The sequence below is a fragment of the Theropithecus gelada genome, chromosome 14, assembly GCF_003255815.1.
Source record: "Theropithecus gelada isolate Dixy chromosome 14, Tgel_1.0, whole genome shotgun sequence".
NCBI classification, from domain to species: domain Eukaryota; kingdom Metazoa; phylum Chordata; class Mammalia; order Primates; family Cercopithecidae; genus Theropithecus; species Theropithecus gelada.
The window spans coordinates 94,413,941-94,486,029 of record NC_037682.1 but is presented as its reverse complement, the minus strand read 5'-3'; the positions used below and the strand labels follow the sequence as shown (position 1 = coordinate 94,486,029).

At 39.5% G+C, this 72,089-nt stretch overlaps 1 protein-coding gene across 1 annotated transcript; it reads left to right on the top strand.

Annotated features, from left to right (window-relative positions):
• The first annotated feature begins 33,014 nt into the window (after positions 1-33,014).
• On the top strand, positions 33,015-43,361 carry MMP7 (matrix metallopeptidase 7). Its single transcript, XM_025356956.1, has 6 exons — positions 33,015-33,169; positions 35,735-35,961; positions 36,047-36,195; positions 38,781-38,909; positions 40,466-40,627; positions 43,069-43,361. The coding sequence occupies exons 1-6, from the start codon at positions 33,053-33,055 to the stop codon at positions 43,095-43,097; spliced, it is 813 nt and encodes a 270-aa protein (XP_025212741.1). The 5' UTR covers positions 33,015-33,052; the 3' UTR covers positions 43,098-43,361.
• Positions 43,362-72,089: the final 28,728 nt, after the last annotated feature.

Genomic DNA, 72,089 nt, shown 5'->3' with positions numbered 1-72,089 from the left:
CCTAGTAGCCTAGCGTCATGAGACTTAACCTTGCCTATCTAGGAAGTCAGCCAATTTCTGCCTAAGATTTAATTATTCTTCTAACAGAACCCAAACTTATAACACAACCCAAACTCCAAAACATGACCATGTGGCTAATCTGCCTATGGTGTGCCAAGAACTTCAAGGCAGTAAACCTTAGGAATTCAAGTACCAGAGAACACCAAACCACAGACTATTAATAAAATATAGTACAGACAGTCCCCAAGTTAAAATCGGGTGTGTTTCAAAAGTTTCTTCATTGGCTCTTCAGAACTCAGAATACTTTTCCCACAATGATGATCTTATAAACTAACAAAAGGCTAATACCTGCATATGTAAGAGAAGTAGTGTGTACTAGGAATGAAAAAGTAGAGAAAATTGCCAAAGTATACATCTTTTAATGTTAAAAAATATATGAGAACACATAGTGAGCAGATTTCAAATATTTAAACTTTTTAATGAGGGAACCATTGGGATGGTAAAGGGAGTTCAAAGAAGTATATGCAAGACTGGTATATAGCATTAGTAAAAGAAAAGATGCTAAAATAAGATTGCTAAATTAGATACTGGGTAGATTAACAGCTCACCAAAGTGGTATAAAAATTATTTTAAACTGAGAACATCTTAATCTACAATCACCAAAAAATAAAAATAAAACACTATCTACACTTATGCAGGTACTCCCAAAAATACACCTGCCATTGACACTACCCACACCCCCTCACCCAGGGAGTTTCCTCTTTTGGAAAATACTGACAGTCAGCACCAGGAAGTATGAATTTAGCTGCCTATTAGCATCAAAAAGCTAAATAGAGCCTTTCATACCTTCCTATTGATGCCATAAACCTCCCCTCCATTTTTGCTAAATTGGAATACAAACCTTTACCTCTAGCTACCAAACAAGTTACTCATTACTGGGTGCTTCTGTAGGCACAAAAACGTTTCTTCTGTTAATCTCTTCTTAGTTAATCCAAAGGCCTAGACCATTTGAACCTAAGAGGGTTAGAGGAAAGTTTTCCTCCCAACAGAGCAAAACTGGCTAATGTCATAAAGAGCTATAAAATCATAACCTCTGGATTATCTTTTCTACTGAAGGGGTTCAAAACATGCTATCCTCAAAATATGCCACTTGGCATATTGCTTATTTCAAGCTAAAGTAAATTAAGAACCAGCCAATGCCGAAAAAGCTCTTCACTTCCCCCTCACCTGCTTAAAATAATGTATAAACTTCCCCTTCTGTAAAGAAAATTTATATTTACAAAGAAAATTTCTATTAGTAAAGGTATCTATACCAGGAAGAGAACAACTCCAGCATAATTTTTATTGCCTGAGAGACTCTTATCCACATAAGAAGGTAAACTATGTTCACTCTACATTTCCTCCCCTCACCTTCCCATCATTTGCCTCCACCACTCCCCAGAAGTTCCAAAGCCCTATTTTTTCCTATAGCTTAGGCTGACATATATCTCAGTGATCTGGCCACTTCCTTGAGTCTCATTTTTTTAGTGGGATTCCCATGCATATGTCCATAAATTAAAATTATTTTTCTCCTGTGAATGTGTTTTATGTCCATTTAATTCTTAGACTAGTCACAGAACATAGAAGGGTAGAAGGAAGCATTTTTCCTCCCCTACACAGTCACACAGAAATCAATTTCATCTCTACCAAACGAAAATTATTTTCAACTCTGTAATGTTAGATGCTAATTCCTAGAATCTAGTGCTAATGAATGGTAAATAGTAATTTTAACAAAAGAAATGACAGGATTTTTAGGTGCCACTTTCCAGTTGGAAATTTCTGCGGCCAGCAACACTCCTGCCCCAACTTCGCTCCACTCAGGGCTCATCCCTGGACTTGCCCCACGTACTCGACCCAGCAGGCAGCGCTGTGCTCATGCTGCTGACCTGGATCTCACGTCCACCAAGGGTGAGCCAGGATCACCAGCTGCTACAGCAGTGGGGGACAACTCCAGGCACCGGCTCTGTACAAGGCTGCTGCTGGACCAGGAATACTGTAAGTGGCCTCCACCTTGGGCACCAGCATCTGGATGAGAGGAACATGGTGGTGCCTGAAAAATCAGAGATATCAGCAACCATGGAACCCAAAGGGGGTGTTACAGCTCTAGCTTGGGGAGTCCTGAAGTCTGGGTTCCAGAAGCATTGCAGCTCTTCTCTCCCATGGTCCAGAGAATGGGAGCATGCCAATACCCACAGCTCAGTGAGCCCACCAGGAACATGTTACAGTCTTTTTGCACCCATCATTTAGCAGGTCCCAGGTTCTTGTCCCACATCCAAGAAGAATGAGGTTATGCAGACAACCAGAGGGTGAGCAAGGCAGAGAAGAGTTTTATCGAGTCACAGCACAGCTCTCCGTGGAGAGGGGACCCAAAGTGAATAGTCCCTACCCAAAGTTGTATAGTCCCTCCATATGGCTGAGTCTGGGGTTTTCATAGGCTCAGAATAGGGGAGGTGTGGGCTGTATGTACCCTTGGAAAAGGCAACATTTGATTGATTAAAAGGAAGTTTTCAGAAAGAACCAATCAGAAAAGAGCAGGCACACAGGAATATTTCTCACCTGGGTCATGGACTCTATCCGGAACCCGCAGCCAGGTTTTCAGGCTTCAGGCTGTTTTTGGCTTGAGGGTCAGGTTTCACTGGGGACCCGCCCCTATCTGCCTAGAAATATGTCTGCCTCCTGCTGTTATCAGTAACATCATTCTAAAGCATCAGATGTCTCTCAAGTCAGCTTGTTAGACAATGCTTTTATATGAATTTGAAAGGACACAACTATCTCTAAGTTTTCTAAGTTTGGAATAGCTTTCCTTAATGATAAATTTCTAAACAGTAAAATTCATTGAAAATTTTTAAAATTTATCCTAAATTAGAATCTTTTAAAATGTAGATTATTTAAATAAGACAGTTGGGGCATCATCATTTTTATTGTTTTCCTAAGTTGAGTTTATTGAGGTACATATGGTATAACTAACCCATTTTAACTGTACTGTTAAGAGTTTTGGTCAGGTGTAGTCCCAGCTACTCGGGAGGCTGAGGCAGGAGAATGGCGTGAACCCAGGAGGCAGAGCTTGCAGTGAGCCGAGATCATACCACTGCACTCCAGCCTGGGGGACAGAGCAAGACTCCGTCTCAAAAAAAAAAGAGTTTTGGTCAGGTAACCAACACCACTATCAAGACGTAGAACGTTTTCATCACCCAGAAAAGTTCCTTTGTGCCCCTTTGTAGTCAATTCCCTCACCTTTCTCTAGTCCGTGGTAACTACTGATCTGTTTTCTATTCTTATATTTTGTCTTTTCCAGAATGTCACATAAGTAGAATCAGTTCTCATCAATGCCAATCTATGCATTTGTGCTTTAGCTTTGATTAGTCTATTCATTCTGCAATCATAAACATATCAGAAATATGCCTATGCATTATTACAAATAAGCAGAAAACTAGAGGCAGCATTTTTGTTTTTGTTTTTGTTTTTGTTTGAGACAAGTCTCATTCTGTCACTCAGGCTGCAGTGCAGTGGTGCAATCATAGCTCACTGCAACCTCTGCCTCCTTGGCTCAAGTGATGCTCCCACCACAGTCTCCTGAGTAGCTATGACCACAGGCACATGCCCCCACACCTGGCTAGTTTTTAAATAATTTTTTTGTAGAAACAAGAGTCTCACATGTTTCCCAGGCTGGTCTCTTACTCCTGGGCTCAAGCAATCCTCCTGTGTCAGCCTCCCAAAGTGCCAGGATTATAGGCATGAGCCACCATGCCCACCCTAGAGATAGCATTTTGAACCAACTAGTCAGAATGCAAATACAACTCTGTGAAATAGCTGAAGTATTGTCACTAAATATTTATCAATAAAATATAAAGAGGATCATCCCTAAGAAAAAACATAATTTAATAGTTGCATATAGCAGGGAATACAATTCAAGTAATACCTGCAATGTTAACTTAGTAAACTAAATCTTGTTAGGAATATTCCCCTCCATGACACTATTATGGTCTCTGTCCTCTGTATATCCTGCCATGGCCACAGACATCGTGTAAACCTGCCTGATACCCTTACCATCCTAGGCAGCAGTCACGCAGCCTTCAGGGATGTAGGCCCCAGGAAGAGGATTTCCAACATGGAATTTCCCACCCTTTCTTTATTACATGGCTACTGCAGAGCCCAATATGAGAAAAGTCAATCAAGTGGTACCTGAAGGCAGAAGGTACAGTACATTTTCTGAACTCTTGTCATGAATTCTTCATGGCCTAGGTCTAAGCTAGTCCCTGTACTGGAAAATAGGCTGACAGGGAGACTTCCCAGAGCACTGACTCTGCCCAGAGCACTGACATAATGACACAAAAGAGTGCATTTGTATTGACTGCCTTCCTACAACAGGCAAAATGGTTGTCATAAAGTCACATCTTTCCTTTTTCTCAGAGTTTGGCAATCTCTGAAAAGTGGTTTGTGAAGTTCACTCCACCTAGAAGCAGGGTGATATATGGGAAGAATATAAAGTTGAAGATCACTCATCTATGTTCAAATCATGTCTGACTTTACAAACTTGCTTAAATTGGTCCTTGAGCCTGTTTTCCTGAATGAAAAATGGGGATGCTAAATATGGTAAACTGTTTGCAGGAATGGCCACAGTAATTCTTACCAGTCCTGTACATGTGCCCACTTAAATGTGAATTTGCCACTCCTTTTATAATGAAGTGGAATTTATTTTTTTATTCCTTAAATCTAAACTTCAATTTGGGCTTGAATAGGGCATTATCAAATGTAATGCAAGCAGAGGATTGAAAAATGTGTACATAGTGGAGCTTGAGTTGTCTTGCTGTTAGAAACCCTGAGATCACCATGTGAAGAAATATCAACTAGTCTTCCAGAGAACAGCAGGTTATACAGAGAGAAACCAGCCATTTAAGCCATTTTAGCTGCCTCAGACATCCCAAATATCCCAACCAACCACAGATTCCCAAAAGTCTGATAAAATGATTCTTTTAAGCCACTGTGTGTGGAGTGATTTATTACATAACAACAGCTGATACAATAAAATAATGATTACTAATGTGCATAAAACCTATTACATGGTAGTAGTTCAAAAATGACTATACAAATAAATATTAAGTGACTTAGTACAATTTCAGCTTGTTGTAGAAAAGGGAAAATTATCATTTCCTATAACATAACAGCCTCCTAATAATTTTTGAATACATTGACAGAGACTAGTTGCTGTTCTATCTCACAGCACAGAACTGCTTTAATGTAATGAAGAATGTATTTCAAGATCTCTCAAGGGCCTGTAGGGCAAAGAGGGAAAGCTTCACCTTTGCCCTCTGAAGGTTTGCTGTAAATGAACTGACAAAAGGCAGATTAATAGGAGAAAAAGTCATAACAAATGTATTTAATGTGCATAAGCATGGGAGAATCATGGAAAATGATTGCCCAATAATCCAGTGAGGTCCCGATGCTTATATAGCCTTCTTCATACAGCAAGGAGTAAATAACAAAGTTCCTTTGAACTCGGAGGGAGGTGGTGAGAAGGCAAGGGGCAGAACTTCACTGTGAACAAAGGTAGTCTTATTATCCAGTTAAAGCTTCCCAGGTAATCTTCTGGAGCTGCCCTCAGAAGAATAGAAGGAAAGTCTCTCTAGGTGTGGAGATGACTCCCAGTATCTCCTCTTCTCTAGTGGTTAATCTTTTCTGGTTATTCCATGTGATTCTTAGGAAGGGTGTTTTAAGACAATTGCAATTCTTCTTGAAAGAAGCTTTCTTAGTCAGAAAAGAAAATTCCACAGAGTCCCTTCTTTCTTCGTGAAGAAAAAGGATCAGAGAGACAGGGAAGAAGGTGAAGGTCAGAGAAAGACCTTGGTTCTGAGGCTTATTTCTAAGCTCCTTCAATTTTCTTTAATTCTAAGCACTCAACATGCCAAAGCACCATATTTTGGGGTATCACTTTCTGTACCCCAAAAGGCCTCACAACTAAATTTTCAATATATCTCATATTTTTTATTTAGGTTTTCTGTTCTTTAAAGGTACACTGTGGTCTAGATCAATGTCAGTTACTAAATCCATATTTTGGTAATGTCTACTATTACTATTTTGTAATAGGAAAGACAATGATTATAAAGTATCACCAAAGTTCTGAAAAGGAAGTCTTATTGGAAAGGACTGCTTCTTTACCCAGAAAGAGGGTAAGTTTTGAAGAGTGTCTCTGTCTCTCAGAAATAAGATCCAAGGGGAAAAAGAAGTCAGTAAGGTTTCCAGTAACTTCCAGTTATAACACAAAATGGAGGGAATCAGGAGGTTAGATAAGGCAACTGCTTTGTAAGATTTTACTTTGTTAGATTGGGAACATTAGTAGTTTTCCCAAACTCATTATCTATGCTACACTTATTTCTGAATAAGAATAAAACCCTTGAAATGAAACAAGCATGTATAATATACATTCTTTTTTGTTTGATTCCTTCTGCTCATCATTATGTCTGAAAGTCTTATTCATATTGCTGCATGTAGGCATAATTTGTTCATTCTCACTGTTGTTTAGAATTTAATTGTATGAATATATTACAATTGATTTGTCCATTCTATTGCTAATGGACATTGGGTCGTTTCCCTGCTTTAACTGTTGCAAATAGTGCAACTATGAATATTCTTGTGAGTATCTATTCGTGAAACTCCATGTGGTAGAGAGCTTCTAAAACAGCTCTCAATGGATCCTGCCTCTGGCTATTCTTGTCCTATGTAATCCCCACCCTTGTGTGTGAAGTGGATGTAGTGACTCATAACAAACAGAATATAGCAAACATGATGCAGTGTTGCTCTCCAAGACTAGATTGTTAAAGGCCATGACCTTGGTCTTGCTGGGGATCTCTCTCTCTCTCTTGCTCATTCTCACTCTCACTCTTCTTGCTTGCTTTCCCTGATGAAGCCACTGCCTTGTTTTAAGCTGCCCTATGGAGAGGCTCAGTGGCAAGGAATTGAGGACAGACTTCTGTGCAGACCTGAGGTCATCATTCCAACAACTCATGAAGAGCTGAATCCTGCCAACAACTTCATTGGTAAGCTTGGAAGTGGATTTTTCCCCAAGCAGGCCTTGAGGTGATCACAACCCTGGCTGACACCTTGATTGCAGCCTTGTGAAATACCTAGACAGAAGACCCAGCTCAGCCACACATGAACTCCTGAACCACAGAACCTGAGATAATAAATGCTGTTTTGGCTATGACGTTTTGGAGTGATTTATTATTAGATAACTAATATGCATGCATTTGGGAAAGTAAAGGCCTAAGAGTATATGGAAGTGGAATTGTTCGGCCATAATCTATGCATACATTCAGCTTTAATATATACCACCAAACTGTTTTCAAAAGCAGTTGTTCTCATGTACACTCCCACCAGCAGTGTGTGAGAGTTTTTACTGAGTTCTATTGAATGATCATTGTTATTGAGCTTTTATTATATGCCAGCCACTAAGTGCCTTACATGTGTTGTATCATTTAATCTTCACGACAGTTCAGTGAGGTGGGTATTACTGTTTTCTCCACTTTCAGATTAAGTGAACCTGCCCCTGTCATTTGCTAAAAAGAGGTGAGTCAGGATTTGAACCCATGTCCAATGCTCTTAGCCATTAAGCCTCCCCTGAGACAGATTTCAATGCAATTATAACTACAGAGAAAACACATGTGAAAAAATACCCATCATAGCTCACTAAAGAAAGAGCAGCATTTCATCTTGTGCGTAAGTCAACCATCAGCACTGCACAGGGCTGATGAGGAGAGGAGGCTTCCAGATGGAGTTAGCAAGGGAAGAAAGACAGGCAATTTGGAAGGAGGGAAAGGTTGGCCCAGACCAGGCTGGGAGGTAGAGAATATGCAAACAAGGTCAAGAGCTCTATGCATTTGGCTCACTCTGCCCTCTGCATTTCCAGCCTCATACAGAGATGTCCTCCTTAGCAGTGAGTTGTCTAATTTTTCCGGAGCTCTCCCCAGAACAATACAAACCCCAGGGTCTTAAATGAAGGAGTCATTTTTCCAGATATTTCACCGTTCCCAGGGGAGAACACTACTCAGTTATCGCTCCTTGGAACTCCTTTTGCTGTTTGTTGTTTCTGAGTGGGATTTTTTCCTTTCTTCCTCATTCTGCTGGTGCTTGTCACCACTCTGATGGGAATTCCTCTTAAAATGCCGGCAGTCTCTTTGATAAGCCTCGCCTTGCAGACCTAAGGTAAACTCCTGGAAGGATGCCCTGAGCCTCTGGCTGTCTAACCACCTTCCACAACCCACAAGTGGAGTGTTTCCGTGCACAAATCATCGGTTTTCCCCTCTTAAAACACTTGGAGCTCCCTTGAGGGAAGAAAACCCTGGGAAACTCAATCTGCCTCTTTGAGATCCAAGACAGGGCCTGGCCTTACTTTTTGGTGGACACTTATCTGAGCCAGCTTAAAGCATTACATTTTAGCTCAAGTGTCTCCAAATTTCCACCTTTGAGGCCATCCTGACTGGTTCTCTAGTTATCCCCTTCCTGCCAAAACAACACCAGCACCCAAATCCTTCTGAGAATCCTTCTGTTAGGGGGATGCCTGCACTCTCTACATTGTGTACATCATCTCCTCTCCAAGCTCCACCCCTGAGCATTGTCATGATTGTCTGTGCTTGTTACCCTTCCTGAGTCTGGAGTTCTTCGATGTGGACACAGCTCCTCCTCAACTCCATCTCACCTCTTCACAATGTTGATGAGGGCAGCAGGTTTAAGAGGGAGATCAGAGCAGAGGAGAGGAAATAATTTCAAACGAGTATCAGACTTCACTCTTGTAACCTTGCCTGGCCGTTCTCATCTCAATATTGTTTGCTCCTGTTTCTCTTTGAGGGCCCTAGTCTCTCACAGTTGCTGTGGCCTCTTTTCTCTCCTGTTGTGTCTCTTCTCCCTTTTCCTAATTCTCCACATTCAGTGACCCTATAATACTCCTTGGGATGATTAGGAAGAAGATAAAAGGCCTATTGCTTTATTACATCAATCAATTTTACTTCCTTTGTCTCCATTTCCTATTTCCTGGAACATGACTTTCATAATCCCAAAATGCCATAAATTATATTCTCAAGAGAAAACTGTTCATTCTAGTCTTCCAGCTTCAGTGGTAGCCTGGATCTCTAAAATTATTATTTTTTAACAGCTTCAAAGCTTCCAGTTCTAGTTTCTTAGCTTCTTGGTAAAAGTACCTGTGCTTTCCCCTCCCAGGAGTTTGTAGGTAGAAGGAGAACAGTTAACACTCTAGTCTCCCCGTCTCCCAGGAGGCAAACACGGGGGCTAAGGCTCTTGTTTTATCCTCTTTCCTGGGTAATACTGTGAAGGAAGGGCAGGATTTCTAGCCCAATTGTTATAGCCATGAGCGAGAAGAGTATCAATCAAGAAGTGAGAAGAAAGCGTCAGTGTATGTGATGTAGATTGCTGATCAATGCATTGTGGCCAAGCACCACATGCCTGAAACAAAGCAGCTTCAAAGTCTCCCTGGCTATCTGTGAAAACTCCAGACACAAGCAGGATTTTGCAGCTTGAGAGAGCTGCCTACATGCACTCTAGACTCCATTGGAGCTGCTATGATCAACATGCTCTTATAAGGGATTCATGCTTCACTCCCAGAAAGGCCCTTGATGACATCTGTCTCACCTTCCTGTGTCATTCATCGGGCAGCGAAAGTTAAATAACAAGTCTATGATCCCACAGCTTCTCAAATAGAGACTAGAACTCAGACCCAGCATATGTTCCCAGAATCCAAAAGTTAAAAGGCGAATTGCTAGATGGGCGGAGACTGGGAGAAGGTGGCAATGGCTACAGCAGGAGCTCACAACGTTAGGCAGTTATGTGGCTCTGTTATTTGTCCTCCTTTACCTTTCCGATGACACACACCTTGTTAATACGTCACCAGCTATGGGTTCTGTAATCAGGCCAGTAAGAGCTATGTGATTTGGAACAAATTATTTACTTCTCTAAGCCTCAGTTTTCCCAGCTGCAAAATGGGAATAATAATTACAGAATTAACATTAAGAGAATTGAGATAATCTAGATAAAGATCTTAGCACAATGTCTAGTTCATCAAAAGCAATCATTTAATAATTGGTATAATATTAGAATAATTTATATTTTTATGTTGCTTCTAAATCCCTAAGGACCTGCCCCATGTGTTGGTGCTATCCATCTTGTTACTTGGTGCCAAATAATAAGAAATCTGGGTTCTAGTCCAAGTCTTCTGCTGTGTTCTTAGATGACTTGCTGCATTGTTTCAGACCAACTAAAACTCAGTCTGCATTTTATAATCACCATATGCCAGAAATTCTAAACAATATCATCGACAAAATCTTCCTTCCCCACTAATCTCGTATAGGTCTGTGTTCTAAACAAATTCTGAAGTGACTGTTGAGTTTTACTAATATATATGCATACTTCAAACTACCTCATATTTATTACTTAATAGATATTGTGTCCCACATGGAAGTTAGTTTGGAGGACTTCTAGCTATTCAGTTAGCCTCAGACAAATGAGAACTGAGCTGCACACACACCCTTTGAATGTGTGTCCCTAATGGCTTCTGCTCACTCTGGCACAATTTGTTCGGCCAATTCCTGTGCACTACACATGCCTGCATTTAAACAGTTGATTAAAAATTAACAATAGAAGCATGGGATTATGAAGATGGGAAAACAGATCTTCCAACAATTTTGTCATCATCTGTGACACATAGAGTTTTTATTTGTGTTTAAATTTTTTCAATTATAGAGATATATGAAAATTGCATGATAGCATTGTGATTTCTGGAACTGAGGCATAGTGGAATTTACTATGACTTTGACAAATTTAATCTTATGTTTAAGACTTTTCTTAATTACTTGTATATTACTTACTCCATGTGAAGAAATTTTTCAAAATTAAAATTAATAAAAAGTGTGTTCTTCACTTAACCATGAGTCTAAAGAGATTAACACATTGTTTAACATAAATATGTAAAGATCAATTATGATGAAGTACAGGCTCAAAAATAAAAACTGTAACATTATTTATTACTATGATGATTGCTAGGGGGCATACATTTTTTCCTTTTTTCAACATTAATATAATCTTCCCTTTTGTACCTGAATATTTATTTTATTTTCTATTTGTTTTCCTAGCACGCTTATCTATAAAATGTTCAATAACTGAAAATTTTGCTTTCTGCATTCTTTTTCAGTTTATATATATAGTTTGAGACAGGGTCTTGCTCTGTCTATTTTTTGTATTTTTAGTAGCGATAGGGTCTCCCTGTGTTGCCCAGGCTGCTCTCAAACTTCTGGGCTCAAGCAATCCTCCCACCTCAGCCTCCCAAAGTGCTGCAATTAGAGGTTGGGCCATCCCACCAAGCCAATAACTTCCTGATTATTACAGGAAATAACTTTGTTGTATAAAGAATGAAACTACCATCAGAGAATACTATAAACACCTCTATGTAAATAAACTAGAAAATCTAGAAGAAATGGATAAATTCCTGGAAACAAACACTCTCCCAAGACTAAACCAGGAAGAAGTTGAATCCCTGAATACACCAATAGCAGGCTCTGAAATTGAGGCAATAATTAATAGCCTGCCAACCAAAAAAAGTCCAGGGCCAGACGGATTCACAGCCGAATTCTACCAGAGGTACGAGGAACTGGTACCATTCCTTCTGAAACTATTCCAATCAATAGAAAAAGAGGGAATCCTCCCTAACTCATTTTATGAGGCCAACATCATCCTGATACCAAAGCCTGGCAGAGACACGACAAAAAAAGAGAATTTTAGACCAATATTCCTGATGAACATTAATGCAAAAATCCTCAGTAAAATACTGGCAAACTGAATCCAGCAGCACATCAAAAAGCTTATCCACTATGATCAAGTGGGCTTCTACCCTGGGATGCAAGGCTGGTTCAACATACGCAAATCAATAAATGTAATCCAGCATATAAACAGAACCAAAGACAAAAACCACATGATTATCTCAATAGATGCAGAAAAGGCCTTTGACAAAATTCAACAACCCTTCATGCTAAAAACTCTCAATAAATTTGGTATTGATGGAATAAATCTCAAAATAATAAGAGCTATTTATGACAAACTCACAGCCAATATCTTACTGAATGGGCAAAAACTGGAAGTATTCCCTTTGAGAAGTGGCACAAGACAGGGATACCCTCTCTCACCACTCCTATTCAACAGAGTGTTGGAAGTTCTGGCCAAGGCAATCAGGCAGGAGAAAGAAATAAAGGGTATTCAATTAGGAAAAGAAGAAGTCAAATTGTCCCTGTTTGCAGATGACATGATTGTATATTTAGAAAACCCCATTGTCTCAGCCCAAAATCTCCTTAAGCTGATAAGCAACTTCAGCAAAGTCTCAGGATACAAAATCAACGTGCAAAAATCACAAGCATTCTTATACACCAATAACAAACAGAGAGCCAAATCATGAATGAAATCCCATTCACAATTGCTACTAAGAGAATAAAATACCTAGGAATCCAACTTACAAGGGATGTGAAGGACCTCTTCAAGGAGAACTACAAACCACTGCTCAATGAAATAAGAGAGGACACAAACAAATGGAAAAACATTCCATGCTCATGGACAGGAAGGATCAATATCGTGAAAATGGCCATACTGCCCAAGGTTATTTATAGATTCAAGGGCATCCCCATTAAGCTACCAATGACTTTCTTCACAGAATTGGGAAAAACTGCTTTAAAGTTCATATGGAACCAAAAAAGAGCCCGCATTGCCAAAACAATCCTAAGTCAAAAGAACCAAGCTGGAGGCATCACACTACCTGACTTCAAACTACACTACAAGGCTACAGTAACCAAAACAGGACGGTACTGGTACCAAAACAGAGATATAGATCAATGGAACAGAACAGAGCCCTCAGAAATAATACCACGCATCTACAACCATCTGATCTTTGACAACCTGACAAAAACAAGAAATGGGGAAAGGATTCCCTATTTAATAAATTGTGCTGAGAAAACTGGCTAGCCATAAGTAGAAAGCTGAAACTGGATCCCTTCCTTACTCCTTACAGAAAAATTAATTCAAGATGGATTAGAGACTTAAATGTTAGACCTAAAATCATAAAAACCCTGAAAGAAAACCTAGGCAATACCATTCAGGATATAGGCATGGGCAAGGACTTCATGTCTAAAACACAAAAAGCAATGGCAACAAAAGCCAAAATTGACAAATGGGATCTAATTAAACTAAAGAGCTTCTGCACAGCAAAGGAAACTACCATCAGAGTGAACAGGCAACCTATGGAATGGGAGAAAATTTTTGCAATCTACTCATCTGGCAAAGGGCTAATATCCAGAACCTACAAAGAACTCAAACAAATTTACAAGAAAAAAACACACAACCCCATCAAAAATTGGGCAAAGGATATGAACAGACATTTCTCAAAAGAAGACATTTATGCAGCCAACAGACACATGAAAAAATGCTCATCATCACTTGCCATCAGAGAAATGCAAATCAAAACCACAATGAGATACCATCTCACACCAGTTAGAATGACAATCTTTAAAAAGTCAGGAAACAACACATGCTGGAGAGGATGTGGAGAAATAGGAACACTTTTACACTGTTAGTGGGACTGTAAACTAGTTCAATCATTGTGGAAAACAGTGTGTCAATTCCTCAAGGATCTAGAACTAGAAATACCATTTGACCCAGCCATCCCATTACTGGGTATATACCCAAAGGATTATAAATTATGCTGCTATAAAGACACATGCACACGTATGTTTATTGCAGCACTATTCACAATAGCTAAGATTTGTAACCAATCCAAGTGTCCATCAGTGACAGACTGGATTAAGAAAATGTGGCACATATACACCATGGAATACTATGCAGCCATAAAAAAGGATTAGTTTGTGTCCTTTGTAGGGACATGGATGAAGCTGGAAACCATCATTCTCAGCAAACTATCACAAGAACAGAAAACCAAACACCGCATGTTCTCACTCATAGGTGGGAACTGAACAATGAGATCACCTGGACACGGGAAGGGGAACATCACACACCGGGGCCTATTGTGGAGTGGGGGCAGAGGGGAGGGATAGCATTAGGAGATATACCTAATGTAAATGACGAGTTAATGGGTGCAGCACACCAACATGGCACATGGATACATATGTAACAAACCTGCACGATGTGCACATGTACCCTAGAACTTAAACTATAATCCAAAAAAAAAGGGGCTGTCAAAAGATGGTCCAATCCATGGGCTATATATGCTAGGTTTGCTGCTGCCTCTGCCAACCAGAAGTAAAGGGATTGGACTGGTTCCAGGGTTGAAAAGGAGTGGTCCCTGGGTGAAAGTTAATCTAAAGGTATATTTTGGGTTTTTTTCTTTTTTTTTTTTTTTTTTTTTTTTTTGCGTGTATTTGACCACACAGTAGTGTTCTTTTAAAAATGTATTCGTTTTAATTAGGTGATACTTACAAGTCAGGGTTCTCATGCAGCGTTAACATTTTCTGACATCTCTTGAAAAATCAGCAATTCCGTCACAATCAATTAGAGCTGAGTAGCAATTGCCCCGCTCAGCATGGCATGGCTCTCCAGCTGACTGCAGTCACCACTTCACCCTTATCACCACCCTGACCCGAAGGCTGACGCTTGGACACTTCGTTTGCCATGAACTACTGTACAAGTTGAAGGTGTTCCCGACTTGTTCTGTGCTCACTTGAGGCTCAGGGAGGCCATATAATTTCCCCCAGGTTACTCAACCAGCGAAACTGAAACCACCATCTCAGATCTTCTGAGGTAGGATTCCCAGGTTCTTTCCAATGCACTACCTGCCTATCGCATGCACGCATGCACACGCGCGCGTGTGTGTGTGTGTCAAAGAGACAGTACCACCACATAGCACATGTCAGTGCAACAGCAAGAGGTATACATAGAAGACTTGGTCTCAGAACATTGAGAAGATTTTATTTTTCATAGGAATCTTTGCTGGATCAAGTTACGAGCCATATTTTTCTGAGTCCTCTATCCCTCGCTCCGTCCATTTCTCCTCCCCTCCCCTTCTCCTTCTTTCAACAAACACATGTCCCTAGCTGCTTTACTGGGTAACTATGATACATCAGGCACTGCCTAATCACTATAACATTCACTCTGCTAACATCCCTGCACTTACATCTTCTCAATTCTATGCACAGTTCTCAAACTGCATGTTGAGATAACCTGAGCTGCAAATATGAACTCACAGAATACTTCAAATTTTCAAGGGAAATACAATGACACTCAATGTTTGCTCAACACTTCACAAACTGCTCGAAATAGTTCACAATTTCAATAGGAGATCACGCTATATTCCATTAGATATCACTGAATTTTGCAAAGCTGGGTTTTCTGCTGTTGCTGTAATAAAAAGCAAACACTGTACAGCTGGGCACGGTGGCTCACGCCTGTAATCCCAGCACTTTGGGAGGCCAAGGTGGGCAGATCACAAGATCAGAAGTTCGAGACCAGCCTGGCCAACACAATGAAACCCCGTCTCTACTAAAAATTAGCTGGTCATGGTGGCAGACACCTGTAATCCCAGCTACTGAGGAGGTTGAGGCAGGAGAATCGCTTGAACTTGGAAGGCAGAGGTTGCAGTGAGCCGAGACACGCGCCACTGCACTCCAACCCAGGTGACAGTGCAAGACTCCATCTCAAAAAAAAATAAAAAATAAATAAAAAAAGCAAACACTGAATGAAAGTCAATTGACCTTATTCCAAAAATCAAGAAATTGTACGATACCCAAAAGGCATGCAAATTCCATCCGTAAGGAATTGTGACTATTTAAGAATAAAATTAAATTGTATTTTTTCTTTCAATTTACGGCTATTCTTTTTTTAATAGCTACCAAGTTGTTGGAACATACTTAATAAGTTAATTTAGACCTAACTAAATAAACAGGACTGTTAATAAACAGGATTGTTGGTCATTTCTTCTGGCCTAAGAGTACTATGAAAAAAAATCACTAAGACCTGGGAGGCCAGAAACAAGAAAGTTTTAGATCTTCTATATTAACACATTTTTCAGGCAAGAAATTAGGCTCAAGGAAGTTAAATACCCTACTTATCCATATCTAAATTTTGAGATTTCAATCCAGAGGTTCCTTATTTCAAAGTCCATGTTGTTTCTGCCACCCTACATTGCCTCCTGCATGTCAGACAACAAACCAGTTCTGTGAACACAAGCCAGGGTCAGGATCAGTCACTGCCTCAAGGGACTCATAAATGTGGTCAAGTGCGTCGTGGGTGCTGCACCAACACTTCCAGCATCATGCTACCCACCCACATTATTTATAACCAACCAGGAACTTCAATTCTGCTTCCCCAATTCTCTGTCTGGCTCATAAGCATACTCCAAATGCAGGTCCCTGAGGAAAAAGAATGTCCCTTATGCAAAATAACTCTGTTAATAATGTATGGCAATGTGACATCATTTTAGGCAATCTGTGATGAGGCTACACATGCAGGTGGGGGAAGTTCAGTCAATGAAGCAGGCCCTGAAAAAGAAGAACTGGTGGAGTTTTGTATTTACCAAGCGGAACGCTTCTAATGGTACAAACACCTTAGTAAATTCTCAGACTGGAATGACTAGTATATAACGTGGTGTCAGACTTCCTTCCAAGGAATATATAAAACATTAGAGAATTCTTTCCTTCACCACAAATGGATACAACTTCTTCAAAACAAGAAAGTAGGCAAAAGAAAATCCTGATGGCAAAAGTATTGAATCTATTATTAAATGCCACCAAAAAAATGTAGTGGCATGCTGTGTAATTTAATCATGATTTACATTAAGAGGAAAAGACCAAAAATAATCAAACGCAAATTATCAACAAAAATCCCAGCACTTTGGGAGGCCGAGACGGGCGGATCATGAGGTCAGGAGATCAAGACCATCCTGGCTAACATGGTGAAACCCCATCTCTACTAAAAATATTTTAAAAAATTAGCTGGGCGTGGTGGCGGGCGCCTGTAGTCCCAGCTACTTGGGAGACTGAGGCAGGAGAATGGCGTGAACCCAGGGGGTGGAGCTTGCAGTGAGCCAAGATTGCACCACTGCACTCCAGCCTGGGAGACAGAACAAGACTCCGTCTCAAAAAAAAAAAAAAAAAAAATCATCAACAACAAAAAAAACAACTATTGAGTTTAAGGAAAGGTAGGAGACTGTTCATATGACCAAGTAGCCGAAATTCTCACGTCGCCTATGTCTTTTGCGCCAATACCTCTTCCCCAGCCCATACTTTCAGCCCTGTGGGAGTTCCCTATGACTAATGTAGTGTAGAAAAAATATTATTCCCTCTATCCTCCTAGGTTCACTGGCTGAGGCCCTAAAAATTAGACCAACAAAGACAAATTCACAGGAAAAAGACAAACAAATGTTGATTCACACGTGTTTACACAAAGGAGTATTCAGTGATGAGTAGCTCAAAGCAGCAGTAAGAACTTGGATTTAGATAGCATCTCAACAGAAGAACAACAAATTTGTAGAAAAGTGACAAAACAAAGGAAAAGGACTTTGAGTTTCTACAGCTGCAAATCACGTGAAGGGAAATGCACAGGGGAACTAACTAATGGAAGACAATAGCTAGCTTACAAGTTTATGTCACTTTTAGGCAAATAGGGAAAAGGCAGAGGGCTCTTCTTGTATCTGCTTCTTCTCAATTGCCTTCAGCTCAATATGATCCTTACGCCAAAGTGGCATGTTTTGGGGTGGCATATTCTGCTGTCCCTCATTCACTAACTTCACTAAAAAGGAAGAAAAAGTTCACACCTGGCTGACTGAAAATAGACTACTGCTGCGCTTTTGCCTCACACAGGGGGACTGTGAAAGGTGGTGGGGAAGAGTACTGCTTCCAGTAAGCAGAGCGCTGAGTACATTTGGTGTTGATGATGAGGATGATAAGGAGTCTCCAACCTGGCATGGCGGAGGAAGTGAAATGATCATAGGTCAGAGTGCATGTAGATTACCCAGTAGTCACAAGTTGCCGAGCTGGTTTGTCACATTCTGGATGAAACAAAATACCAAGATTATAAAATCAGAGACAAAGATGTTTGGGAAAGTAGTGCCTGAATGAATTTACGGAATTTTAAGCATAAAACGTGTGGCTCTTTTTGTCTCAGATCGATGCCCAAAACAGAACAACTCCTGAGGAGGAAGCACTGAACACCTGTGTGGATAGGATGAGGCATCCAGTGGGGGTCAGCCAGCCTGTGTCCTTGTCTACCCAAGGAACAACACTGAGCCCACAAACTGCATGGCCGTGGTAATAGGCTTGGAGGCATCTCATGAGCCCTGCTACAGTTGACCTAGCCTCTGCTGCTGCTGGAGGTCTGACTTGGCAGCACTAAGGATTGAATCTAAACCCTCAATATGGTACCATCCTTCAATGGCACCAACCAATCACTTGGTTACAAGTTAATTAAGTCAGCAATTCATGCTTACTAGGACTGACAGGGATTACAGGCACGGGTCTACCTTCATTGCCCTTGGTGCATCAGTCACAGAGACCCTGCTAAATGTTTAAATCCTCTCTATATTTCTTTACCTCAGCAAATACCTTCATCATTGTGCAGACCACATTGCCTTCCAGTTTTGTATGTCTGTTTCAACATACATAAGCTTCTTGAGAGTAAATTCCAGGTCTTATTCTTCATGAGTTCCCCATTCCTACCACAGGGCCAGACCGCATAGCATAAGCTTTATAGATATTTGGTAAGTAAACGAAAGAATAAAAAATGCATGCAGCTGGACACAATGGCCAATGCCTTTAATCCCAATGTTTTGGGAGGCCAAGGTGGGGGGTCATTTGAGGTCAAGAGTTCAAGACCAGTCTGGGCAACATAACAAGACTGTTTACACACACACACACACACACAAAAGCTAATTTTCTGGCATGTGCCTGTACTTCCAACTACTTGGGAGGATCCCTTGAGCCCAGGAGTTTGAGGCTGCAGTAAGCCAAGCTTGCAGCACTGCACTCCATCCTGGTGACAGAGTAAGATGCTGTCTTAAGAAGAAAGAGAAGAAGGAAGGAAGGAAGGAAGGAAGGAAGGAAGGAAGGAAGGAAGGAAGGAAGGAAGGAAGGAAGGAAGGAAGGAAGGAAAGAAGGAAGGAAGGAAGGAAGGAAGGAGGGAAGGAGAGAAAGAGAAAGAAAGAGAGAGAGAGAGAAAGAAAGAAAGAAAGAAAGAAAGAAAGAAAGAAAGAAAGAAAGAAAGAAAGAAAGAAAGAAAGAGAAAGAAAGAGAGAGAGAGAGGAAGGAAGGAAGGAAGGAAGGAAGGAAGGAAGGAAGGAAGGAAGGAAGGAAGGACGGACAAAGAGAGAGAGAAAGAAAGAAAGAGAAAGAGAGAAAACTCATGCAAACACCCAAATGAGGAATACTAAGAGCTGGAAGTAGGGCAGTAGCAGTGGGCTTGGAGAATCCTCTGTCCTTTGACTCTGAGGGCATTCCCCCTCACAGTTACCACACCAAGAGTGGGGGAGTCTTTCATAACTATAATGGGCTCAGGATACAGGGAGAATCAGAACAGGTAGCAATTTGGTTGGCAAAACCATTTTGTTGTATATTCATTATTAATAGCCATGATTATCACAATGACGCAAAAACCTAGTGTTAGAAATCTCTGCAGGGCGCGATGGCTCATGCCTGTAAACCCAGCACTTTGGGAGGCCGAGGAGGGTGGATCATCTGAGGTCAGGAGATCAAGACCAGTGTGGCCAACATGGTGAAACTCCATCTCTACTAACAATACAAAAATGGTGGCATGCGCCTGTAATCTCAGCTACTAGGGAGGCGGATACAGGAGAATCACTTGGACCCAGGAGGTGAAGGTTGCAGTGAGCCAAGATCGTGCCACTACACTCCAGCCCAGGCAACAAGAGCAAAACTGCATCTCAAAAAAAAAAGAAAAAGAAAAAGAAAATCTGTCATTCTGTCATGTGTCTCTATAATGCTAGCACCTGGCATGAGACATATACTATCTGTTTGTAGAATGAATGAAAAATGTCTGAATTACTGAATGAGAAGTAACATGGAATATTGAAAGGAATGTGAGCTTAACAGAGAAGCAGGCTTGGATTCACACCCAAGCTCTACATGTGTTAACTACATAACTTTAAATAGATATAATCATAACCTCCTTTATCACACAGAACTTATTTGGTTGAAAGTGTCAGAAAACCAGCCCAAACTACCTCAATCAATAATGAACTAAAACTGTGGGAAATTTTATTGACTTGCATAATTGGGAAATCCACATAGTGTAACTTCCATTAGGTCTGATTGAAAAAAGGGATTCAAATTCTACTATTGGAAATCTAATGACCTCTGCTTGGTTTTATTTGCACACAGATTTTCTCCAGGTGCTAACAAGATGGCCAGTATGTGTTCCAAGTTTGTATAGTCCTTATAACTCACATTGCAGAAAAAGAGCAAGACTAATCAGGCAGAGTGGCTCATGCCTGTAATCCCAACACTTTCAGAGGCCAAGGTGGGAAGGTCACTTGAACTCAGGAGTTGCATATCAGCTGGGCAACATGGTGAAACCCCGTCTCAACTAAAAATACAAAAATTAGCTGGGAGTGGTGGTGTGCGCCTACAGTCCCAGCTATTCAAGAGGTTGATGTAAAAGGATTGCTTAGGCCTGGGAGGTCGAGACTGCAGTGAGTTGTGATTGCACCACTGTACTCCAGCCTGGGTAACAGAGAAAGACCCTGTCTCAAAAAAAGAAAAAAGAAAAAAAAGAAAAAAAAAGAACATGATCTTCTCTCAGCCATTGTCTACATCAACCCTGGAAACAAATACTGTATGTAACACCCATGGGGCAGAGAAGATATGAGACAGCTCCTGCCTCAAGTATTTCAGAGTCTAGACAGATGTACTAGGGTGTAAATTGTGCTATAGTGAGAGACATGCAAACATTGAAACATGAATAATATTTCCTTGGGACATGGGAGTGATTCAAGAGGGAGCAACATCTAACACATTGTAAAAGACAAATGAGATTCTCCAGACAGTTAATTTTTCTGGCTAGGGTGCAGTGGGTAGGGAACTCAGGAAGGAGAGTAGGAAAGGCACAGTGTGGCAGGTTCAAGAAGCCAAATGTAGCTTGGTGTAATTAAAGCATTAAGTGGGAAGAAGTGACAGAAAATGAGGCTGGAGAGGTAAATATTTATCAGATCCTAAAACTCCTTTAATGCCACATTAAAATAATTGTGTCTTTATTATTAGGTTTCAGCTTCACAAATTTAGGTCACTTATACCTTCGAGGGTGAATGGGAGGTAGAAGAAGGGTGGGTAGGTAGGGTCACAGAAAAGTGGTTCAGACCCTTAACCGAAAATGTTTAAGAACATAGAAGTGATTAAGTCTAGATTTCTAGACTCAGGCATCAGATTTTGTCTGGTTTTAAATCCCAGCTCCAATATTTAGAAGCTCATGAGAACTTGAGCAAGTTGCTAAATCTCTCTGTGCCTTGGTTTCCTCATCTGTAAAAATGAGATTAACAACAATAGCTACCTCCTAGGATTGCAAAGATTAAATACTCATAAAGCATTAGACCAGTGCCTCAAAACAAAGTTCCTGAAGTGTCTGTTTGCTAATTCTTTTATTGTGTTTTTGCTTAAAGATTTAGTAATGGAAGACTTTTTACTTAAAGATATTACTAATTAAAATGCAAAATTGGCATGAATTATTAAAAATGAAACATAAGATATCAAAGAACTTTCCCCACCTATGGAGAGATACTTCATGCCACACCCTTAGGATAGCCAAGGGCGCCTGAGTAGAGAGGTTTGAGAAGAACAATTATAGTCAATACAAAATTACTGACAAGACCCTCATCATGTAATAAAGGCCGAGAGACAGACTAACACATCCCTAGGCATTGGCAAAGTAGAGGGTAACTAAATGAAAAAAGTAGGAAGATAGGAACAGTCAGGAAGAGCTCTCTTTCTCCAAAATGACTCTTATGTATTCCCTGAGGCTTGAAATCTCTTGAAAAGGAGATGACCAACCTCGGTTATAGACATAGGATTAAAATGTAAGTGGGAGTGTTAATGGAGGCTAACGATCTCGCTGAGGCAGAGATAACCTATACAGATCATAAGAGCTGATGAGGGAGAGTGAGTCTTGGGGAGCTTGGAAATTGAAGAGAGTAGGCATAATAAACTTCAAGGAATGACTAGGATATGACATAGTGTTAGACTTCCTTCTGAGGAATATCATTCAGTTCAAACAATATTTTAATTTCCATCATGATTTCATTGTTGACCCAATGATCATTCCGGGGCAGGTTATTTAATGTCCAGGTATTTGCATGGTTTTGAGGGTTCCTTTTGGAGTTGATTTCCAATTTTATTCCACTGTGGTCTGAGAGAGTACTTGATATAATTTCAATTTTCTTAAATTTACTGAGACTTGTTTTGTGGCCTATCAGATGGTCTGTCTTGGAGAATGTTCCATGTTGCTGATTAGAACGTATATTCTGCAGTTGTTGGCTAGAATGCTCCATAAGTATTTGTTAAGTTTGTTGTAGGGTATACTTTAAGTTTACTGTTTCTTTGTTGTCTTTCTGTCTTGATGACCTGTCTAGTGCTGTCAGTGGAGTATTAAAGTCCTCACTATTATTGTATTGCCATGTATCTCATTTCTTAGGTCTAGTAGTAATTGTTGCATAAATTTGGGAGCTCTAGTGTTAGGTGCATATATATATAGAATTGTGATATTTTCCTGTTGGACTAGTCTTTTTGTCATTATATAATGTCCCTCTTTGTCATTTAACTGCTGTCACTTTAAAGTTTGCTCTGTCTGATATAAGAATAATTACTCCTGCTTGCTTTTGGTGTCCATTTCCATGGAATATCTTTTTCCACCCCTTTACTTTAACTTTATGTGAGTCCTTATGTGTTAGGTGAGTCTCTGAAAACAGCAGAAACTTGGTTGGTGAATTCTTATGCTTTCTGTGTCTTTTAAGTGGAACATTTAGGCCATTTAGAGTCAATGTTGGTATTGAGATGTGAGGTACTGCTCTATTTATTGTGCTATTTGTTGCCTGAATATCTTGATTTTTTTTTCATTGTGATATTGCTATATAGGTCCTGTTAGATTTATCCTTTAAGGAGGTTCTATTTTGGTGTGTTTCCAGGATTTGTTTCAAGATTTAGAGCTCCTTTTAGCAGTTCTTGTAGTGCTGGCTTGGCAGTGGCGGATTCTCTCAATATCTGTTTGTCTGGAAAACACTGTATCTTTCATTTATGAAGCTTAGGTTCACTGGATACAAAATTCTTGGCTGATAATTGTTTTGTTTAAGGAGACTAAAAATAGGACCCCAATCCCTTCTAGTTTATAAAGTTCCTGCTGAGAAATGTGCTGTTAATCTGACAGATTTTCCTTTACAGGTTACCTGATGCTTTTCCCTCACAGCTCTTAAAATTCTTTCCTTTGTCTTGACTTTAGATAACCTGATGACTATGTGCCTCGGCAATGATCTCTTTGTGATGAACTTCCCAGGTGTTCTTTGAGCTTCTTGTATTTGGTGTCTGGATTTCTAGCAAGGCCAGGGAAGTCTTCCTTGATTATTCCTTCAAATATGTTTTCCAAATTTTTAGATTTCTCTTCTTCCTTGGGAACACTAGTAATTCTTAGGTTTGGATATTTAACATAGTCCCATACTTTTTGGAGGTTTTGTTCATTTTTTTTTTTTTTTTAATTTTCTTTGTCTTTGATGGATTGGGTTAATTCAAAAGCCTTGTCTTCAAGGTCTAAAGTTCTTTCTTCTGCTTGTTTGATTCTATGCATTTTCCTAAGTATATCCTTGATTTCCAGTTTTGACTGTTTTTTATTTATGCTATTTCACTGAAGAATTTTCCTTTCATATCCTGTATCATGTTTTTGATTTCTTTAATTTAGACTTTACCTTTCTCTGGTGCCTCCTTGATTAGCTTAATAATTGACCTTCTGAATTCCTTTTCTGGCAATTCAGAGATTTCACCTTGGTTTAGACCCATTTTTGGTGAGCTGGTATGATCTTTTGGAAATGTTAAAGGACCATGTTTTGTCATATTACCAGAAGTGTTTTTCTGGTTCTTTCTCATTTGGGTAGACTATGTCAGAGGGAAGATCTGGGAATCAAGGGCTATTGTTCAGATTATTTTGTCCCACAGGGTGCTCCCTTGATGTGGTATTCTCCCCCTTCCCCTAGGAATGGAGTTTCCTGAGAGCCAGACCTCAGTGATTGTTATTGCTCTCCTGGGTCCAGTCACCCAGTGTAGTTACTGGGCTCTGGGCTGGTACTGGGGAGTGTCTGCAGACAGTCCTGTGATGTGATCCATCTTCAGGTCTTTTAGCCAGGGATACCAGCACCTGCTCTGGTGGAAGTAGCAGGGGAGTGAAGTGAACTCTGAGGGTCCTTGGTTGTGTTTTTTGCTTAGTGGGCTGGTTTTGTGTTGGCTGGCCTTCAGCCAGGAAATGGCGCATTCAAGAGTGCATCAGCTGCAGTCCCATAGGGAGGATGCAAACATGCCCTAGGGACATCTGGTTAAGTATTCAGGTTTCTCAGGAGGTGGGCAGGGTCATAGAGCTCCCAAGAGATTATGGCCTTTGTCTTCAGCTACCAGGGCAGGTACAGAAAGACCACCAGGTGGGGGCAGCATTAGGTATGTCTGAGCTCAGACTCTCCTTGGGTGGGACTTGCTGCAGCTACTGTCAAGGATGGGAATGTGGTTCCCAGTTCAATGTATTTATATTCTCAGGGGGATTATGACTGCCTCTGCTTAGTCATATAGGTCGCCAGGGAAGTGGGGGAAAGCCAGCAGTCACAGGCTTCACCCTACTGCCACTCAGTCTTCAGTCCTAAAGACCAGTCTCACTCCCACCATGTCCCCTCAACAGCACTGAGTATTTCCACCAGGCAGCCAGTGACCAGGGCTGAGAACTTGTCCCAGATCATGAGCCTCCTTGTTGAGAAAGCAAGCCGACCCACAGTTTTTTTTTTTTTTTTTTGCGTGTCAGGGAGCCTACAGAGGTGATCCAGTTCCTTCAAAGGGTCTGTGGATTCTCTCAGCTTTCCTGCTATGTTCCTGCCATAGTTCTTGGAGCAAAAGTTCATGATGTGAGTCTCCACATGCTCTGTCCATCAGAGTGGGAGCTGAAAGCTAGTCCTGCCTCCTACCTGCCATCTTAATCCAGTATCCCTGGCTTAATTTTTTTTTATTATTTGTGTAGAGACGGGGGTCTCCCTATGTTGCCCAGGCTGGTCTTGAACTTCTGGGCTCAAGTTATCCTCCCACCTCAGCCTCCCAAAGTGCTGGGATTACAGGCATGAGCCACTGTGCCCAACTTGAACCCAGTCTTAAACTTGCAAATTCCCTCAGCCAAAACCACATGAGAAAAATGAGTGAAGACACCGCCCTTGCTGAGCCACAAATCTGGCCTCAAAAGAATCAGACAGTGTGGTGGTGTGGTCCAGCCAGAGCCCAGGGGCTGCCCTTTGGACAGATTAATTAGTGGCAAACTGATTCGACGTGGTGGGTATCTCTATCCCTCCTCCTCTTGAGTCAGTCCAAGCTCTAGGCGCTTAGCTTTCTTCAAAAATTATTGCTGATTTTAGCTTTGTAAACTACATAAAGCTATGGATATAAACAATACAATAAAAAGTCCCAATAAATGTTTTGGCTCTAAGCATCAGTCTAATTAATTTTCAATATTAGTCTAAACATGAGAAAAGAGAGGACAGGGAAGGTCAAATATTCTGATAGTAACTCATTGAAAGACAAAAATACTCTCAGATAGTCCAAGTAATTACTCAGAGAATTTTTGCCATAACAGTTCTAGGCATGATATGAAGTAAATTATTTGCTTCTATGTTTTAAATCACAAAATAAAATATAGTCATAACTATGATTACCTCTATACAAACTCTAAGGGGAGTTCATGTTATCTGACGCAGCTGAGCAGCTAAGTTCTTGTTTCACCAGTAGGCACAGTTTCTCTAGAGAAATAACTGTCTTTGTTTAAACAACAGCAACAACAAACCTAACTAACTACTTGACAATGGAAAGGAAGGCCTTGAATGCTTGGATTATATGGAGACAGCCTAGAGATTAGTAAAGGGCCCCTAATTTTAAAAAATGAACGAAAGTTCATTGGAAGGACTGAAGGAAAATAGAATAGGAAAAGCCAGGGCAGGAGCAGAAGATCTATTTGGTGAAAGATTTTTTTTTTTAAGAACAGGGAAGCTTAATATTAATGTTTAAGTTATCTACAGTATGATCCTGGGCTGAAACTTGCCTATCCCTACTCCCTACTCACCAGTAAAATCTATTATACAAAGCTACTTCTGTGAGTCCGTATGGAGGAGGTCAAGCATACAGTTACATCCTACTTCAGAGGTCAGGCTGGGACAAGGATTATTACTTCACTTTCTTTCTGAAGTGTAACTTGTAAAAATTGGCACCGATGGAAAAAAATATCTAGCCCCATTTGAAAGTTTCCCTGCCCTTCCTCTTGCAAGCATGGGAGAGGTACTTAGTTAAATAACATCTAAATTCTTTACAGGCTAGAGTTTGGGGAGAAAGGAAGGAATAGACAGAAAGGAAGAATAAGTGGTTCTGATTTTGCTTTCTCCCTTTGGTGGTGGAGAGAGCAAGTTTCCGAGAGCACGGCATCTGAGGAAAGCTGCAGTCTCTCAGACCATCCTCTCCTTCACTTTCCTCTCACTTTCCTTTCCTCTTTATGCTCCTTCTTCCTGTAGTTCTACAACTTTCCATCCACTGACACATGAGTACCAGGGCAATGGCAGCTGCACTGAGAGGCAATGTTGCTGCAGCAGTTCACACTTGCCTTGCAAAAGGCTTAGATGTCACCTTGTTTAGTTGCCCCTCACCCAAACAGAGGGAGGGCCACCCATAACATCAGGTGCATCCACTAAGGTGCTCCACCACCTTCCCTTTCTCTGCATAAATCCTGCTTTTGAATATAAAATGTTTCCATTTGAAATTAAAATCCTGACACTTTTCCTATCTGATTTACCCTATTTCAATTTTTGTGACTATTTTTCCCATGAATTTGTTCTGTTGTTCATACTGTATACCCAAAGATTTTATTGATATAAAGACATTGTGCTTATCTTATTTAAAAAGTTAATAGCTTCTATAGTAAGGAGATTACTTTGGTTGATTATTATAACAAATCACATTGAAATATTTAAGATAGTTACTTCGTTGTGTCTCAGAAAACATTGGTATCAATAAAAATTATTGAAACAGAATCATTTAAACCTTGTATTTTTCCTTTATACATGTCTGATCTCCATGCTACGTTCATAAATGGGGAAAAATGATATTATATTACATACAAACTTTCAGCATAATAATAACAATGACATCAATACTAGCTAGCATTTACTGAGCTTTTACTATGCTTCAAAAACACTACTAAGTCTTTTAAACATTTAATCCTCTTATTTAATCCTCACCACAACCCTAAGGAAAAGTACTATTTCCTTTTCTCCGATAAGGAAGCTGAATTTCAGAAAGGTTAAATATTTGGTCACTGTAACACAGAAGGAATGTAACCAGGGCTGAATGACTCTCCTTTAACATAATTACAAGTTAAGTCAGTCTGCTCAGATCACCAAAGCAGAAAATCACACTACAGCATGGGGAAATCAAAGGTATGAAAAGGAAAGCTATCAGAATCAAAGCATCTGGAACAAAGACCTAAATATAATAGCTAAAAGCGTAAAACTCTTAGGAGAAAATGTAGAAATAAATCTTCATGACATTGGATTTGGCAATTGATTCTTAGATGTGACACCAAACACATGAGCAACCAAGGAAAAAAATAAACTGGACTTCATCAAAATCAGAAACCTTTGGGCATCAAAAGACATTATCAAGAAAGTGAAAGACAACCCACAGAAATTTGCAAAATGTTTGCAAATCACATATCTGATAAAGGTTTGATATCCAGAATATATAAGGAACTCCTACAACTCAACAAAAAAGACAAATAACCCAGTTAAAACTATAAGAAATGACTTGAATAGACCCTTCTCCAAAGATATACAAATGGACAACCACCATGTGAAAAGATGCGCAGCCTTATCCATTAGTCACTAGGGAAATACAAATGAAAACAACCATGAGATACCACTTCACACCTACTTAGATGGCCATGATAATTTTAAGAGTTAAAAATAAAATAAAAAATAAAAAATGTTATTTTGAATACAGAGTATACAGAGAAATTGAAATCCTAGTACATTGCTGGTGGGAATGTATAGTACATTGTATTCTACAGTGGTATAGCCACTGGAATGGATTGTATGGCTATTCCACTGGATGTACCTGGAATAGTCAGATTGCTAGAGTCAGAGCGCAGAATAGAGATTACTAGAGTCTGGAGGGACAGGGGAGAAGAGAGCTATTCGTTAATGGATACAGAGTTTCTCTTTGGAATGGCAAAATAGCTCTCAAAATGGATACTGGTTATACAACGTTGTAAATGTACTTAATGACACAGAATTGTACACTTAAAAATGGTTAAAGTGGTAAATTTTATATGATGTATATTTTACCGGTTAAGAAAACATAGTTTCCTTCCTTAAAAATAAGTCACTCATAACCTATGGACTAGATCACTCTCATTAGCTCCAGACCTGATTTCCAGCTGAAGCCTTGAACCCAATGTCCAGGATGTCCATGATGTCTGTGCTTTCCCACAACCACGTCTGTTTCCCTCACAAAATCAACTCCTAGATTATTTTCCTGTAAGCCATGTTTCCATATTAACAGCACGACCACTCACCAAGTCTATTAGGCCCAGATCATCCTTGATTTTCTTCTCATTCCTGCAACCAATCATCTCCCAAGTTTTGGTTTTGTTTTGTTTTTATCAATCCTACCTTCTATGTACGTCTTGGATTTCCTTCCTCTTTCTCATCACTATGGTCACAATCTTAGTTTAGGGACTCATCTTCCCCCTCTCTCACCTAGATTATTGTAATAACTTTTTGCTTGGTCTATCTGCCTCTCCAATATCCCTCTACAGAGCATCATCTCATCTTCCACAATCTGTCTAATCTGTCTTTACAATTACCAGTATCATTTTCTTACAGCATTACAAAGCTTATTATGCTGCTTTCTTCCTTTAAAACATTCCTCGATGCCCTTGGAATAAAGTCCAAACTCCCTGGCACACGAGGCTCGCTCTCAACAACTTGACCCAGACCTGCTTTTCCAGCCACTCACCACCCCTGACCACAGTCACGTTACTGCTCACTCTACTGTATCCATGCTCTTCCCATGTCTTCTTCCTGGAATGCCCTTTTCCAAGGGAACGCCTAGTTACCCTCCAAAATCCAGCTAAAATGCTACCTCTTGTATGGATTACTCCTCAATTCCCACAAGAAGGATTAATTCTTCCCTTCTCTTTGGTAACTTGGCACACTATAAGCAAGTGTCACTTGGTTTTAAGAGTATTTACCTTCCGATATTGCCACCGTAGAGCACGAGCTTCTAAAGGCTGAAAGTGGGACTTGATTCCACTGGATCTTTTTTCACTAATTACAATTTAGATGAACAAGAGATTTTTTTTCTCCTTATTCAAGAGTGAATATTAAAGGGAGTTACTAAAATTCATTTAAAGTGTTTGTAATTTCTAATGCTCTTTGAATTGCTAAAAGTAAACAGAAATGTAAAATACAAAATCTAGAAAATACCTTTTTTAAGACTTTATTTTTTTAAAGCAGTTTTAAGTTCACAGCAAAATTGAAAGGAAAGTACGGAGATGTCCCGTATACCTCCTGCCCCCACACATGCATAGCCTCCCCCATTAGCAACATCCCCCACTAGAGGGGTACATTTGTTTCTGTGTGTGTGCCTGTGTATGTGTTTTGTTTTTTGTTTTGTTTTGTTTTGTTTGAGACAGAGTCTCACTCTGTTGCCCAGACTTGAGTGCAGTGGCGTGATCTCGGCTCACTGCAACCTCCGCCTCCTGGATTCAGGTGATTCTCCTGCCTCAGCCTCCTGAGCAGCTGGGATTACAGATGCCCGCCACGACACCTGGCTAATTTTTGTGCTTTTAGTAGAGACAGGGTTTCACCATGTTGGCCAGGCTGGCCTCAAACTCCTGACCTCAGGTGATCTGCCTGCCTCAGCCTCCCAAAGTGCTGGGATTACAGGCATGGGCCACCATGCCCGGTCTACATTTGTTACAATTGAAGAACCTACACCAACACATCATAATCACCCAAAGTTCATTGCATTTGTGGTCACTGTTGGTGTTGTACATTCTATGTGTTTGGACAAATGTAAAATGACATGAATCCACCATTATAGTATTACACAGAGTAGATGCACTCCCCCAGAAATTCTGTGCTTTGCCCATTCATCCCCCAATCCCACGTCCAGCCCACACAACTACTGATATTTTTACCTATTTTTGCCTTTTCCAGAATGTTATATAGTTGGAATCATATACTAAGTAGCCCTGCAGATTGCTTCTTTCAGTTAATAATATGCATTTAAGATTCTTTCACGTCTATTCATGGTTTCACAGTTCATTTCTTTTTAGCACTGAATAATATTTCATTGCCTGGATGTCCCGCAGTACATGTATTCATTCACCTACTGAGTGACATCTTGATTGCTTCCAAGTTTGGGCAATTATGGATAAAGCTGCTATAAACATCCATATGTATGTTTTTGTGTAAACATACATTTTTATCTCCTTAAGATAAATACCAAGGAGCACCATTGCCGCATCATATGGTAAGAGTATGTTTCATTCTGAAAGAAACCATCAAACTGTCTTCCAAGGTGGCTGTACCATTTTTCATTTCCACTAAAACATCCTGCATTTGCCACCGTCAGTGTTCTGGATTTTGACCTTTCTAATAGGTGTGTAGTGGTATCTCATTACTGTTTTGATTTGCATTTCCCCTATAACATATGATGTGAAGAATCTTTTCATATACTTATTCACTATCTATATATCTTTTCTGGTAAGATGTTTGTTAAGGTTTTTGGTCCATTTTTAAAATCAGATTGTTTGTGTTCTTATTGTTGAGTTTTAAAAGTTACTTGTACATTTTGGATAACAGTCCTTTATTGGATATGTCCTTTTTTTTTTTTTTTTTCAGAGTCTCACTCTGTCACCCAGGCTGGAGTGCAGTGGAGTGATCTCAGCTCACTGCAACCTCTACCTGTGAGGTTCAAGCAGTTCTCATGCCTCAGCCTCCTGAGTAGCTAGGACTACAGGTGCGCATCACCATGCTTGGCTAATTTTTGTATTTTTATTAGAAACAGGGTTTTGCCATGTTTCCCAGGCTGTCTCAAACTTCTGAGCTCAGGCAATCCACTGGCCTCAGCTTTCCAAAGTGCTAGGATTACAGGCGTGAGCCACTGCACCTGGCCATGGATGTGTCTTTGCATTTATTTTCATCCAATTTGTGGCTTATATGCTCACTCGCTTGAGGAAATGCCTTTTGATTTTAATTCAATGCAAATATTACCAAAAACCTGGTATAATTTCATTTTTAGCTGATTCAAGTAGAGTTCATAAATATTCATTATTCTACAAATATTTATGATGCACCTTATCATATGTCAAACTCTGACTGAGGATACCAATTACTCTAGTTAAACTGTGACCGTACAGAATCAAGACATCTCTGTAAAGAGAGCAAATTTAATTAACTGATCTGAAAATTTTACCTTTGCTGGCTCACAGTGCTCAATTACCGTGTAATTTAAGTGACATGTGATTAATTAAATTTTTTAGCTCCAGCATATTTGGAGTGTTTCCCATGATGTATTAGAGTCAAAAGCCATGGTGCTCTCCCAAGTAATGTATAATGTAATAAAGGAGACAGACCTATTACAACATGAATAGGCAGTGCAGTGGGATAGAAAAAGCACTGAGCTACTATCTGTGTGAGCTGAGAGAAGTATAGTAAGTTAAATTGTCATCTTGGCCTCAGTTTCATCTTTGGTAAGAATAGAGTCATTGGGCTAGAATCTGTAGGTAATGGATTCTTACTGCTATACGTAGAATAACCATTTTGTGTACTAAGGACCAATGCATCCCTACCTGTAGCTGAGTAGCAGCCAGAGTCAGAGTGATTGGAAGAAAAAAATTGGATACAATGATTTCCAAGTTGAAGGTCTAGCTTTGGAAGAATCTGTGACTATAAAATGAGAAGCAGAATAAGTAAGCCAGATGAACAGTTAAGCCCATGCTTGTAGATTTTTGTTGGCTTGGTATTTTTTCATGTTTATTTCAAGAAGAATTAGAGGCAGTGTTCACCACTAAGAAAAGACATAAACTGATTAAAAGGAGACCCAAAGAAGGGAATTATCACTGCTCTGCCAAGGGACCTGGAAGGTGAGGGGACACAACACAGTTCTATGGTGGCCATTAATCCACCCGCACAGCGGCATCTCCATCTGCCTCCTGCCATCTTTCCCCTGTATAGAGAACGACAGGATGTTGGTGATGTTCTATTTCTTGACTTTGGTGACTGTTACAGTCTTTGCTTAATTATATTTCATTATTTATATGTTTTGTGTACTTTTTCATACCTTTCAATTTTTAAAAAATCCTTTAAAAATATATGGTACAATCATGTCCTGAATGATGCTTCCCTACATTTTTAAATTGAAAAGACCTATGTGAGCAGTCATTTGACTTTGGCAAACAAATGAGGTTTCTCATGGATTCAATTTTTGCGGCAGACAGAAAAAAATCCTTTGAAAGACAAATACATTGTGTGCTTCCTGCCAATACGGATGTAATACTTCCTCGTTTTAGTTAATGAAAAATAACACATACTTTCAAAGTTCTGTAGACTCTAAAAAGAAAGAAAACACTCAAATGAGTCACCTATTTCCACATTCGAGGCTCAGAAGCTATATAAATTTCTGCAGTCACTAGCAGAAAACACCAAATCAACCATAGGTCCAAGAACAATTGTCTCTGCATGGCAGCTATGCGACTCACCGTGCTATGTGCTGTGTGCCTGCTGCCTGGCAGCCTGACCCTGCCGCTGCCTCGGGAGGCGGGAGGCATGAGTGAGCTCCAGTGGAAACAGGCTCAGGTATGTCACAGCCCACTTACTTGGGGTTCCATTCTTTTGCCATCTACATTAAGAAATGTGTTTTTCAATTATTTCCCTTCCCATGTTAGCATTGCAGTGGAATTTTCTTTGGGGTAGTTTTTCTGATTATAAAAGCAATATATGTTTTCATCAAGTAGGCATTAAAAGCAGGTTTCAGAGTCTGCTCTAATCGGGCTTGAGTTCCAACCCTCCACTCACTATGTAGATAGACTCACGAAGGTCATTAAACTTCTGTAAGCTTCAGGTTTCCAATTTGGAAGTTGGAGATAAGCATGGTATCAACCAAATGAGGGTATTGTAAAGCATTTAACACAATACCTGAAACATTGTTTAAATTAAGTTCTTATTTTTATTTACTATAACTTGAGATTCTTTTTCTATAGCATACAGAATATTGCCTCTTAAGATACAACTTGTAAATATACTGTTTGTATATTTACAAAACTGTTTGTAATGGAGACATTTGAAGTCAGAAAACACGGGTAGAAGTTACAACTCTCCAACAAATCAATGACGATAGACAAGGCATTAACTTTTGACTTTGTTTTCTCCTGTGTCCAGCAGAAAAAAATACTATGTGTTTTATACCACACGGGGTATTCTAGTAAGTAAATGAGGTGATAACAAAACCGACTAGCATGTATGTAACAATTGTAGATTATAAAGTACTACATATACATTGTGACATTTAATCCTTAGTTCTATAAAAAGAGGAAACCAAGGTTAAATTGATTCGTATACTTATTAGTGGTAGAGATAGAAATCAAGGACAAGTGTTTCTGGTTCAAAAATCATGTTCTTTCCAATATGCTTCTTAATAAGCAGTCTAATAAATACAAGCAGTCTACTAATTATTATTTGGTCAACTAATGGGATGATTACTCATAAGCATTATTTGTAAATTTAGGCTTTAAGCATAAGAAAAGTCAATTTTTAATTTGCATTAACTTAGACTTTTAAAAAGTTCCAGTTATAACAAGTTAGATTGAACCACATGAAGTTACTAGTATTTAACTTTTAAAATCTCCAAAACAGCAATTTTATATGGTTCCACCTAATGAATTCTCCAGAAAGAGTACTTTGCATTTAGTTTCTTTACTTAGAGTGCAGGTTAGCAGAAACTTAGAGTTTCTTTACTCGGAGGGATGTTAGCTAGGTTTAACAAAAAACAGGAAAAGTCATCTCAACAAAGATTTACCAAATCTCACATCCAGAGGGTGTCTTGGTAAAGTCTGTATCCAGTTATCAATTGTCATGGATGAACATAAGTATTTGTTGTACTTAATGAGACAACTGTTGGCAACAGGAAAAAAAGTTACAATATTAATAAGATTTCTTACATAAATTGCATATTCCTGAGCTGTCCTAAGACAGGTAACCATTACCATCTACTCAAAATAAACTGCAAATTAGTAAGTCAATGTTTAAATCGTTTTAATAACAATACTATCAGGCATCATATAACCCTACACATGTTTCTAATGTATAGAAGTCAAAACACTTAAGTTCAAATACTGGCTCCTTCAGTTACTCACGAGGTGATCTTATGCAATTTATTTAACTTCTCTGAGCTGTGTTTCTTCATATATAAAATAGGGATAACAATGCCATACTTGTTTCATAGGGTGGTTATGAGGTTTACATAAAATAAATATGTGAGTGCCTGGCACTAGTAAGTGCTTAAAAATGTTCCTGTGAGGTTGCTATTGTTAGTTCATTCACTTCTGTTGTTGTATTTGTGCTGCTGGATTCCTATTCTCATATCCAGATACTGAGAACCTTTAGAGAAATTCCCAGGAACCCAACTTTGTGTGGAATAAACCTGGGAGACCTACTGTATACTACAATCTCCCAAAGTGGGTTTGACTAGAGATTTACCAGCAGAAAGAGGGGCTGGGAATGGAATGAGCAGAAAGAGGGAAAAGAGGGCCTAGGAGTCAGGAAAGTCAAGTCCAGTTCTGCTACTAATTTAAGGTGTGAACCTGGGCACATAAATCATTTAGTTGTTATAAGCTTTGGTTCCTTCGCTGGATTATTAAATTGAACTACTTAATAATTTGCTAATATCTTTTCCCAGAGCTAAAATTTTAAGACCCTTTAACTTTTGGCTGGAACTACATCTCAGCTGGACCTTAGAGAGGGCTGGTTGACCTCAGCTCTCCCCCACAGGGTCTATGATAACACAGAGAGAAGGTCCCAGCTGTACCCCTGAGGACAGACTGGTACATGCTTCCTGATTGCTCTTACACACATCCAGGCTTTATAAAGTGTATAGTGTATTTCTGCCCCAAACATTTAAAGGGATTTTTTAAAAACTGAGGGATTCTTTTCTTTTGCTCATGAAATGGCATGCCAGTGCTTCATTAGCAATATTAAATTTTCTCCTCACTAATGCACACTTATTTTACTCAGTGACTATGTAATTATTCTGTCTTCAAATCATTATTTGAATCCACAGGAACCAAAGGCAAGAGATGTATAAGCTTCTAAGATAAAAGAAGATAATAAACAAGAACTATAGATTAATTACTCTCTTTTCAATAGGACTATCTCAAGAGATTTTATCTCTATGACTCAGAAACAAAAAATGCCAACAGTTTGGAAGCCAAACTCAAGGAGATGGAAAAATTCTTTGGCCTGCCTATAACTGGAATGTTAAACTCCCGCATCATAGAAATAATGCAGAAGCCCAGATGTGGAGTGCCAGATGTTGCAGAATACTCACTATTTCCAAATAGCCCAAAATGGACTTCCAAAGTAGTTACCTACAGGTTAGTTTTGCTCTGGCTCATTTTGGCAAAAACAATGAAGCCTGTTTCCTAAGAGGTCAAACATTGTTTTCTTGTTTGCTACTAGGATTGTATCATATACTCGAGACTTACCGCATTTTACAGTGGATCGATTAGTGTCAAAGGCTTTAAACATGTGGGGCAAAGAGATTCCCCTGCATTTCAGGAAAGTTGTATGGGGAACTGCTGACATCATGATTGGCTTTGCACGAGGAGGTAAGAAAGATTCCTGTAGGCTAATCCTGTGTCCTGTTTTGTTTGTTCATGGTTTATATCAGTGCTCTTTTCTTATGAGGATTAAAATCCTTTAATGAGATTTGATTGGTAGATAGCTAGCTAGCTAGCTAGATAGATAGATAGATAGATAGATAGATAGATTTAGTAATATTGTTATAATGTTTATAATCTGGTAATATATAGCCAGTCTTTATAGGAGCAGTCGGCAAACTAGGACCCACTAAGCCAAATCCAGCCCACCTTCTGTTTTTGTAAACAAAGTTTTACTGGAACACAGTCAGGATCCTTCATTTCCCTATTATCTATGACTGTTTGGGGTCAGGCTGCAACTGTGACAGAGATGACAAAGCTTAAACACTTGTTATCTGATCCTTTACAGAAAAAGTTTGCCAATCTCTGTTTTGTAATGTGAATTATTATTTGTATGTACAGTCAAGAACTGCTTAACAATAGGAATACATTCTGAGAAATGAGACCTTTGGCAATCTTGTCATTGTGCTAACATCATAGACTACACTTACACAAACCCAGGTGATACAGCCTACTATCCAACTAGGCTATATAGTATAGCCTATTGCTCCTTGGCTGTAAATCTATACAGCATGTTACTATATTGAATACGGTAGGCAACTATAACACAATGGCAAGTATTTGTGTGTCTAAACATATTCAAACATTGAAAAGGTAATGCACTGAGCTATGACATTATCACAGCTACTATATCACTAGGCTATAGGAATTTTTCAGCTCCATTATAGTCTTACAGGACCATTGTATATGTGGTCTGTTGACTGAAAGATCATTATGTAGCACATGACTATATGTTTACAATGTATCGAGCTAACATCAATATTAAATCAACAGAAAGAGCTGTAGCTTCCAAAGGCCTCAAGAGGCCCCTGAGAAGTGGTATATAACCTGTTGCTAATGCCTTTCATGTGGCAAGGAAGTAGGAAATGGAAACTTTCATATTAAAGAACTTAAAAATATATAACCCACCAGGGCATGGTGGCTCATGCCTGTAATCTCAACACTTCGGGAGACCGAGGCAGGTGGATCATCTGTGGTCAGGAGTTTAAGACCAGCCTGGCCAATATGGTGAAACCTCATCTCTACTAAAACAAAAATTAGCTGAGCATGGTGGCGCATGCCTGTAATTCCAGCTATTTGGGAGGCTGAAGCATGAGAATCGCTTGAACCCAGGAGACAGAGGTTGCAGTAAGCCAAGATCACACCACTGTATTCCAGCCTGGGCAACAGAGCAAGACTATGTCTCAAAAAAATATATATAGATATAAAAAATACATATATATTGTATATATACAAATATATATGTGTATATATAATACATATATAGTATATATACAAATATATATGTATATATAAATATATACATATATGCAAATATATATTTTTTTATATAAACCCTTTTTTTAGTATATGGGTTATATATATGTGTGTGTGTGTGTGTGTGTATATATATATATATAACACATATACATAAACTGTTCTTAATTGCTAGTGTTTCGTGGTGCAACTTTAGAGAAAAATGTTGCCCATTTAGGTCTGTTCTATGTGGAACTGTCCGGCTACTGTAGCTGAAATTTGAACTTCAACCCACAATATTGAAAACACTGAAGAAAATGCTATGGGAAAGCACTAATCATAGCACTACAAGTTTTTTAAGAGCTAGATAAACTGGACCGGCCTCATATCACCTTGAAGATAACCAGCTCCGCATCACAAATTAAAGGACTATCAAAAGCCATTTTAAGAGATCTTGAGCATGGCTCTCTAAGAGACTATTTACTATGCCCACAAAGAATAAGCTAGGTTTTTAAGAAAAAAAAAAACATATGAAAGGGTGTACAAATTACCTGCCAAATGCAGTATTCATATTCATTCTCCCTCCCACCACCCTTTGACAGAGCAAAGTGGTCAAATTTAACAAAAGCTTAAATGCAACCCTAAGTTAGATATAACTGCATTTTAAGTCCTATATCCAGTAAGCTTTCAATATATGGTGATTATCAGTGATGAGCAATGATTCTGTGAAAGGAAAAAGTGTCTGGGCCAAGAAAGCACCCCAACTACCCTGTGAATGCAACTCACAGCGTGTAACAATGCCAGCTACTTGGACTGGGCTGCTTTTTTTTTTTTTTTTAATTTATTTTTGAGATGGAGTTTCACTCTTGTAACCCAGGCTGGAGTGCAGTGGCATGATCTCGGCTCATTGCAACTTCCACCTCCTGAGTTCAAGCAATTCTCCAGCCTCAGCCTTCCAAGTAGGTAGGATTACAGGCATGTGCCACCACGCCCAGTTAATTTTTGTATTTTTAGTAGAGATGGGGTTTCACCATGTTGGCCAGACTGGTCTCAAACTCCTGACCTCAGGTGATCCACCCAGCTCAGCCTCCCAAAGTGCTGGGATTACAGGCGTGGGCCACCGTGCCTGGCCTGGACTGGGCTGCTTTTTCTAGCCTCAATAATCATATAAACTGAAAAATAAAATTATTGGAGAAAAAAAATCAGTCACTAAGAACAATCACTCCGTTTTCTTTCAGCTCATGGGGACCCATACCCGTTTGATGGGCCAGGAAACACGCTGGCTCATGCCTTTGCACCTGGGCCAGGTCTTGGAGGAGATGCTCACTTCGATGAGGATGAACGCTGGACGGATGGTAGCAGTCTAGGTATAGCATCTCATGTCTCTTCTACTCCACATCCTTTTTAAAATCCTGGACTTACACTAAGTTAAATAATTATTTTAATTTATAATAAGTATTGAGCCCTTGCTAAGTGCCAAACACTGTACTATATGCCTAAAATGCATTATTTCATGTAATATACTCATAATGCTACACATACAGAAGATGGACAGTCAGGCTATGGAGTCAAGCAGCACTGGTCCAATTTGCTGTACATCTACCAATTACTCTGTGTCATTGGGCAAGTTATTGAATTTCTCTGAGCCTCAGTCTCCTCCTCTGTGGAATGGGAATATAAATAGTTCCAACATCAAGGATTCTTTAAATTACATGGGATAATGCCTATATAGTGCCTGGAATATATTAATAATTCAATAAATTATAGCTCTTTCTTCATATTTCCAAAAAATACATGCTCCAAATGGAAAAGAAAGAGAAGTAGAAACTACGATATTTAAGAAGTATACACAATTCTGGAATTATTCACTATTTTCCAAAAAGAACCAATCCATGTCTTAGTCTATCATATTTATCATTTTACATGGTAGGATATTATACACACATCAGAGAAGTAATGGAGAAGACTCTGGCATAAAAATCCCAACTAGAGACAATTTAAAAAACAAAACAAAACAAAAAAAAAGGCTACCAACTGGCCCTAAAAGGGAAATTTGTATTTGTGTTTGGCAAAGGGAATTCACCATAGCTTGCTGCCTTGCTTTGAAAATCTATGTAAAATTGTGATGCTGCCTCCCATTCACATCTAGCATATTCTTTTCATTCTTTTTTCTTCCCACTTAAGGTAGGTTAAAGGCAGTTTCCTTCAATTCAATGCTACATCACCAGAGCTCTGGCCACTCCTCAAACTCACAGGCTCACATCTTCCACATACTTGTAAAGCCTTTCAATGAGTCTGAAGGAGAGCAAAGGATATATGTAATATAAGTTAATGAATCAAAATGAAAGACAAAACTCAGCATTGCCTGGAGATCCTGCCTTTCAATCTTCGCTTTCTCAAAGCCAACTTTCTCTCCTCTGATATCCAAAGTCACTAACATTTATTGAATGGCTGTGACTTCCCAAATATTGTGAAACTCTAGTTATCATGACAAATCTATAGGGCAGGAATTACTGTCTCTGTTTAACAGGTGAGAAACGGAGACCCGGCAACATCAATTAATCTGTCCAGAGTTGTCCAGCTAGTAAGCAGTGGAGCTACATTTCAAACCTAGGTCTTAGTGCTTTTAAAGCCTTTGCTTTCCACTGCAGAGTATTGCTGCCTGAATGAAAGAAGCAAATAAAAAACATTACACATTTTTAAGAAGCAGAAGTAGTGATGAGATTAAAGTACTCCTATTCTGATTATCCTTCTAACCTCTCTCCACTTTTGAAAGCCTAGAAACAAATAAGTAAGCTACCGAGAGCTAAAAATTGGGTATTTTTCTTTAGTTATTTAAATTATGATATCATATATTATATGTAATATTACAATAATATATGCAGCTATTTTTATCATAAGTTTCTCACTACTTCGGTTGTAGGAATTAACTTCCTGTATGCTGCAACGCATGAACTTGGCCATTCTTTGGGTATGGGACATTCTTCTGATCCCAATGCAGTGATGTATCCGACCTATGGAAACGGAGATCCCCAAAATTTTAAACTTTCCCAGGATGATATTAAAGGCATTCAGAAACTATATGGTAATATTTATTATTTCAAATAAGAGGATTTCACATTTTCTTTTTAGAGTGGGGTAGGAAAAGAAAGGCGAGGAAGTGGGTATTTACCTGGAAAACCACACTGGAACTTATATCAAAAAGCCTATTAAGGGCAGGAACTGGGGACCTTAGATACTTAAAATATAACTAGGCTGTGTTATACCTTGCAGATGTTGACTGTGAGTTTCAGTAACATAGTACAATATGGTAAAATTATGCAAATGATATTGTCAAGATTTTCTTCAAGCTGCCACCCACTGCTCTTCCTCTCTCAGTTTAAATAGTTTATTTAGGAGAGTGTCCCCTGTAGGGGTGGATTGAAGGGACAAAACACCTTTCTTCATAGCTGCCCACTCCTAAAGATTCAACTCTAAATAATTAAAAGTGACCCTACTATTCCTGTTTGCATATACATGCAGAGAAAGTGGTTAACCACGGACAGAAACTGCTTATCATTCCTGGTCTTGATACTTATGTATATCCCATGTCCCAATCTATGCTTTTTTGGTTTAATCAAGTTCCAAATTCAGTTTTTTTAAGAAAACTGATTTGGATTTACTGAACTGAGTCAGCCAAAAGTAGAATTTGAGAAAGAAATCAAAGAACAAGAATAAAAACCTCTGTCTCTGGATAAAGGTAACGAAAGTAAGGTTCACAGAGGCTAAGTGGACTGTCCAAGGTCATGTGACTGCCAAGTGCTTGAGCCTTGATTCCAAATGAGGGCTATGTGACTTCATACTCTTTCTACTACATATCCCTGCCTATCACTGCCCAGTAAGTTTTTTATCCTAGTAAGGATAAAAGAATACAGAATGGCATATTTAAATCAGCAGATATAACTAAACCTAGCCAGTAAAAAAGATCAGGATGAAGAGAATACACTGCAAAAAGATCATATAAGACTCTTCGAATGATCACATGAGCAACGAAAGTGCTTCCACATAATAGAGGATTGTCCTCAAGGGAGAAATATTCCAGTAAGACACTGGATTTAAGATATCAGTTCAACCTAGCATTTACTATAAATTAGCATGTACCAAAATGTATTCTCAGAACACTAGTCCTACAGGGTGATTTCCAGATAAGGCGACTATGGAGAAATAAGTTCAAGAAACACTACCTACTATATTTCAGGTACATAGAATATTGGAGAGTATAGACTATTGAACAAACGTTTAACCGAGTATTTCCTAAATTACAATCCTTTTTACGGGTCTTAATGAGTCCCATAAAATAGTACTTCAGAGAACGCACTTTGGAAAATGCTATGTAACTATTCCCAAAAGATCTGACTTAACGAACCACTGCTGTCCAAACGATTCACAAAATGCTGACTATTGTTGGTAAAGCTATCACCAAGAAAACTGAAAATACTACCCTCCCCTTACAGAAAACTGAAACTCATGGAATATTCTACAGCAGTCTGTAAATATTTTAGAACCCTAAGAAAAATACAAAGAGAATAAAGAAGATCCGAGGCATACTGATTAAATTTAATAGGAAGAAAAGAGACTAGTGCATTAAAACCTTAAGTATTAGACAAAAGGGCACCCCTGGTCAGAGGTGGAAAGAAGTAACTTCTGGACAAATGGAAATAGAATTTAATTATGTAGGCTGTAAATGTAGGGAGTTAATCTAAAACAGAATATGAGCAGAAAACATAGATTCCAAAGAAAGTGTTTAAGATACAAGATTCCTAATGCTATACTCAGAATGATAAAAATAATAGCTGACTGGGCACGGTGGCTCACGCCTTTACCCAGCACTTTGGGAGGCTGAGGTGGGTGGGGATCGCTTGAGGCCACGAGTTTGAGACCTGGGCAACATGGCAAAACCCCATCTCTACTAAAAATACAAAAATTAGCCAGGCATGAAGGTGTGTTTCTGTAGTCCCAGCAACTCGGCAGGCTGAGGCATGAGAATTGCTGGAACCCAGGAGGCAGAGGTTGCAGTGAGTCAAGATCACACCACTGCACTCCAGCCTGGGCAACAGAGTGAGACTCTACCTCAAAAAATAAATAAATAATAGCTAACATGCATTGAGTACTTGCAGTATTCCAAGACTTCACATGGATTGACTCATTTAATTCAAGAATTCAATGAGACATTATTATCCACATTTTACAGATTTGTAATCCGATGCTAAGAGAGGTTAAGTAGTAAACTACCTAAGGTCACACAGCTAGTAAACTGGTAGAGACAAGATACAAAGGTACCTGAGCCCTGGGCCCACACTCCAGTCAATCCTGCCTTCTTAGCCTCTGGAGGTTGTTCTTCAGAATCTTTGTCCCAGGCACACAGAACTGGGCTGAGTGAATAATAGATTATACTTTCTGTGACATTTCCTTTGTCTGTATAATCTTAGGATGGTTTTTATGCATTTTCTACACATCAGAATGTTCTCTTTTTTTTTCTCTCAATAGGAAAGAGAAGTAATTCAAGAAAGAAATAGAAACTTCAAGGAGAACATCCATTCATTCTTTGGATTTTATATCATTGTTGCACAATCAGAATTGATAAGCACTGTTCTTCCACTCTGTTTAGCAATTATGTCACCCTTTTTTATTGCAGCTGGTTTTTGAATGTCTTTCACTCCTTTTAAGGATAAACTCATTTATGGCGTGACTGTGTCTTACTCATCTATACTAGCAGTGGGTAGATGTCAATAAATGTTATGTACACAAATAAATAAAATGTTTATTCTGTGGTAAATTTATTTATATTTGGGAGCACTCTTTCTATGGCAAGTGAAGACATACTATACAATGAAAAGAAAGACTAGGACAAAGAAAGAATCCCACCACACTATTTTGGGGTCTTCTGCTGCACCTCACCCTTCCACCCAAGAGGGAAGGTAGGAGCTCCACCTCTTTATCGTTCACTAGTGTGCCTAAAGTTACACTAATTTCCCCTTACCTTTGTGGCCCGTGCTCTCACTCTGAGTCCTCTGGAAAATCCAATTCTTCCCACAAATGTCTGAGAATTTTCAACAACTTACAACTTACCACCTCACCGTCACTTCCAGCTCCAAGTTCCTACCTCCCCATCACCTCCTGATTTTCATGCAACCTCTCCTATTGCAGCCACTCTCCAGGTTCCCTTCCCTTTTCCCCATGCCAACCCAGATATTGGTCTCACCCTATTCTCTTTAACTTTCTACAAACCAGTGCTACAGGCTTCAATGAAAAGGTAGATGTTGCTGGAGATTTGCATAAATAGTGGAATTTTCATAAAATTGAACAAAACTAAAATTGGATGTTATTCCCATCCTTCAAATCTTTTTTTTTTTTTTTTGGGGGGGGGGGGAGCAGAGGCAGAGTCTCATTCTGTTGCCCAGGTTGGCTTGCAGTGGCATGCGATCTCGGCTCACTGCAACCTCCACCTCCTGGGTTCAAGCGATTCTCCTGCTTCAGCCTCCCAAGTAGCTGGGATTATAGGCACATGCCACCATCCCTGCCTAATTTTTGTATTTTTAGTAGAGATGGGGTTTCACCATATTGGCCAGACTGGTCTTGAACTCCTGACCTCCAGTGATCCACTGGTCTGAGTCTCCCAGTGCTAGGATTGCAGGTGTGAGCCACCGCACCCAGTCCAAATCCTTTACTTATCCCAGATCAGGAATTTCTCACTGGCCACCTACTTCTGCAGGCTGCAGCCTCCTATCACCTCTCTCCCAACATCTCTTGTCTTTAAACCCCACTCCTTCTCACTTCCCCAGAAACTCATTTTCCTGATGTCCTTCAGCTCAGGTCCTCCCTTTCCACACACAGAAACCCACTGTGTTTCTCTGGGTGAAGCACTCTCTGTGCAGGGTTTAACCTTAATTAGCAGAACACGGAGCTGGCAAGGGCTTTGCCATTTCAGCCTTCTCTTTCTTCCTCCTCCTGCACACTCCCAATACCCAAGCATGTCTTTCTCTATAGGGAGATGAACAATTGAAATTTACTTTCTTACCGATAAAAATTATCCCTCCCACACATACCCTAAAAGCAGATCAGTATCCCAAAATTCAGAACTATCCTGCAGCCTTAGGAAGCCATTCCCAGAATAGATCAAATGAGAGGAGAATCCACAATCCAGGCAAAATATAAAGTGTATGTGAACAAGAGTTCAAAGACCCTTTTAAAACATAAGGAAATATATATATACACACACATATATATACACACGCACATATATACACACACACACACACACACACACACGATGCTGGAATGAAAAGGAAGTTATGTCATTAAATTCAAGTTCTTCCTTTTGTAGAAAACAAAACAGAGATTAAATGATTTCCCTAAGGTTCACAGTAAGCAAAAGTGGTGATTAAACATTTTGTTGTTTGTTTAACTCTTTGTATTTTGATTTTCGACAGCAGGAGGCAGTATCTATCTTGCAGCTAAAGTGGATGTCTATTGTTTTAATCTGCGCATCACCCTACTTTTGGAGACAAGAAACTACCTTTTCCCTTTGTGTACAATCTTCATAAGATGTCACATAGGTTGCTACAAGCTGCCTGGGCTGAGAGAAGAGTACAGCACCCAAGCTTGGTCTATCAGACACCGTCTCCCAAAAACACTGGAGGGATTATAGGTGGATTCAAACTGGCCATGGGGCTCTGGAGACACTGCCTATTGAATCCTGCACCCAGACAGATTGCCCGAGGTTGCCCTGGGCCCTGTCCTTCTCATAGCTTAGGTGTAGGGCTTCTCTTCCAGATTTATAACTGACTGCACTGCCTTCCAATACATTTTGTCTATTGCTTAAGTTATCCATAGTTAGTTCATGTCTGTGGTTTGCAATCCCTGGCACAGTAGCTTAGTTGTCTTTCCTAGGGTATCTGCACATACGGGCTCCGTTCTGTATTTCACCACATACTTCAATCTTAACAATGAAGTAAGCTCTAACAGAGCAGAGAAGTAAATAAAATGTTCTTTTTCTGATCAAATAGCATAAAACTAACTGGTAAACAGAAATTTTTCCTAGCAAATAAGGACCCATTTTTTCTAATTGTGGTAAAATACATTTAACATAAAATTTACCATCTCAACCATTAAGTGTACAGTTCAGTAATGTTAAGTGTATTCACATTGTTGCACAAGAGAAAAAGTCCTTAACCTCAGCACTATTGGCATTTTTGACTACATAATTCTTTGTTGTGTCCTATGTATTAAGAATATTAGGCCAGGCACAGTGGCTCATGCCTATAATCCCAGCACTGTGGGAGGCTAAGGCGAGCAGATTGTGTGAGCCCAGATATTAAAGACCAGCCTGGGCAACATAGCAAAACCCCATCTCTACAAAAAATTTGACAATTAGCCAGGCATGGTTGTACGTACCTGTGGTCCCAGCTACTTGGAAGGCTGAGGTGGCAGGATTGATTGAGTCCAGGAGGTCAAGGCTGCAGTGAGGTATGACTGTACCACTGCACTCCAGGCTGGGCAACAGAGCAAGACCCTGTCTCAAAAGAGAAAAAAAAAAGAATGCTTGCAGTTACCCCTGGCCTCTATGCACTGATGCCAGTAGAATATCCTCAGTTCTCTCAACCAAAAAAGTCTTCAGACCGTACCAAATATCCTCCAAGAGGAAAAATAGTCCCCAGTTGAGAACCACTGAGCTAAAGAGAATAAACTATTTCATTGTATTATACTTAGCATCCCTTCTACCATTTTCACCCAGGACACCATCATACTCTAATTCTGTACCATCCCATGAGAAAGAAAAACCAGTAAGAGATTAAGGTGACATTGCCTGTTTTTGACACTTATTTGAGGAAAAGATTGTCATATTTTAAGAAATAAACACCTGAATTCTGGTTGGGCATGTAGCTCATGCCTGTAATCACAACACTTTGGGAGGCCGAGGCAGGCAGATCATTTGAAGTCAGGAGTTCAAGACCAGCCTGGCCAACATAGCAAAACCCCCTCTCTACTAAAAATACAAAAATTAGCCAGGTTCGTGATGGCAGGCACCTGTAATCTCAGCTACTTGGGAGACTAAGGCATGAGGATCACTTGAGCCCAGGAGGCAGAGGTTGCAGTGAGCTGAGATCATGCCACCGCACTCCAGCCTAGGTGATAGAGTGACACCCTGTCTAAAAAAAAAAAAAAAAAAAAATCTGTATTCTAAAGCCAGGGTACTATGTATTTATAGAAGTCCATAAGACTTGGGTGTATTTTATAAATTACTTGTTATTTTTCTGGTTTTAAAGTCAATAAACTCCAGTTTAAGAAAAAGGTCTTGGCCGGGCGCGGTGGCTCAAGCCTGTAATCCCAGCACTTTGGGAGGCCGAGACGGGCGGATCACGAGGTCAGGAGATCGAGACCATCCTGGCTAACACGGTGAAACCCCGTCTCTACTAAAAAATACAAAAAACTAGCCGGGCGAAGTGGCGGTTGCCTGTAGTCCCAGCGACTCGGGAGGCTGAGGCAGGAGAATGGCGTGAACCCGAGAGGAGGAGCTTGCAGTGAGCTGAGATCTGGCCACTGCACTCCAGCCTGGGTGACAGAGCGAGACTCCGTCTCAAAAAAAAAAAAAAAAAAAAAAAAAAGAAAAAGGTCTTAGATGAATTTGTCTTCCCTCCTTTCAAAGATTCCATTTAAGCAGTAGTGAAGGAATAAAACAGAACAGGAGGAGGTCTGCAATGGACAAGGGATTTCAATCAATTTCTGTAAGATCTAATACAGCTGATACACTAAACATATCAGCCTCAGCCTAGGATGTACAAAGAGGCCTACAGTGAAAATGGGAGTTCAATTGTCTAACTCCTGAGAGGCTTTGAAATCTCAGTTAGAAGGTTTAATGAAGGCAGGGTGAAAAATGATATCAGGGGATTAACTGTGTATGTGTACATGCGTATAAGACAATTAACTTCATTTCATCCCTTTAACAAAAAAAGGCAGAGAGCCAGATGTTCACGTCCAGGCAAAATAGCAAAGGGTTCTTTGCTAAATAAGTTTTTTTAAAAAATTTGAGAGAGAACAGGACATTTAAATTGGGCTCTGTGCCTCTGAACAAAATATCCATATTTTGGCTTTGAGGCTGGGAATAGGGAAGCCCCCATCCATCTGCTCATCCTAACTTAAATGTACCAGTGAACAAGAACATCCATGGGCACTAAGCCCCTAGTCAGCTTTCTTATTGCATTGTTCTGTGGTAGACAGGGGTAGGCAAATCTACCCACAAAGGCTGAGGAACTTGTGGGGCTGAAGAAAGAGACTGACAAATCCAGTTTCTCAGAAAGAAACATTCAACAGTGACTTATGAACAGAAGCCTTATCTTGGGCAGCCATAAGATGAGAGGGTAGCTTCCTGCACCATTACCCGCAGAACCAGTAGTCACGTGCCATAGGGAAAGGGTATACATACTTCAGAAGGGATAGGTAGGAAAACTGTAGCACAGTAACATCAAGGTTGTTTTGACCGGAAATTTATGGTTAAGTACCTACTCTTACACAAGGAATAATAAATAAGCTGGAAATCTTGGAGGCCTTCCCAGAACTGGGATTAATGAGAAATTAACATGGTGGATTAACATCCAAGATGGAATTGCTTTAGTCTCCACACCTCTTATTAAAATGAAATGGGGAACAAAATAATAGCTTGTTGAAAAAAAAGGTGATACCAAAAAAAGTCATCCCAGAAAAAACAGAAATAATTTACAGAATAGAAGAGGCATGAGAAAAAAAAAAAAATAGGACATTCTCACAGAAATTTGGGACGACATTACATACATGAAAAACAGTAACCAGCCAGGTGCAGTGGCTCACGCCTACAATCTCAGCACTTTGGGAGGCCAAGGTGGGCGGATGGCTTGAAGTCAGGAGTTCAAGACCAGCCTGGCCAACATGGTGAAACCCCATCTCTACTAAAAATATAAAAATTAGCCAGGCGTGGTGGCAGACGCCTGTAGTCCCAGCTACTCGGGAGGCTGAGGCAGGAGAATCACTTGGACCCGGGAGGCGGAGGTTGCAGTGAGCTGAGATCGTATCACTGCACTCCAGCCTGGGAGACAGAGTGAGACTCTATCTCAAAAACAAAACAAACAACAACAACAACAACAAACAGTAATACCAAGATTGCATTAAAAAGTATCAGAGAATAAGCTGAAACTCTTCAAAATTGAATTTATGATTGTCAAGAAAGAAGTATAATATTAAAAAGTTGGAAGATAAGGAAAGCCACTCAGAATGAAGAGCTGAAAGACAAAAAAATAGAAAATAGCACAGAAAAAAGAAGAAGAAAAGATCAATTCAGGAGGTCCAACGCCGAACTCTGTTGGCTTTGAAATACGTCAACTTGACTAAGCTAAACTTTATTTTCCAGAATTCCTATCTCTCTGTTTCTTGTTAGGGCTGGCCACAAGAAAAATCTACATGGAATTTGGACCATGAAAGTAAAGTAATACTTGCTCTACCAAGGTTGATACGAGTCTGGTGCTGTGCAGCTCATGCACAGTTTCGTGGTTCTGCCCATTCACATTGTGAGCATAAAACACTGCAGGCCCAGGGCTCCAGCTCCCACATTCTCTCTTCCTTCAACTTCTCCAACTCCTGAGCTAGGTCTGAGTGTTACTCCATACAATAATACTAGTATCTACCACGGGGCACCCACGGAAGCAAGGTTGGAGACTTAGCAACAGGGAGAAGCCATCACAAGTACCTGTGATAGAAGGAGAGAGGTTCCAGCTTCTTACTCACTTCACAAGTCCCAGGTGTCCTGCTCTCCCCACTTTACTTCTATCTTTTAACCCCTAACACCTGTCCTGTAACTTCAAGCTCAGCACCAGATGCAGAAGAAACAGCCAAATCAAGATCATTTTACCAGCTCCCACAATGGTATGAGGATAAATTCCTATAATAAGTCCCTTATTTTACATCATTCTTAGTGATTCTGCTCCTCTCATTGAACCTTGTCTGCTAACAGCCAATAAGATTTCCAGAAATGAAGAATAGACAAAATAAAGAAAAGAAAATTATCAAAGAAATAATTGGACATTTTCCAGTCTTGAGAAGGGGGAATGGTTTGGAGAAAAACAAGTCTTCAAATGAAAGAGCCAACATCATGTTAAAATGTTAGAACATTAAGAATAAAGAGATTTAACCATGCCCCAAGATTTTTTTTTAAAAAAAAGGACTCCAACAAAATAAAATTAAACTGACATCAGATTTCTCATCAGCAAAAATGATTCTAAGCTAGAGTGAAGTAAGGTCTTGAAAACCCTGAGGATGAGTTATCTCTATCCTAGAATTCTATACCCAGGCAAACTATCTACCCAGTGTGGTTGTGGGCGGAATTGTGTCCCCCAAAAAGACAAGTTGAAGTCCTTATCTCTTGTACCTGTGAAAATGGGACCTAAATTGTATGGCTTAAAATAAGTGTCACAGTTCTGAAAGCAAGAAGGTCAAAAGTAAGGTGTCAGCCAAGTTGGTATCCGAGGGAGAATCTGTTCCAACTCCATCTCCTAGCTTTGGGTGGTTGCCAGCAGTCCTTGGCATTCTTTGGCTTGTAGTTGCATTGCTCCAGCTTCTGCCTCTGTTACTGCCTGGTGTTTTCCTTGTGTGTATCTGTGTTCTTCTGTCTTTACATGGCTTTCTTAGGACAAGGGTCATTGGATTTAGGGCCCACTCCACTTCAATATGGCCTGATTTTAACTTGATTACCTCTGCAAACACCCCATTTCTAAATTAGGTCCCATTTTCACAGGTACAAGAGATAAGGACTTCAACTTGTCTTTTTGGGGGACACAATTCCGCCCACAACCACACTGGGTAGATAGTTTGCAGAGAGTAGTACAAGTGAGCAAATGCTCTGAATAGAGAACACCTAAAACCGATAAAGAAATAATGACATAGGCCAGGTGTGGTGGCCGACGACTGCAATCCCAAAGCTTTGGGAGGCCAAAGTGGGAGAATCACTTGAGCTGGGGACTCACTTTCAAGTTGTCAGTCCCCTTCTCTGACAGTCTTCCTTCTCTAATAAGTACCCCTGACCTATTGCAGGCCTTCATGCCAACTGTGTACTATCCCAACTGCTGTCACAGCTATCTGGAGCAGGGGCAGACACCTGACCCAAGCAGGACCAACATGGCAACCTGGTGAAATCGCATCTCTACATAAAATTTTAAAAATTACAGCCAGGCGTGGTGGCTCACACCTGTAATCCTAGCACTTTGGGAGGCCAAGGCGGGCAGATCACTTGAGGTCAGGAGTTCAAGACCACTCTGGCCCACACGGCAAAACCCCTTCTCTACTAAAAATACAAAAATTGGGGCCGGGTGCTGTGGCTCACGCCTGTAATCTCAGCACTTTGGGAAGCCAAGGCAGGCAGATCATGAGGTCAGGAGTTTGAGAGCAGCCTGGCTAATATGATGAAACCCTGTCTCTACTAAAAATACAAAAAAAAAAATTGTCAGGTGTGGTGGCAGGCGTCTGTAATTCCAGCTACTCGGGAGGCTGAGGCAGGAGAATCGCTTGAATCCAGGAAACGGAAGTTGCAGTGAGCCAAGACTGTGCCACTACACTCCGGCCTAGGCAACAGAGCAAGACTCTGTCTCAAAAAAAAATACAAAAATTAGCTGGTCATGGTGGCAGGTGTCTGTAATCCCACCTACTCAGTAGGCCAAGGCAGGACAATCACTTGAACCTGGGAGTTGGAGGTTGCAGTGAGCCAAGATTGCACCACTGCACTCCAGCCTGGGCTACAGAGCAAGAACCTGTCTCAAAAAACAAACAAACAAACTAGCTAGCTAGCTAGATAAATAGACGATAGATAGATAGATAGATAGATAGATAGATAGATAGATAGATAGATTATTAGCCTGGCATGGTGGCATGCACTATAGTCCCATCTACTTGGGTGGCTGAGGTGGGAGGATCACCGGAGCCCAGGCCATCAAGGAGGCCACAGTGAGCCGTCATCCCACCAGAGCACTCTAGCCTGGGTGACAGGATGAGATCCTGTCTTAAAAAAAAGAAAAAGAAAGAAAAGAAATAGTGATGTAAGCATATTATTCAATAATATGGAGTTAACTATTTTTAGACAACTAAAAAAAAAAGAAAATATATTACTTCTGGTCGGGGGAAGGAAAAAAGAGAAGTTGCTTTTCCTACTGGGAACACTTTTCCCTCTGGGTTTTATTTTCTAATTTATATAAAAGTATTCTTTTTATTAAAAAATTAAATAAACGCAATGTATGTCCATAGGGAAAATTTTTGAAAATAAAAATGCATATAAAGAGGAAAAATGAAATAATTTAAAATCAAACAGAAATAATTACTGTTGACATTTTGAGATATTTATAAAAAATGGGAGGAAATAGAAAGAGGAAGGCAAGAGTGTTGCTCATATGATATAATTACAGGTGTGCTAACGAGAGACTTTGATATCCAACGCTTCCTCCACTTCTAAGCAAATGCCTGAAAATTTCTTCCACAGTTGCAAACACATTTTCAGGAAAGAAAAAAAAAAAAAGGAAAGAAGTAATGTATAAACACAAATTTATACCAAGAAGAAAATAACTGATACTGATCCTCTCCTGAGGCCACAAGAATGGGATGAAATGATGATTCTCTGAATGAGGAAGAAAAGACAGAAAGATCTCACATGGAAAAGACCAAGACAAATATCTAATTTATGCATTTTCTCAAGGCTGAATTTAAAATGATACTTTGGGGATGCTAAAATTATAAAGTAGTCTTTCTGGATTGCTGTTTCAGGAGACTAAATCAACTTTGATGTGCCAGGAGATTAAATCTTTTCTGATATCCATATATTTCTCCTTTTATCATTGCCTAGCTAAACTGTCCTCACTCTCTCAAAACCCACTTTTATCCTGTGGTTAATCTGTGAATCTAGGATGCTGGAGAACTGGATGAATTTCCACAATTATTCAGCACATTGCCAATTTCACAGATTGTAAAACACACATTTGTACATATTTACACTGCTAAAATAAGATGGCATCTTACAATAGCTGCTGGCAGTTCTCCTGAAGAGGATTTGGGTTTGTTTATGCCAAACATATGGGGCCCTATCAATGTGAGATCACTTGATATTAAATCATTTGCTTGAGATTGTTTAGGCCACACTGTTTGCATGAATTCAGTCAGCAAACCTGTAGGAGTGCCTGCTTAACATTCATACATTGAGGCAGTATGGTGTTTTTTCCTCCAGTACTACAACTTAAATAGTCATGTGTCCTTGCTGGGTTTATTTTTGTTGTTGTTGTCGTTGTTTTTAAACACAGTCTTCCTCTGTTGCCCAGACTGGACTGCAGTGGTGTGATCTCGACTCAGGGTAACCTCCGCCTCCCGGGCTCAAGCAATTCTCCTGTCTTGGCCTCCTGAGTAGCTAGGATTACAGGCATGCACCACCATGCCCGGCTGATTTTTGTATTTTTAGTAGAGATGGGGCTTTGCCATGTTGGCCAGGCTGGGCCTTGCTGTATTTAGTAGAGATGGGGTTTTGCCATGTTGGCCAGGCTGGACCTTGCCGTATTTTTGGTGTGGCAGATTTATTTCTCATTTATCTTTGTACCACAAGATCAGTTATTGGTGCCTGAGCTCCATCTCAGTGTTTCCTGTTAGACTCTACTTCTTTAACATCTCTTCTTTTTTAATGGTACACAAAGAAATGGTTCATCCTACAGTAGATGACATTTTATTTCTCAGAAATGTGCTAACTGGAATACCAAGTTTAGATGAAATACATGAAAAGACACCAAAGTTTATACAATAATCTTTTCTTATTTTAAATGCCAATTCTCCAGAACTGTTGGGTGCCTGTCAGTCTTTTAAGAACAAACATAAATAACTCACTTTCAAGTCATCAGCCCCCTTCTCTGACAGTCTTTCTTCTCTGATGAGTATCCTGACCTATAGCAGGCCTTCATGCCAACTGTATACTATCCCAACTCCTGCCACAGCTGTTGGGAGCAGGGGCAGACACCTGACCCAGGCAGGACCAACCAGGTGCTTTCTCCTGGTTGGACTGTGGAATTCCATTCACTTACTCATTCAATGTGTACTGATGGTTTCCCATTGTCTTAGTCTGTTTTGTGTTGCTATACAGAAATACCTGAGGTTGGCCAATTTATAAAGAAAAGAGATTTTGGCCAAGCCAGGCACGGTGGCTCATGCTTGTAATCCCAGCACTTTGGAAGGCCGAGGTGGGCAAATCATTTAAGGTCCGGAGTTCAAGATCAAGGTTTGGCCAACATGGCGAAACCTTGTCTCTACTGAAAACATAAAAATTAGCCGAGTGTGGTGACGCACACCTGTAATCCCAGCTACTTGGGAGATTAAAGCAGGAGAATCACTTGAACCTGGGAGGCAGGGGTTGCAGTGAGCCGAGATAGTGCCATTGCACTCTAGCCTGGGTGACAGAGCAATTCTCCCTCTCAAAAAAAAAAAAAAAAAAAAAAAAAGGTATATTTATCCCACAGTTGTGCAGGCTGTACAAAAAGCATGGCGCCAGCATCTGGTTGGCTTCTGGTAAGGGTTTTTGTGCTAAGTCGTAACACGATGGAGAAGGTCAAACAGGAAGCAGGCGTGTGTGAAGCAGGGCCCAAAACTAAGGGACATCGTGGCTTTATAACAACCTACTCTCAAGGGAACTAATCTGTTCCCCTGTGAACCAATCCAGTCTCCCAAGAACAACAACTCACTCACTACTGCAAGAACAGCACCAAGCCATTCACAAGGGATCTGCCTCCATCACCCAAACATCTTCCACCAGGCCCCACCTCCTGACACCACCACACTGGGGGTTAAGTTTCAACATGAGATTTAATGGGGACAAACAACCCATATCCAAACCATAGCAATTATTTTCCAGGCCCTGTTATAACCTGAAAAACACCATCCTGAACAGAGCAAGCCCTTGTATGCACATAGACCCCACAACCTAACCACAGTGAATAGAGAGGCCTAGAGACTGGGAGCTCTGAGCTGAGTCTTGTTTATGGTGAGATCCCACAGGAAAGATCCATATATTTCAAATAAGCTGCTGAAGATCCCAGAAATACTGTAAAACTTTTCTTTCCCACACCCTGGTTGTTCAATGGCTTCTTTAGGATTTCATAAAGCATTCTAATCTTCTTCCAATAAATTATTTTTTGGCCATGCTAGCACAAAAACAAATGAACCTAACTATAAAGGGAAAAAAGAGAATGTAGTAGTCTTCCTCTCCTTTTTGGTGTTGTTCACCCTTTTTGCCATGAAACTTTCCAGAAAAAATAGAGTCCAACAATGCAGAATGAAGACCAGAGCAAAGGTGACGGAAGTGGTATAAACAAGAAAGTTAATTATTTTTTTCTCCTGGTGCCAACCTAGTGTGAAGCTAATCAGGGCTGTTCTCACGTTGTTGTTGTTGTTGTTGTTTGTTGTTGTTGTTGTTAATGTAAAAATAATTATATGAAACAGAAAAAGTATTGAACTGTGTCTGAAGTTCTGTTTTGATCCTAATTATGCTCTAACCAATAGGGAGGCCTTGGGCTTTCTTTTCTCAGCTACAGATCATCATTTATTTTAATTCCCTTACTTTATAAAGCGAGGCTTATGATCCTTCTAGTTCTAAAATTTAATGATCACCTAATAAGATAATACTTACTAATAATCTTTTATGATTTTAGAATCCTCTACATGTCAAAATATTTGGCTTCACCCTTGAGTAAATTTATGAATGCTATCAATTCTATTATGAAAAACAAGGATGTGAAGGAAAATGTGTATTATCAGAATCACTCATTGGGGCTCTACAAGGGAAGCAACCTAGCTTACAGAGTTTAAAACTGATATAAAAAGAGCCGCTTCTCTTCACCTAGCTACTTCTGGAGCACCTCTCAGTCTATATATCTTGACGTCCAGAATACCTTCACTGATCTCACACTCACCTAAACCTGCTTAGACGCTCCTCTTAAGAGCTGCCTCGGTAACTAACACTTTACCCCTCACATTTATCACTTACCTCACTGAATTAACAATCTTCTGTTTAATTAAGGAGTCCACTCTAGATTGTCAGCTTCTTAATGAAATTGGACATATATATGTGTAAAAACAATTATTTCAGAAACTGAATGAAAGCTTCACTAACAGAAACTTCCATTAAGGTTATATTCAAATTATTAAATCATTCAAGTCACTCCCAAAATACAGAAAGTTGAGTTATCTACAGTACATAACTAGATCAATGCCCAAGAAATTAAGGAAAAAGAGAACTTTAAAAAGAACCACAGATGAGGATTCTAGGAAGATGGCAGAGTTGGAACTACCAGAAATCTAGCTCCTCACCTAGATGACAATTGCACTAGAAGAATCTGTCTGATGTAACTATATATATGTTAGAACTCTGGAGTCTATGGAAGGCTTCCATCTTCCAGGGGACAGCTTAGACGGTATGTGGTGAATTTTGGTGAATTTCAGCTCTTAATACAGTAGCGGCTACCCATCCCCCACTCTAAGCCCAGTGGCAGGCAATTGTGCACCTGTTCCTGGAGCAGCTTTATATAATACAACTTTCACACAATTTTGAAAGCCAGGGTGGATGAACAGGACCCTGTCCTGCAATTATTAGGTATTTGTGCTCTGATCTCCAGATTGCTGCTTCTGATCACAGAAGTACACAAAAAGAGGTTATGGCCATTGTCTTTTCATCTCTCTCACTGTTACAAGCTCTCCCCGTCTGACTGAAATAACTTCCAGGGAATTTAAATGGCCAGCACCTTTTCCCCCTTCATTTTTCTCTTTTTCCCCTTTTGGGACCAGACACTGAAGACACAACCTTAAAAGGCAACTGCATATACAAAGGAAATTAGAAAGCCACCATGCATGCTCGAGGGTAGGCTCAGGCTCAGAAAAGACCTGAGAAGACCTTAAGTGTACACTTCAAGCTGATCCTTGGTGCAGAGACCACCTATAAGAATGAAATTTAAAAAAAAAAAAAAAAAGGGAAGGCAAAACCTAGGGATGGGAGAGAATCTGACTTCCAGAGTTACCATATTATTAGCTTCAAATGTTCAGTGTTCAACAGCAATAAAAAATTCACAGTGCATATGAAGTATAGCCCACTTAAAGATAAATAAAAAGTTGAGTATTGCACATTTAAAGATAAATAAAATAAACCAACAGAAACTGTCCCTGAAAGTGATATGATAGTAGATCTATCAGACAAAATCTTTAAAGCAACTGTTTTAAAGATACTCAAAGAACTAAAAGAAGACTTAGAAAAAGTCAGGAATATAACATATGAACAAAATTAAAATATTAATAAAGAGATAGAATACCTGAAAATAAACCAAAAAGAAATGCTGGAGCTAAAAAGTGCGATAACTAAAATAATTAAGTCACTAAAAGTATTCAAAGACAGATCTGAGAGGGAAGAAGAAAGAATCAGTGAACTTTGAGATAGAACAACCAAATTTATAAAAGTTGAAAAACAGAAAGAAAAATTGAAGAAAAGGGAATGGAGTCTAAGAGACTTGTGAGATACGATCACACAAACCAACATGCATTGTGGGAATCCTAGAAGATAAAGAGAAGGAGGAGAGAGAATATTTGAAGAATTAATAACTGAAGACTTGCTAAATTTGTTGAAAGACATGACTGTAAACATTCAAGAAGCTTAATGAACTCCAAATAAAATGAACCAAAAGAGATACACACCAAGACACATTATAATCAAACTGTTGAAAGGCAAAGACAAAGAGAGAATTTTAAAAACAGCAAGAGATAAATGATGTGTCACATATGAGATCCTCAGTAAGATCATCAGCAGATCTCTCATTGGAAATGCTGGAGGCCAGAAGTAATGGCCTGATATATTCAAAGTGCTAAAGGAAAAAATAAGTCAGCCAGGAATTATATATCTGGCAAAAATGTCCTTCAAAAGTAAGGGAGAAATTAAGATATTACCAGATAAACAAAAACAGTCGGAGTTTGTTACCACTAGACTGACCCTACAAGAAATGCTAAAGGGCATCTGCAGGTTGAAATGAAAGAACCACACATGGTAACTTGAAGTCGTATGGTGAAATAAAGATCTTAATAAACGTAAATACAGGAGCAATTATAAAAGATGGTATTATTGTAATGATGGTATGTAATTCTACTTTTTGTTTCTACATGTTTTAAGAGACACATTTTTAAAAAAAAAATTCCTAATCTAAAAGCTAATATTATTTTAACTTTTGTTTGTAACTCCACATTTTGTTTTCTACATGATTTAAGAAAGTAATGCATTAAAAATTATTTCTGTGTTTGGACATACAATGTATAAAGATGTAATTTTGTGACATCAACAACTGAAAATGGTGGCGGTGTTAAAGGAGCAGAGGGTGTTAAAGGGGCAGAGTTTGTTTATGTTATTAAAATTAAACTGGTATAAATTCAAATGAGAATGTTCTAACTTTATAATGTTAAATGTAATTCCAACAGTATTCAAAAAAAGATAAAATAATATACACAAAAGAAAATGAGAGAAGAATTGAAACATTTTATTACAACAAATCAATTAAACACAAAAGAAGAAAATAATGCAGGAAATTTGTGCATCAAAAAACACTCTCAACAGAATAAAAAGGCAACCCAAAGAATGGGAGAAAATATTTGCAAATTATATATACGATAAGGAATTAATATAGAAAATATATAGAGACCTCCTAAAATTCGACAACAAAAAAAAATGAGTTAAAAATGAGCAAAGAACTTAACTAGAAGTTTCTACAAAGAATATATACTAATGATCGATAAGTACGTTAAAACATGCTGAGCATCACTAATCATTAGAGAAACGCAAATCAAAACTACAACAAAGTACTACCTCACATCCCCTAAGATGGCTTCTACTTTTAAAAGCTGAGAATAAGTGTTGGCGAATATATGAAGAAATTGAAACCTCTATGCACTCTTCGAGGGAAAATTGTATAGCAGCTATGGAAAACAGTACGGTGGTTCTCCAAGAAAAAAAAGCAGAATTATCATATGATCCAGCAATTCCACTTCTGGGAGTGTACACAAAAGAATTGAAAACAGGATTTCAAAGACACAGTTGTACACTCACATTCATAGCAGCATTATTCCCAGGAGCTAAAATGTGGAGGCACCCAAGTGTCCACTGACAGATGAACAGATAAACAAAAGGTGGTGTATGTTAGCCATAAAAAAGGAAGAAAATTCTGGATAAAACCTGAGGACATTATGGTCAGTGAAATAAGCCAGTTACAAAAAGACAAACACTGCATGACTCCACTTACATGAGGTACTTAGAGATGGAAAGTAGAATGATAGTTTCCAGGGCCTTTGGGGGAAGGGTCAATAGGGAATTATTGTTTAATGGGCAGAGAGCTTCAGTTTTGCAAGAAGGAAAGTGTTCTGGAGATTGATAGTGGTGATGGTTGTACAACCATACGAATGTACTTAATACCACTGAACTGTACACTTAAAAATGATTAAGACAGTAAATTTTATGTTATGTGTATTTTTCCCCAAAAAAAGAGAAAACATTTGCAATGAAAAAAGATCGTAAGTTAAAATTCAATTTGTAAAATACTATGAATTGAATTACCAGTTGTATTTTCACTATATTTTAAACATATAAACATATGTTTAGGTGTGGAACGATGAAGAACAAAATAGTATTCATGATCATATCCAGGTTTTCCTTATATGTATTTTTATAATGGACATGAATTTATTTTGTAATAATAACACCATAAAATATTTTTCAAAAGCACATAAAAAATAATCACCACAAAGTTTCTTCAGGCAAAAAGTTTCTTTAATAAGGAAGAGAAAGTTAGAAACAGGATATCTCATCTGAAAAATGAAGTGTGACTGTTAGGAAGAAACAATAACACAAGTTACCATGGAATAAAAGTGTCTCTTTAAAATTTTTGTTTGTATTAAAAAGGAATCAGCTATTTATCATTGCAGAGTTAATACTTTCGTGAAGAAATTATAGCTATTCCAGTTTTACTTTTATTAGGCTGAAAGAAATCATTTTTAATAACACATCACAGTTGTAGAACTCCTTTTCTTCAACTTCATGTCTTCTGGAATGTTCTTGACAATAATTAAACTATATTTAACCACACATGGCAACGCACATTATGTGACTATAGATGAACAAACTAAGCCATTGCTAGGGCTTGAATGTTTGTTCCTTCCCAAACTCATGTTGAAACTTAAGTGTCATTCAAACAGTATTAAGAGGTGGAACCTTTAAGAAGTGACACAGCTGTGGGGGCTCTGCCCTCCTGAGTGGATTAATGCCATTATTGCAGGAGTGAGTTTGTTATCATGGGAATTGGTTCCTTATAAAAAGACAAGTTTAGCCCCCTTTCTCTCTCTCTCTCTCTCTCTCTCCTCTCTCTCTCTCCCTCTTGCTTTCCACCATAGAATGATACAGCAAGAAAGCCCTCACCAGATGCCAGCCGCTTGATTTTGAACTTCCCATCCTCCAGACTCTGCAGATGTAAATTTTTGTTCTTTATATATTACCCAGTCTGTGGTATTTTGTTATAGCAGCACAAAACAGACTAAGACAGCCACTGAAAAGGCCAACTAATTTTCTCCTGGTGTTTACATAGGATGGCATAGGCTACTAGATGCCTACTCAAACATTCATTCTCCGCTTTTTTTTTGTTTTTTGTTTTTTGTTTTTTGTTTTTTTTTAGCTAAGAACATTTCCATTGTAAATCAAAAACCATTTCTCAAACTTTCTTAACAACGAGTATACAGAAATGTGATGTGGGATATCTAGGGAAGCTTAAAGGGACTCTGTTGGTCTTATGCTTTTCTGCTTTTCTTACATTTTGCAGCCTGAAAAGCTAGCTGGAGAGGAGCTCAAACAAGATTGCATTTTATTTCTCTTTTATCTAACAGTCTAACAGTGCACAGACCTGGGCAGGTGCAGGAGCTTTCCTCAGTATGAGGCTCCCAAGTTTGCTCTGCTCGTCTCTGATTTCCAGCCAGCAGTCAGAAATATAGAGAGAAATGAAATTCTATTTTTTAAGCCACTGCATATCTATATCCCCTTGTCAAGAAGCTTAGCTCATTCTCTACTGATATTAGTCCTCAAAGGACTGCATGGAGCAGGGCCACTGCTGGTATGAAACTCCAGCACAGAGTTCTTCTGTAAAAAATGAAATGAACTATCTTTTCTTTAAATCATTATGTTCTGGGGTCTGTAGCCTATTCTAAAAAATGCATATAGCAAATAGATCGGGCACACCTATCTTGCACCAGCAGGAAGAAGGCTATGAAATCTAAACAGCCTTCTACAAGAACGTATTTCTAACACTGGCAAAAAGTAGAGAATAATGAGTAAAGGACAATAGACAAAGAATTGCTCACAGAAAATGGAACAAGTTCTAACCAAGAATGTATTCCATTGCCAGGGCAAGAGTCTGTTTTTCTCCCCGTTAGAATTTCACCATTGTTACAAACCATTGAGTCCTGCACATTTCCCATTTCCCAATTTTCCATTTGTGAAAGAGATTTTATTGCAGACACACCATTCTACAACATCATTAAGTATTGGATGTAGGCGTGCAAGGCAAAAGCCACCCTGTCACTTGACAGAGAGGACAGCACATCACCCAGAGATCCTGGACTTGGGGACGGATGTGGCCCCCAGACAGGACTTTGGGTTGTTGGTATGTGGTGATTATACTCCATTACTGAGACAAAAGGTGAACCTGGCTACCTGGAGGGCCAAAGGAGTGGGCTGTGATGGATCACTATTTTCTCCAGTATCCATTCTCCCCTTCCTTTCAAAAATAGAATCACCGAGTTTTAGCTAAGTACATGGCCAAGAGCTGCAGACCAGAATTCCCCAGCCTCACTAGTCTGTTCCTCCAACTGAGTCCAGGCCAACAGAATGTAAGCAGACGTGAGGTGTGCAACTCTTGTGTTGCCTCTGTAAAAATGAAGCATTGGCTGGGTGCAGTGGCTCATGTCTATAATCCCAGCACTTTGGGAGGCCAAGGCAGGTGGATCACCTGAGGTCAGGAGTTTGAGACCAGACTGACCAACATGGCAAAACCCCATCTCTACTAAAAATACAAAAATTAGCCAGGCGTGGGGGCAGGCTCCTGTAATCCCAGCTACTTGGGAGGCTGAGGCAGGAGAATGGCTTGAACCCAGGAGGCGGCGGTTGCAGTGAGCCAAGATGACGCTATTGCACTACAGCCCACCAGTCTAGGCAACAAGAATGAAACTCCGTCTCAAAAAAAAAAAAAAAAAGCATCGTCCCCAGGACATTCTCATTCCTCCTTCCCAGCCCCTGGAAAATGACAGCTACTGGATATGGGGATAAAAAGAAGCTGAAGACATAGGCTGAGCACCAACTAGGAAAGCCTTACTTAAGTTGAAATTTTAATTTACAGCCAATAGTTCAGGTACACAGTCTGGTACCAAACTGTAAAGGAATGAGAAACAATAAGGATAATGTACTAACTCTGTAATCTGTCTCTGTCCTTTCCATTTTAAAATTCTGAGATAATTTTTTCCTCTTTTTGTTATGAACATAGCCTTTCTTTTGTAAAATGATGATAATAACAGGCCATAGATTATTTTTGATGTTCTTGCTTTACAAAATAAGCGTCAGCATCCCAGTTTTTAAAAAATGATATTAATCCATGAAATCCAAAAATCTAGAAACCATCACAATAGGATACAGTGACAAGGAAGGCTTTAGGTACAGAACTTGCAAGATCGAATGTATTCTCTAGGAAGTCAACTAAAACGTCAGTCTAGTGAGTTATGAATTCTCCTATCCATAATCCTCACAAAATGGTAGGAGAGCAGTGCTAGCAGACAAGACTATAAAAACTATTTACTAAGATAGCAGAGTACCATTAAAGAGAAATTCCTCCTTTCGTGTGATTTTCTTCACTATTATTTACAAGTCTGTTTACAACATATTTTTAGAAGATGTAATTAATATTCAGATATTTCATCAACAATGAAGTCCTTACAGATAAATCCAGAGAATTACAATTTGTTCTAAGAACCACACAAGGAATGTGATTTCACTATTATTCTTAGTCATTCAACAAACATTCATTAAGCCAGAAACTTGGGGAATGAAGAAGGATACAAAGATGAAAAACACACAGACCCTGCCTTCAAGAATCTCAAAGTCTGATGAATAACATGGCTACGTAAAGAATAACTATAACACATTTTGGCTGGGCGCAGTGGCTCACACCTGTAATTGCCGCACTTTGGGAGCCAAGTGCCGCATTTTGGGAGCCATTTGTGGTCAGGAGTTCGAGACCAGCCTGGCCAATGTGGCAAAACCCCAACTCTACTAAAAATACAAAAATTAGCCAGGCGTGGTGGGGCACACCTGTAATCGCAGATACTTGGGAGGCTGAGGCAGGAGAATTGCTTGAACCCTGGAGGCAGAAGTTGCAGTGAGCTGAGATTGCACCACCACTGCACTCTAGCCTGGGTGACAGAAAAAGACTCCATCTCTAAATAAATAAATAAATAAATAAATAAATAAATAAACCATCATACATTTTCAGAGTTATAACAGATGATATACAATGTGAGAGGGAGAAAGTCCTAACATTGGGATTCTCTAAGTTGTTTTAATCAGTTTCTAAGCTACATTCTATCAATTCTAGCATGCTGCACACAGGTCCAAAACTCCAGTTTGATCATAAAGTGTTTGGGATGAGCAGAATCTTTCTAACAGGCTTGAGGACCTCCCCACCACCACCACAGCCTGGAAAAACTTTATTTTCTTGTGAGAGAGCCTAAGACTCTTCTTGCCTAATCTTTCTTCCTTCAGATTCCAGACCTGCATCAGAGTCTGAAAGCTCTCCCTACCTAGTCCACTCCTTACCCCTTTATCCTCCACAGGTGTTTCCCCAAAAACCTCTTGTACGTCGAATTCCCTCTTGGTATCAGCTTTTGGAGAACTTGAATTAATACAAGGAGTGTCCAGTTACCTAACATTGCATAAAAAGAACCCTAAACCGTAGCTCAAAACAGCAATCATTTTATTATATCTCATGATTTTGTAGGCCAGGAATTCAGGCAAGGCTGCCTTAGGTGATCCTTTTGTTCTATCGGGCTGATGGGCTGGTTGGGAGGGACTGGGATGGCTTCAGTCACACGTCTGCTGCGTTACTGTAGATAATTGGAAATCTGGGCTCAGCTGGGACTGTCAACCATATTGCCTGCTAATGGCATCTCCTCCACCATGGAGGCTGTATGACTTTTAAGATCTAGCCATACAAGTCATATAGTCTTACTTCTGCCATACTCCACTGATAAAAGTAATCACAAACACAACCAGAGTTAAAACGAGGCAATACACACCTCCTCCTTGAAACCGGGAATGCCAAAGAATTTGCTGTTATGTTTCTAAATAGCCACATGAGGGCACCCTTTCTCTTATGAAACCACTAAGTTCCATCAACTTCAGGAGACTCATTCAAACCAGAAGAGACGTGTTAATTCTAACCAAAAGTACACTTGCTACAACAAAAAAGTGCTGCATGGATCAGCAAAGATAAGTTCTAGTTTATACCTTCTTTTATCATTACAGCTCACCTGTCAATGCCGCAATCAACAAAAAAGGAATTCAGATCTAGTGCTTTACACTCCAAATGACGTGAATCTAAAGACCATGACCCTGGTGACCGCAGTAGTTTCTTTGACGGTAAAATCTGTATTTCCTACAAGTATAGAAGGCTGTCATGCAACGTGAACCCTGGCCACTGACTCACTGATCATTCTTGGTGTGTGGAATTGTTACTCCTTTGGTTACTAGCAAGCATGCAGAGGAGAGTAAATTGCACCTGAACCTAACCTCCGACTAAGGGGCTGCTGTGACCTACTGTTGCCTTTTGGAACTTTAATTGGGGAGGTAAAAAACATGGAGTTATGATTACCAAAGGATAATGAGTTAAACTTCAAAGGAATAACACACTCTTATATCCCTGTCATCTTTTGCTGAGGCATCTTCATAAAGATTAAGCACGTTTGGACCATGCAGCAGTGACTTTCCTTGGTTACAAAGCAAGACTGGATTCGCCATCCTAGTCATTGATAATGGTGAATGTCGAGTTTGTTTTGTGAGCATGTGTATGTGCTAAACATTCACTTGAAAGATACCTTGAGAACTACGTTGGCATAATACGAATGCATTCGACAGGTTTTTTTTGTCTTGCCTCTCAAATTCGCAACTTTACCTAGCCCTGAATAAAACCAAGCAACTACAGTATATAGAAAAATTTAGGAATGCTAAATAATGGATTGAAATTCTATTCAAACTTAACATCTAATCGTAATTTTTTAGTTATCAGTAACTAGACCATGTCATTCAGGGATCAATCTACCTCAAAGTAAATAGATTAAAATCTCTTAATCTAAGAAATCATTCAGTTATAAAAAAAAAAAAATGCGATTAACCTAGCACTTTTTTTCAAGGTTTTCCTCGTCTACCATAATTTTGATATGAAAGTGGAGTTCTTGGCAGAAAAAGCAGAGTCTATGTCTGAATCATTCAGAGTTAGAAACAATGGTTAGCACAGTTTAGCATATAAAAGTTGTCCAACAAATACTTGTTGAAGCCAGGCACTGTGGCTCACGCCTGTAATTCCAGCACTTTGGTCAAGGTGGGTGGATCAGTTAAGACCAGGAGTTCAAGATCAGCCTGGCCAACATAGCGAAACCCCGTCTCTACTAAAAATACAAAAAGATTAGCCAGGCGTGGTGATGCCCACCTGTGGTCCCATGTACTTGGGAGGCTGAGGCAGGATAATTGCTTGAACCTGAAAGGTGGAGGTTGCAGTGAGCCAGGATCATGACAGTGCACTCCAGCCTGGGTGACAGAGTGAGACTCTGCCTCAAAAAATAAATAAAAGAAATAAAATAAAATATTTGTTGAATGATTGGTTGAATGAATGAATGGATGAGTGGTATTTATTTGTGTTAACTTACTCAATTAGGATTTTCATTTATGCATCTTCCAGAAGGTAGTGGTATAAATTAAAAATAATAGGTAAGATAGAGGCTAATTTAAATTTGAAATAGCTATATGGTTTCTATTCGGCTTGTTAACGATTAATACTTAGATGTTAATTATAATTTACTTAGGACAGATTTCCTTTGAACTTCACTTCTTACGTGTCCATATCAGACAATTAGGTCTTTTTAGCTAAACCCTGATATTCTGGTTCTCTTAATAACCATTACATCACCAACAATGATTAAAAGGTATTACCTTAATTACTTTCAGGCAAGGAATTTATCTACTTTGTTCAGCAGCAAGAAGGTCACGTGACACAGAGTAAGCACCCATTAAATATCTGTTGAATGAGGCAATTAATTATTAAACTCCATTTCTCAGTGTGAGTACATGACGAAGAATGTGCAGTCATCCCCAATCCACCCTGCATACCCACATTCTGATCATTACAGCAACTCTGAAAAGTAGGTATTATTTTATTCATTTCATAAATTAAGAAATTCCCACAGTTGGGATGTAATAGCACTTGGATTTGAAGCTATATTTGTATGTTCCCAAAGTCTTTTTAATTGCCTCTCCAGGCGCGGTGGCTCACGACTATAATCCCAACACTTTGGGAAGCCAAGGCGGGTGGATCACCTGAGGTCAGGAGTTTGAGACCAGTCTGACCAACATGGTGAAACCCCATCTTTACTAAAAAAGAAAAAAATACAAAAATAAATTAGCCTAAAAAATTAGGTGGTGGCAGGTGCCTGTAATCCCAGCTACTCAGGAGGCTGAGGCAGGAGAATCACTTGAACCCAGGAGGCAGAGGTTACGGTGAGCCAAGCCTGTGCCACTGCATTCCACCCTGGGCAACAAAGCCAGACTCCGTCCCAAAAAAATATAAAATAATAACAATAATAATTGCCTCTCCAATAAGATAATCTTAAGGACATATACATATAGAAAACAAAAACAAACAACAATTATTGGATATCTGACTTTGTATCTGGACTTACTCATTTGCCTCATGACTGTCCCTGTTAGCCATGTTTAGGGACAATCTATTTTCATATAGAATCATCCATCAGGGCCCCGTACTGCCTTTGGCTCCAAATTCTGCCTCTTGGGGTTTTCCTATTAATTGTTGTCAACACAAAGACCACCAGACCACCATTCCCTTATTCAGCCTGGGTTTCCTGTCGTTTCACAAACCAATCATTCAGCCACCAATAAATAACCAGTCCTCGGTTCTCTTTTTTTTTTTTTTTTTTTTTTTTGAAGTAGAGACGAAAGCACACTTGGCTAGTCCTTGGTTCTTTCAAGAAAGACTATGCTTACCTGAAATAACAACACAGAATTGAGCTCTAGGCAAATTTATCCTTATAACCCAATCACTTTCTCTGATGTGTCCTCAGAGAATGCAAAACATTTGAATACTGGCCTGATGATCATAATTCTTCTCCCTACTCCAAAATCCTAAAGATATTCAATGTTTTACTTTTAGTTGTTGAGACAGGGTCTTGTTCTCTCACCCAGTCTGGAGTGCAGTGCAGGCTCACTGTTGCCTCAACTTCCCAGGCTCAAGTTATCTTCCCACCTCAGCCTCCTGAGTAGCTGGGACCACAGCCACATGCCACCACACCCAACGAATTTTTGTATTTTCTGTAGAGACAGGGTCTTATTATGTTGCCCAGGCTGGTCTTGAACTCCTGGGTTCAAGCAATCTTCTCACCTAGCCTCCCAAAGTGCTAGGCCATGCCTGACCTACATATTTTTTTCTAGCAGTTACAATCTTTCATATTTAAGTCCTTACTTATTTTTCTATTTCTCCCTTAGGTAGGGATCTAATTTTTATTTTTCCATAAAAACTAATTTTTTCTCCAAAATAGACCAAATTCTCATGTGCCTGTTTCTGGGTTCTGTTCTGTTCTCCGGTCCATTCGTACATTCCCGTACCAGTACCACATTGGCTTACCTACTATGGCTGAGTAATATGTTTGAATATCTGATGGAAAGGGGCTGTCCCCTCTTTTCTTTTCTTTTTTATTTATTTATTTTTTTTTATTGTCTTAGGCAGGGGTCAGAGAATTATAGTTCATGGGCCCAACCCTATTCACTATTTTAATAAGTTTTATTTAAACACAACTACCCTCATTTGCTTCTTTTGAACACTGCAACAGCCAAATTGGGTAGTTGCATCCAGCCACCAAAGATTAAAATGTTTAATATCTGGTCTTTTATAGAAAAAGTTGACCAATCCCTGGTCTTAATTTACTCATGGACACGTATACTTTTACATGAATTTCAGAATCATTTTGTAAACATTCCCAGTTCCAAGTTATTGATTGTAAGGAACAGAAACTGATTCTAAATTAATACAGAAATGAATTTTATTGGGAAAGATACCAGAGAGCTCACAAAATCAGAAAGAAGTTTAGAGAAACAGGCTCAGAAAATGGGCAGGAACCATGGGAGGCCTGGCAACAGAGAAGACCACACTGCACCAGGATGCTGCCACAGAGAATGCTCTTCCAAACCACCCCCGCATCACCCTACCACTCACACAAGCTTCAAAGTTCCGGAAAGGAGAATGTTATGTCCAAGTTAGGATCACATACTCATATCCTAGTCTCCAGAGAGAAAGAAGGTTCTGATTCTTCTCCCGCTTCCACAGAGAGAGGCAGGGCTCTGCCCTCTATTAAGACTTACTCAATGAAGGGTTCGTTCAAAATATGAGAAGGCAGATTCTCCCTAAAGGTGGCTATAATTTTGCTTGGAATTGCCCTAAATTGAGGGAAAATGGTTATCCTTAAATACTGCTGCCTCATTCATGAAGATGATTCTGCCGATTATTAATTCAGGTTTCTTTTTGCCCTTTGGTAGAGTTTCAAAATGTTCTTCTGTAGTGGTCTTGTGAGTTTTTGTCTATTAAGTCCTTGATATTTTACAGGGATTTGTGGTTGTTTTAAACAGTATCTTCTTTTTTATTATCTCAGTAATTTTATTTTTTCTAGTACTGAAAAATGTTACTGACTTTTGTATATGGATCTTGCAATCCAACAAGTTTCTTATTACTTCTAAGAGTTTGTTGATTTACTTTAATTTTCTGTGTAAATGGCCATAGCAGTCATAACACTTACAAATGACAATTTTATTTTCCTCCAATCCAATCATTATATTTCTTTGTGTTCTATTCTATGTTATTACATTGGCCTGAGCCTCCAGTGTGAGGCAGAACATTATGATAGCCAGTATTCTTGAATTATCCCTAATTTTAAAGCAAACATTTTTCAAGATTTTCCAGGTAGACAGTAAATATCTTTTATTACATTAAGGAAATTTCTTTCTGTTCCTAGTTTTCTGCTAATGTAAACTGTAAATAAATATAGAACTTTATGGAATGCTTTTTATGCTCTGTTGAAATGTTCTAAGTATTTCTTTCTTTAGTTTCTTAGTATGAGAAATCACATTAATAAATTTTTCAAATGTAGAATTATCTCCTTGCAGTCCTAAGAATTAACTATAACTGGTCATGGTATGCTATATTTTTAAATCATGATATATTATTTTAGTAATTACCAAATTCAGTTACCTAATGCATATTAGTATTCTTGCATTTATGTACAGAAGTCAGACTGATCTGTAATCTACTTTATTGCAGTGCTCTTATCAAGTTTTGATACTAGGGTTATATTGGCTTCATAAAAGGAATTATAAGTCTTTTTTTTGTCTTTTTTTTTTTTTTTTTTTTTTGGCAGAGTCTCGCTCTGTTGCCCAGGCTGGAGTGCAGTGGCATGATCTCAGCTCATTGCAACCTCCACCTTCTGGGTTCAAGCAATCCTCCTGCCTCAGCCTTCTGAGTAGCTGAGACTACTGGCATGCACCACAACGCCCGGCTAATTTTTGTATTTTTAATAGAGACAGGATTTTGCCATGTCGGCCAGGCTGGGGAATTTTTAAAAGTTGAAGTGAATTTTTAAAAGTATGAATATTACAATTTGTTCTTTAAAAAGTTAATAAGAATAAAGAAATAGCCAAGTTGACTGACCACACAGGAAAACTCCAGTTTATACTTATAGTCCTGAGATAACTATTAATAGCAGCCTCTTTCATTCTCAAAATATCACTATTGAGCAATAAATTATCCACTAGAGTAAACCTACAATAACTGACATGGATTTGATGTCACATACTAGCTGTATTACTGTGATAAATTCCCCTGGCCTCTCTTAGCTTCAGGTTTCCCATTAGCAGAATGGAAACTGACATTTACCTTCCTGGGTAGTTTGAAGAACAAATGAAATAAAGCGAGTAAACTGACCAATTATTTTTAAAGTTAGTTAATTTCAGCTGTGGGCATCTGCAATGCCCAACAGAATTCCAAAGCGTTCTTGACTAGAAGCAGGACAGTTCATATGAGGTCAAACCACCAATGCCCAGCCCCCAACCCCACCACCTGCAGCTCTATCTACTAGGTAACTGGGGATATTCAGGTTTGATCTATGGACCCTGAGTGCAGGCTCATTGCAGTGCTCCATTCTGAAAATCAGGGAAGCCCAAGTTTAAAGACATCACCTTCAACCACTCCTCAGACCCATCATACGTCCTGCCAATTGTCTCATTCATCGAGTCCTTCTGAGGCCTGGGTGTTTCCTTCCACTTGCTGAACCTCCTCTCCACAAATATGTGGCAGGGTGCAGATGCTCACTATTTCAATACAAAATCTTAACTGTTTTTGTTTTTCTTCCCTTTTTTTGATGGACTAGAAAGTGAAATGTAAATATTTTCCCTCACTTTGAATTAGTAATCTCTTCCTTTCCTGGAACAAAGAGGAACATGTTTTTCAAGTTATGAATTTGATGAACTATAAAAGCATATGGTGAAAGAACAAGAGGGAGAAATATCCACCGAAACTAGAGATTACTTTAGACGTCCTGAAGAGAAGAGATCTGTAGGTCTAGAAGCAAGAAGGACCCATTCTCTGCTTAGGTCATTACTATGGGAAGCAAGACTTCAGGCAGGAGGTACTCAGTTCATCTAGGGAAACAAAGCCCCAGGCAATGGTTGCAGAGCTTTGCCAAATAGCCCAGTGTCCTAAATATGTTACGGAAACTGCCAGATGCTGCCAGACCTGCCAGTACTGTGCAGACACAGACAATGGGCATGTCAGCATTGATTGATGTGGGGATGACCAATGACTAAGGAAGGCCTCCGGAGCCTTGGCAGAGTAAGGGAGTGTGACTGAGGTGGACTCAAACCTACTGGAGTGATTTACGTTCACCTTCCTACCAGCCTAATGCATGGCAGCTTGGAGTCAAAATTAGGTGGATTCATAGGTCATAAACATTAGGCTTCTCTCACACTTGAGCTTTCAGACTTAGAGTCAAATATAATAATACAGGAGATTCGTAATTCAGGGTGTAGATCTAGTAGTTGAGAGACTACCCCCTGGAGGTAAGATTTCTCTGCTGACCATTCATAGGTCACCCTTCCGGATTTATTTTGGCCACACGCCAACCATGCTTCAGCCTCTCACACCACACTGCTCACCAGCCTCAGCCTTGATTGTCCGCCACAGAAGCTGGGCCAAGTTTTCAGGGTTGGGCTTCAGTATCTCCTCTCTTGCTCTGTCTTGATCTGGTTCATCTCAAGAACAAGACACTTGTAGGATGCAAGGAATTTCTCCTCTTCAGTTTCACCTTTCAAATGCTCTGGGATGGCTATGTGTCCCCTTGTGACTCTCAAATCTGTATCTCCAGCCCTGCCCTCACTACAGAATAGCAACTTGTATGTATGAGAACCTACTGGACATCCCCTTGAGTCTCCTACATAAAAATCAAGAACCAGATACTAAAAACAGAACCTATTAGCTCATACTACCCTGCCCTTTGATGTCACCATCTCAGTCATTAGAACCACGACCCAGTCGCTTTAATAAAAAACCCAGAGTCACTAATTCCTTTAACATGTTCTTAATTCACTATCTTCTCCAGTCCCATTGCTGCTGAGTTAGTTCAGGGCCTCGTCATCTCCTGTTTGAATTATTACAACAGCCTCCAGTTTTTCCAGTTTCTATGTATGCTCCACAAAGCCAAACTGATAATTCTAAAACACAAAGTGACGGTCAGTCCCCTTTTCACACTCTTGAGAGATGTGCTACTACTCTTGTTGCATGTCATACCAATTATGACCCCTGGCCAAATCCAACCTGCAGCCTAATATTGTATGGCCCTCAAGCTAAGAATGGATTTTGTATTTTTTAATGCCTGCAACCAAAACAAAACAGGAACATCCAGTGGTGGCCATATCTGGCCTTCAAAGCCTGAATTATTTACTAGCTAGTCTTTCACAGAAAAAGTTTGCTACCCCACTAAAATTTAGATAGCCCCACTCTGGCCCTCCTCTAACCACACTTCCCTCCTCACTCGGGATCAGGAGTCTCTATGGGTCCAAAGGGCTGTTCTTCCCAGAGCCTGTGTCC

Bases quoted from the DNA above. Each gene is read 5' to 3' on its own strand.
- MMP7 (XM_025356956.1), top strand. From the start codon at position 33,053: ATGGCAGCTATGCGACTCACCGTGCTATGTGCTGTGTGCCTGCTGCCT. The intron at 33,170-35,734 runs GTATGTCACAGC...TCTTTTCAATAG, and splicing joins TCCAGTGGAAACAGGCTCAG to GACTATCTCAAGAGATTTTA. The intron at 36,196-38,780 runs GTAAGAAAGATT...GTTTTCTTTCAG, and splicing joins GATTGGCTTTGCACGAGGAG to CTCATGGGGACCCATACCCG.